Consider the following 69,906-nt stretch of genomic DNA (forward strand, 5'->3'; position numbering starts at 1 on the left):
GTCTCATGGGGTAGCCTAGTTCTTGCCACCATGGATGAAGGAACATTCTGGGTATAGAAATGTTGATGGGACCCTCACCAGACTTTGCCCACTGTTAGCACTAGAATCTTGAGTACAGTCATTTGGCATAAGCCCATCCGGTCCGGGGATCTCTACACGGCAGTTCCTGGATGGAGTTCTTTCGCCTGAGACCTTGGAAAGATAACGAGATCACTGGTTGAGGATGACGAAGCTAAAGCCTGCAGTGAAAACTACATACTTTGCAGTAAAGTTCCCTTGATTCTACCTTCCTATCTCTGAGCCTAAGGCTGTCAGTGGCTTCTGATAGAGGCTTCCAGCTCATGAGCTCTACAGGACTGGTGGGAACACTTCTTTGGAGACTTTGAGAGAACCATTTCTGTACAGCTCTGGATTCGATTCCTCTTCTACACCCCACTCATTCTTGTCTCACTCCATCTGGGCTGGGATGTTGTGTCTCTTGAATCAGCATCCCTTGTCTCTTATATTTCCATTCCCTTGAGGGATTCCCTTTCTGGGCCATCTTATTATGGTATTGATAGGGAGAGCGGCTGCCTCCAAGGAACACTACCGACCGCTGTCTCCTTAACCCCAGAATGGCTTCCCTGTCTCTGGAGCCGCTAGTGGGGCCCTCCGTCTGTCTCTGTCTCACTTGGGTGCCTGTAACCTGTCTTTGCATCCTGGCTCTTTGTCATATCCAGGGAGCAACCAGAACTGATTTTCCCAGAGCTGCCTGGTTTTAATTCTGAAAGTTCCATGCCCCAGGAAATCGCTCTGTCCTCAGCAAACCCAAATGTTGGTTACCCCAGAAGGGTAGAGGTACTGTATGTGACTTTGGGGGAAGGAGTCACTGCCTGAATGGAATCCAAGTTGAAAATGAATTCTCCCTATTGGGAAAAAAACAAAAATAAAAACAAACCAACCCAGCCTCCAGGGACCTTCCATATGTCTTCCCCCTTCCTAGCTGCTGCAGCTTGGCAGTTGTTACTCATTAGCCATTTTACGCCCAGCACCCTGGAGCTTTCCTTTCTTGGCCTCAGTTCAGAGGGCACTGCAGAAAACTGGGAAGACTCAGAACCAGTGTCAGGAGAGCTGGCGGATCGCTCCGCAGGGAGTCACTCTGCTCCCCAGAGGCAGTTGAAGAAGGTCACCACTCAACCGTGGCCACCCCCCACCCCACCCTGAGACCCGAAGGGAGTCTCTGCAACCCCCGGAACTGAGCTGCAAGAGGTGCTGGCTCGCCCTTTACCCTGACTCAGTGATCGGGGGCCAGGGTATGCTGACATTCAGATCACTGCCTCTCTGTCCCAATCACGGCGTGAGCAGTACCGCTTGGTTTTCCAAGACCACCTCCAGCTTCTCTCTCTCTTAACAAAACCCTTCTCATGTCACAGAATGTGTAAGAGCGGAAAGGGCCCTGCAGATGGGCCAGTCCCCGGTCCTTTCTTCACAAATGAAGAATCGGCAGGGTTGGGGCCGGGGCTGGGGCTGGGGAACAGGCCTAGGGCAACAGGAGCCCGCTGCCAGGCTTGGTCCTGGAAAGCAGGCCTCCGGGCTCTGGCCTTGGCCTCCGTCCACCAAGCCAGGACACCTGGAGAACTGGGAAGCTCTGCTTTCCACCTAGGGAAAAATAGGCCAAAGGTTTTATTTTCCTCTCTCCCTTTCTTAGGTTGATGTCAGAGACAGCTATAAATTTCTATTTTCTTCTGAGGGTGTTTTCCAACAGTTTCAGATGGGCTGGTTACCAAACGGAGGCTCTACATGGCTAGAAAAAATGCTCATTTCAAGAAATGCCTTAAGGAAGAGATGAACTGGGCCCAGCTGTGAGGAGAAGGTCACGGTAGCCAGGCCCCACGTCCTGAGCAGAAATGTTATGTGTCCTGCGCCTGGTAAAACCAGCTCCTCAGAAAGCCTCAACAAACATTTTTTAATAAATGAATTTATGACCGAAATGGTTCACCTGAGTGAAACCCAACTTTTTCCCCTAATGGACTGGTTGGCAGGGTATTCTCTTTTCTTTTAGCACTGAAAGGAATCCAGACCGTGTTCCCTGCGAGTGGCTGCGAGTCTGAGCGGCTGTGCCCTCCCCAGACTGGGTCCGTGGGAACGGCGCGTGCGGGATTTGCTGGGCAATCACAGAACATCAGAGCCAGAAGCCTCCTGAAACACCAGCTGGGTAGTCTGATCCCCATCTCTCCCCATCTTTCAAATTTAAAAAGCCCAAAGAAGGGGGTGACTTGCTCAAGGTCACACAGGGGTTGGTGGCAGAACTGCGCTAGCAGCCACATTCCTGGCTCCTTGCCCAGACCCCCTAAGGGGTCACCTTGGGAGAGGCACGGAAGCTTCCCCATCTGGAGGCCCAGATCATTCTGGGAGTTGTCATCCATGTTTCCCTCGTTGGCCTGTGGGTTCCTTGGGGCTGGAGATTGGCTTTGACTCCTCTCTTAGAAAACCAGTGTCTCAGTGGGACCCATCTTGCTTCTTGGTGATTCCACAGACACTGGAGCGTGGCTGTCCCCACAACCTCAGAGAATTCTCTCCAGCATTCCTGCAGAATCAGACAACACTTGACTTTACGGAGACCTCCTGGTCCTGCTCCCTTATTGTTGCTGATAGCAAGGGAGAGGCCCAGAGAGGGGCTATGACCTGGCTAAAATCACACAGCAAATCAGCAGCAGAACCAACCTGCCCAGGATGCTATAAATTGGGGCAGAAAGATTTTAGCCCATCTCCCTTCTCTTAGAGCCCTTCTCAAGCAGGGTGAGAGTCTCTACCTTCTTGCCCACCTAAAGCCTGACCTCCCAGAACCTTGTCCTTCCTTGGGCTCTGACAGCTCTGGGCATTGCCTTTGTACCCAAGACCTCTGCAGGTGGCCCAGCTCACCTGCAACCCAGACCACTTCAGCCGCTCCCTCTGCTCCCCAGGCCAGCTGCCTCAATGGGGAGAACCAGGTTGGGGCTGAGCCTGGTCCCATTAAACCTCCAGGCCCTGCCCGTCACTAGCCATCTGGGGCTCTCTCCCTCGAGATCCCATTCTGCTGAGGCCCTGAGTAATGTTTTTCTGGGGACTCCCAAGTGGCCGATTAACAACTACCACTGGGCTTTGCTGATATGGAACAACAAGAGTAACAGTCCTCACTGGGGCTCAGAACTCTGTGGTCTGTAGATGTTTTCCCAGCTATTGAGCAACAACTGGGAGCCCCTTGTGACAGATGAGGAAACTGGGGCTCAGAGGTGGAAGGAATTGCCCCATCACATGGCAAGCCAAGGGCCAGGGCGGATCTGAGGTCTCACATTTTCTCAGGTTAGCCTCTGAGCCAAGGACACAAAGAAGGAAAAGTCTGTGAAAATTCTCTATGTAAATATGAAGTCCGCCCTGTGCTATTGGCCAGGGGATGGGGGCGGGGCTTTGAGTGTTTTGAAGCTAGAGGAAAAAGTGTGACAGAGCAGAGAGCCACTCCGTTTCCCAGATCTTCACTCTCTCACACTCGCCTGCCCTCTTTTGCTCACTCTTGCTCTTTATGTTAGACACATTATAACTCAGGCCAACCTCCTCCAGGAAGCCCTCTGTGATTTCATCTTCCTCTAGCCCCCAGCGCTCTTGCTCTCCTCTGGATTAACCAGGCCTGGCTGCCTATGCTGCTTATTTTTAAAATTAGAACTGAGGCTCACTCTTCATTCCCTATTGAATGAAGCTGGCTGTGTGCCGGCTGCCCGATCACAGTGAATCGACATAGTCTAGTAGGGATAGCCAATGACAACACTGACCGGCAATTCTATCCAGTGTGATGTGTACTACTATAGAGTTGAACGGCTCAGAAGAGGGAACAAAGCAGGCTTGCATCATGGAAGACATCTTTTGGGTTGGTTATGAATTATAAGCAGATGAGGAGAGCCCTCCAGGCCAATAAGGCAGGGACAAAGTCAGGAAGGGCTGAAAAAGGAGGAGGTGTGTTCAAGGGGCAGATAGAGGAGTATTTGGGATGCAGAACTGAGGGAGAGACTGGGAGTCTCAAAAAGGGAAGCTACAGAGGTCAGCAGGGGCCAGAGAGAGAAGGAGCTCGAATTCCAGACCGCAGAATAAGAACTCAGCACAAGACATGGGAGAGCCAGGACCAGCCTTCAGGCAGGGGACTAACAGTCAGCTGCTTGTTCCAAAAAGATCACCCCCACTGCCACGTGGCGAGCAGATTCTCGTGGGAGAGGCTAGAGGCAGGGAGACCAGCGGGGAGCTGGGTAGCGAGAAGAGGAATAGGGAGAAGTAACAGTATTCCCGATGACGGAAGCCGCTGCCTTTCCTGAGTGCTTACTTGTGCTAATGATGTGCCCAGGTGGTCACCTGCTTCATCTCAGCTCATCTGAGTGGTGGTTTTCATTACCCTTGCTGTATAGACGATGAAGCTCCGAAAGGTTAAGTCACGAAGCCTGCTTTGGCCCCTCCTCTGGGCCCACAGGGAGTCACTGTTAGAATTCTAGCCATCTCCAAGGCCCATGCCTTTTACTACCCAGGATCAGAGAAATCTGCAAGGGGCAAACTGGCCAAGATGTGATAACTGCATATGAAAGAGTCCAAGCATCCTGGCTTGGGTGACAAGGCAGATGGCGGTGGGTGGTGGGCAGTGCAGGTGGGAAGACAAGTTTTCGGAGGAAGATGAGGAGTTCTGTTTAGGACGTATTGCATCTGGGGAGCCAGTGGGACATCCAAGTGGGGATGTCCAGCAGATATTTGAGGGTTTAAGTCTGGAGCCCAGGAAAGAGAGAGCTGAGTTGCAAAGACTTGGGGTTGAGGGGGGAGCCTTTGTTTTTACGGAGCTAGGGAGAGAGTGTGGAGCGAGAAGGACAGAACCTTGGAGGAAACCAGCACGAGATGGGGGCAGAACAAGAAGGGTCTGCAAAAGATGCTGAGAACAAAAAGAGAAACGCCCAGAGAGAATGCAGCCCTGACGACATCACAGAGGAGCTAGCTCCAAATGGCACGTGCGGCCAGCCGCAGCAAAGCTGCCGACGGGACCAGAGGTTGAGAAGCGGGGAGTGTCCGGCGGCCCAGCGAGGAAGAGGCCACTGGTGACGCTGGGCTGAACAGGTCCTGAGGCACAGTGGGTGTGGGAGACTGGGGGCTGAGTAAGTGGAGAGAGGGGTAGACAGCATTTTCAGATGCTTGGCTGTGAAGAGAAATGTGTGGTTGGAGGGCAATGAGGGGTCAGGGAGGATTTTGTTGTATTTTTAAACTGGAGATAATTTGAGCAGATTTCCCAGCATTTGTTGGTGGAAATAAGCCAGTAGAGAGGGACCAGAGGAAGGATCGTCGACAGAGGAGAAGAGGAGCTTCTGAGCCCAGAGTCTAGACGTCGTGGTGAGTCAGGTGGGGGAAGGGGTAAAAAAAGGAGCGGTGTAAAAGCAGGTTTGCAGATTTAGTGATGCGGGGCGGGGGGAGGGGTAAAGTCTCATTTCAGACCAGAATGGTGGGTGAATTCAGTGAAGATGTGGAGGTTGTAGGGAGTTTATTCTCTCCACCCAATGGGACCTGAAGCCTGGATCTTGGCAACAGACCGGTTGGGCTCAAGCCTGGCATTTAGCTTCCTGAGACTGAGTTCCCTCTTCTGTACAATGGGGGTTTGTCCATTGAGTGAGGAGCTCTTGAGTGCAAGCTCTTTGCTCGTGCAGCGCAGGTTGAGAAGAGGTGAAGGGTGCAAGCTGGTGTCGTAAGCATTTTCCACCCAGATTGCCCAGGCCCTGTCCCTCTCTCCTGGGGCCACCGGGATGCCTGTAACAGTCACAGGCCGGGCCTCTCCCTCCTTAGAAAGTGGGGGTACAGATGTGTCTCCAGGTGGAGCCCGTGCATCTCAGGAACTTTTTTGAGCTCAGAAGAGAAAACAACCCGGCCCCTCTGAAGTTCCCACCCGCGCAGAGGCCAGCGGCCGCGCCTCTCTGCCCTGGAAAGTCGGTGACACTCTGTCTCCCTGTCTCGCCCCTACCGCTCCTCACCCTCACGGCGTGAAGCTCCGGCACACTCGAGAGGCTGGAAAAGGAAAGTGCCAAGGAGGAAGGAGAAGGTATAAATACATTCAGGGAGAACCTAGGCTGCCTTGCCAGCTGTGGGCAGGAGGCCATGGAGCTGGAGCTCCTAGGAGGAGAGTCCAGAATCAGGACCCAGGGTTGGGGTATCCAGCCCTCTCATCACTGTCACCATCTTTCCCGCCCCCAGGAGGCAGTGATGTCAGCTTTGGGGGCCTAATGCCCGGTGGGGGGGGGGAAGGGGGTTAAAATCCTAGCTCCTCCACCTACCAGCTCCACTTGGGCCAAGGCCTTCCCTTCTCTCTGCTTCTGTCTCCCCCGAGTGAGTGGGGGTAAGAGCAGCAGCACAGTGAGGGTTTAGTGAGATACTCTAGGTGAGAGTATTTTGCAAAATGTGAAGGCTGTGAAGTTTTCTATCGCTGTCGCCTGGATGTCTTCTCCTCTGAGGTTTTTCACCCTGGAAGGCTGGAGGCAGAGGAACTGGCTGATGAAAAGTTCCCTGAGGGTATGTCCAGCCTGTTCAATGCTCACTGACCAGGGTCACGTAGAGAACCAGGATATGATCCAGACCTCGTCCATTTTCTTCCTGAGTCAGGAAACACTTGGGGGAGGGGGCAGTTGGCAGTGGTCCTTGCAGGGTGAGTGCTAATTCTGTGACAAAGGGAGGAAGGGCATTTGACCAGGGGGACACTGCGTGTGTATGGGTACCAAGACATGAGTGTGTGTGGTATGCTCTGGGCGGAGGACCAGGGTAGGTGGGGAGACCTGTAAGGTAGGTCAGAGGTATGTGATGACAAACATCAATTTTTAGCTAAAAAATAAGCTTTGCTCTGAGGAGCAGGGCTGGGTGCCATGAGATTGGGGTTTGGAAAGATGACTCTGGGAGAATGGGGGAGATGAATTAGAACAGGGAAACTGGAGTCACAGAAGAAAAAGGGGACTGCAAGAGTCTGGAAGAATGAGGAATGGACTCTGAGCTAAGGGGGACAGGGAGGAGAAGACAGGAATGTGAAGGACAGAGAGCTGCCATGGGCTGTGGGGAGGGATGGGGGTCAGGGATGGACCTGCCTCCAGTGAGACTGGGGTTCAGTAGAGGCCTCGGAGGGAACTAGGAGGGGCAGGTCTCCAGGCCAACAATTGCTCTTGCCGAGCCAGAGGTGCCTGGGGGACCCCCAGGAACAGGTGGACATCAGGAGGGTACCTGGGCTGGAGCAGAATCTAGGAATCACCTGCTGGGGCTCAAGCTCTTTCTGTTGTGGGAGGGAAACCTGAGATTTGAGGAGGAAAGTGACACACCCAAGGTCATTCAGACGGTGATCAGTAGAACAGGCCTGGACCCCTGTCAAAAGTGCTTAGCTCCGTACCCAACTCTATTCAAGCCCATGGTTTAGGGACTGGTAGACAGATGACTGAGTCCTCAAACTAGCCCTCTGAGATAGTTAAGTGCCATGATTTGAGCACAAGGTCTGGAGCCAGACTGTCTAGGTTAAATCCTGGTTCTGCCTCCTAACAGCTGTGTAACCTTGGGCAAGTCTCCTCACATCTCTGTGCCTCAGCTTCCTCATTTGTAAACTAGGGGCTCTAATGGGTAGTTGGGAACATTAACTGAGTCCGTGCAAGGAAAGTACTTAGAACAGTGATTGGCATGTGATTCATGAATGCCAGTCATATTTATTGTATCCGTTTTATAGTTGACAAAACTGAGGCTTAGAAGAATGAAGTGGGTGGGGTGCCTGGGTGGTGTAGTCAGTTAAGCTACTGACTCTTGGTTTCAGCTCAGGTCGTGATCTCGGGGTCATGAGATTGAGCCCTGTGTCGGGCTCTGTGCTTAGAGCGGAGTCTGCTTGGGACTCTCTGTCCCTCTCCCTCTGCCCCTCCTCCCCTGCTCACTCTCTCTCTTTCTAAAATAAATAAATACATCTTTAAAAAATAAAAGAAGAATGAAGTGACTGTCCAATGCCACATAGCGGGTTGTTGGCAGAGCTCAGGCCTAAGTGACTCCAAAGACTGGTTTGGTTTGCTTATGCTAAACTGCCTCTCCTTGTGGCTATTTCTGGAAGATGGTTGGATGTTTTCAACTCAAGAGACAGGAGTCTGCAACCTAAGGACCTTAGGAAATGGGATTCTGTGGCCCTGGGCTGGGATTTGCTAGAAAGATCCACCCCTGCCCTTGCCAGAGACCAGGTCTGCTCCTTTTGGGATATCTCAGGCCTGGTCTCTCCCTTCCCCCAGGAAGACGCATCTGTGTTTCACCCAGAGGACAAAAAAAGGGCAGGCCTTTAAAAAGGACAGCGCCACTTTGACAGTGAGAGTGGTTTAGGCATGAGTGCCAGAACAGTTGGAGCGGGCGAAGCTAGGAAGAGTGTGTGCGGAGTGGGGAGAGTAGGTGTGTCCGGCTGGAATGGGAGAAGGAGAGAACCAAACAAAATGCAAACTGACAATGCTCCACATAAACGGCCCTGAGTTAGAGCAGAGGCCAGTTGTGTGTCCTGCCCTGGCCCAGACTGGGCCCAAACGCCAGACAGAATGCTCTTTGCCCCAGCAATCCTCACTGGAGCACCTGCGGAGGGCCGGCCGGCTGAGATCAGCTGCCTGTGCGCTCGGCTTCCTGCCTTCCCCATCTGCAGACTCGCAAGCCCATCAGGGAGGAAGTGACTCATCTTCCTAGATGAAGCATGCGGCATGCTTCCCCGGCAGCTGTCATAAACTCTGTCCAAGTCCCAGAAATGAAGCCCAGGGAGTAACGGGCCCTCGGGTTTCTGTACATCACCGGTGCCGTGCTGCGCATGCGCCCTCCGGAGCAGGTGCCTCAAGAGAATACAATACTGGTAATGCTGATTGAGCACCGATTACCCACCCACCAGGCACTCTGCGAAGACTGCCGCTTATGAGCCCCATCCTGCAGATGAGAACACAGAGGCATCAAGAATTAAGTAACACACGGATATGGGATTTCCCTTTGGGAAGACGAAACAGTTGCGGAGACGGATGGTGGGGCTGGCTGCACAAATCTGTGAATGCACTTAATGTCCCTGGATGGTACACGTACGATGGTTAAAAGTGTAAATTTTATGCTATGTCTATTTTACCACAATGCAAAAAAACTTCCAAACAAGCAGAGGAGTTACCCAGCTACCAAGTGGAGAAGCCAGGAGTCATGCCCAGTGGTCCTGCCCCAAAGCCTTGTCCTTGACCATCCGCTATTTTGTCTCATTTGCAAAGAGGAGATACTGATCTGAGAGACAGGGGCACTTGCTCCCGAGGGCGCTGGGGAGAGCAGGACAGGGCTGAGTTTTAAGCAGGGAGGGGCATGGTCAAATTTAAGGGTTGGCAAGTTCCCTGAGGCTGGAAGGAAGATGGGCTGGAGGTGGGGGGGGGAGGCTGGAGCAGGGCCCAGGCAAGAGCCTCTGGTGGTCTGGACCAAGGTGGGGCCGGCAGGATGAGAAGAACGGGGCGGCTTGAAGGACTTGTGGAGCGAATAGGCAGATGTGGAAGGGAAGGGAGAGGCAGGGGCAGGCTGTGACTGCTTTCGCTGGGCTCCCCCCCGCCCCCGCCTGTCCACTTCAGCCTCCTGGGACGGTGGGCCTCTGCCCCCTTTCCCTGATTGGAGGAGCCTCGGAGGAAAAGCCTGGGGCACAGACCTGCTCTCTGGCCCCCAGGGGGCAGTGTTGCAAAGTCTTCTGGGCGTTGGAGCCCTTGCTTCAAACTCCCTGCAGTCAGGGGCTGGGGCTGGCTCCCCTCCGTCTCCTCTCCCAGCCTTTACTGCATCCCTCCCCCACGTCCTCTCTCCCAGGAGCCAAATTATTAATAACCATAATCCCTCATGTCCCACACCTGACACTTTACAAAAGCAGTGGTACATCCATTAGCTCACATGGTTCTTCCCCAAAGTCTGGGGTGGAGCAGAATGAGACCCTTCTTTTTATCCTCCCCCCCCCCCCCACCATTTTCTAAGGAAACTGAGGACCAGGCAGGAAATAGGATCTGATGGTGGCAGAGCCAGGGCTGGGAGCCACGGGCCAGCCAGCACCCAGTCTGGACCCCGTGAGAGGGTATAGCCCTGCAGTGCCCGTAGAATGACAGCTGCTAACAAGGGCCCCCCAGCCAGCCTGCAGAGCCCTAACTTTGCCCTTGAGCTCCCTCCTACCTCAGGGGGCCTTCTTGGTGATTTATTCCCGCGGGGTTGTCTGTCAGGTCAGACCTGCCATGATTTACTTCCTCCTCATCCTCTGCTTGCAGAATTACAAGAGTCACCCTATTACCATCGTCACCCTATTAATAATGGCTCATTATTAATGCTCAGCTCTTAGAACTTAGCAAGCGCTAATCCATCCATTAGCTCCTCTGAGCCTTATGCCAGCCCTGAGAAGGTATTTCACAGACAAGGGTACTGAAGATCAGAGAGGGCAAGTGACTAGCCTCAGGTCACCCAGCTAGGCCTTGGGAGAGATTACAATCAAGGAGAGGTTGTAATCTCGCCCAAGAGATTTCAACCTCCTATGCACATACCAAGTTGAAGATAGGGCGAGATGGTTGAGGCTTATTGCGACTTTGCCTCAAGGGGTCCTGTTATCTTGATTTTACAGAGGAGGAGATGGAGTCTCAAAAATCTTACTCCATCAGGATTGACCTGTCTGATGCCCAAGCTCATGCTCTTTCTGGGGCCTGGGCCTGCCACTTTCAGGGAGGGATGCAGAGTTTCTAGCATAGTACATATTCTCTCCAGCCTGGAGGGAGAACCTGGTGGGAGGTGGATGCCGTTGGACCCAGGGGAGGGCTGCTGTTGGGGCAAAAGGGCTTCCCAAGGAGGAAGCTCCGGGGGAGTGTAAGCTGTAGGGAGAGCATGCTGTGCGCGGCTGGGCGGGCTGGAGGGGCCATGGCTGTGCTGAGCCAAGGTGGCCCGGGCCGAGGGGCCAGCCACGCACCCACCTGCCTGCAGACCTGCACTTCTCCTCGCATGATTCGGAAATTTTCTGTGTCTTGATCCAAGAGCTGTGCCAACAAAGAGGGATAAAATCCTGAACCCTTGGCAGGCCGGGGTCTGTTTCTCATCCACCAGAGAGAGAAACTGAAGCCTAAGGAGACAGACCTGTGGTCTCTCCAGGCCTCAGTCTCCCAGTCGGAACAAGGGAAGGATTGAATGAAATGTGCTCCAGTTTCCTTCCTGCTCTGACCTTCTAGGTACCATGCGTCCATCTTTGCTGTCCTTGGCTCAGATCCCGGCCCCTGCTGTCTGTTTGACTTGTAGCTCTGGGCAAGACACAAGGACTCTCTGAGTGTCAGGGTCCTCATGGGTGAAATAAGTATGACACAGCCCTCCTTGAGCAGATTAAATGAGCCATGCATGGGAGCATGGCTGTGTAGCTTGGGTTCTGACCCCAGGCAGAGTCTGGGGGTGGGGAAAGCTGGAACTCTGACTGAGGTCCTCACTTGTCTGCCCAGCTGAGGGCTCATTTATAGACATCCGCTCCCTGGCTGCCAGGCTGAAGGGAAGTGGGAGCAGAGGTGCTGAGATGGCAGTTTGGGGCCTTTTTCAGGAAGGAGCCTCTGGCTACTCTTCCCCTTGCTACCCCTGCCTCCCCATCTTCTGGGCCTTCTCACAGTGACACTCATGACAGTCCCGAAGGTGGGAGGTGAGAGGTGACGGTCTCCATTTAACAGATGAGAAGACTGAGACCCAGAGAGGAGAGAGGACTTGCTGCAAATGCCATAGCTAGTTAGTGACAGAGCTGGGACCAGAACTGAGGTCTCCAGTCCGGAGTTCAGCACTATTCCATTACACCCAAATTCAGATAGTTCTATAAAATGAGGAGTGTCCTATTTTTCTGGGTTTGCAAACCCTCTACATGGATTGACTTAAAGAAGGGAAGGACCTGGGTTCTGCAAACAGCCCAAGGTTTTATGAACAGCATCAGGCTCGGCATGAGATGCAAGACTGCACGCATCATGGGGCCTCAGAAGTTCTGCGAGCCATGCTGGGCTTTGCCAACAGCGTGGGACTCTAAAAAAGGCATCAAGTTTTGCAAACTATGGGAATCCGCAGATGGTGTTGCAATCTACACACACCCTGGGGCTCTGTAAAATGCACGGGGTTCGGCAAACACCACATTGGCAAGTGGTAAAGCAGGGGTGCAAAGCAGGTTGGTTGAACAAGCTGAGGCTACCCATGATGGGACGTCACTGAGGGATTAGCCCAAGAGCCCCCGAAGGCCTGTTAGCCTAATTCCCAGAAGCTGCTGGGTAGCTGACCCTTGTTCCAATTACATAGCTGAGTTCAGGAATATTCTCGGACCGGGCTACGTCAGCCTGGGGAGGCCGAGGAGATAAATGAAGATCACTCATGTCTGAGGTTATTGTATGTTCCACGCCTTGGGGAGCGTTGTGCATTGTTTCACTCAAAGACTGATGAGCTGAACTTAGCCAGCCAAGCTGGGCCCGACAGGTACCCAGAGCAATCCACGTATAGAATTTTTCAGCCTCTGAAGCCAAGACGGAAGCAATTGAGTTTCCAGAAAGCCTAAAGGGACCTTCTCACTCTTAACCATGCACCTGCAATTTGGAGTCTGAAGTTGGCACCTCCCCCAGTCTCTGCGAAGACTCGCACTACTGACTTCAGTCTGAAGGATTTAGAGAAATAGAACCAATTTGGTTTTCTCAAGCAGGAGCAGGGCCTGGTCTTTATATCAATCTGAGCCAACTATTGACCTTTCCTAGTATGGTGGTCATGCATTCACATTTCTGGTTTCTCAAAGACAGTTAGGCAACGAGTATCTATGGAGGGCCACTATGTGCCAGGCTGCACATTGATTATTTCAAGGACTCCCCGCTTCCCACCAGCTCCCTCATATAGCCCCTGGGAGCCAAGTGGGGTCCATGGATATTTCCCTTATCAGTGCACCCTGAAAGTTGGATTCCAAATCCACATCCCCATTTCATGCAAAGACCCTATTCCTGGAACTGGGTCAAGTTCACTTCTGTATCTTGGATTTGGGGAAACCCAGAGGTCTTCCTCAGAAAATGCAGCCTGGGTGGAGGAAAAAGCCTGGTTCTAGCACCAAAGATTCAAGACATGGCCCCACCACCTACTAGCTGGGTGATCTCTGGGCAGTTACTGAGATTCAATGTCTCATCCATAAAATGGGGGAATAAGCACCTGGCCTACAGGGATGATAGACCCAGTAGGGCCTCACGTGTGAGTCCTGAGCAAGCTGGAAAAGGCAAACCGGTATGTGTCCTCTGCTGGCCTGTTCTGAGACCTGCCTCTGTGGCTTCCTTCTCTGAGCTCCAGGCCTTCAGGCTTGGCTTTTTTCTTACTCGCTGAACTTACACAGCAGCCCTTCAAGTGAGGGGCCAGCTGTCCCTTCTTTAAGGATGAGGGAAATGATACTCAGAGATGCAGAAACTTGTCTGAGACCATGTAGCTGGCTGAAATGAGACCCAGGTCTGTCTGGCTCCAAGGCCTCCATCCTCAGCCTTCAGTCCAGAAAATTCTTGAAATTGCAGATTTGCCCTTCTTCTCCCGACCCTCTCCACCAAGATGGAGCTCCACTTCATGAGCTGTTGCCATGAGTCCCTTAAGGCGGGCTGGCCATTGTGAATCCTGGTGAACGGACTTACTCCTTGCTCTGGATCCTCCGAGCTCAGAGAGGAGATGGGGGTTTAGTGAGAAGGGTTGAGATCTTGAGGGGCCAGGGATTCTGGGAAGGGGGACCCTGGGGAAAAAGGGGCTCTCTATGGGGCTCATGGAGGGTGACAAGATGTGATGGGGGACAAGAGCTTGGTGGGGGACAGATTGAGAATGGGAGTGCAAGAGGAAACTGGAGAATCCAGACTGAATGAGACCAGGGCTTGGGGACCATCAACATTCCCTCTGCCCGCCACCTCTCTGCTGCTAATGGAGGAAGAGAAAATATCCAGGGGAATGCTGAGGCAAGAGGATGTGAAGGAACAGGCTGAGGGGAGGTGACACAGCAGCCTCCTCCCAGCAGCGGGGCCGGATCGAAAGAAACCCAGCCTCTTGCACCACTCTGGCCCTGGGCTGTCCCAGCCAAAGATCAGAGGAATTCAGAGAGAGAGACAGCCAGAAGGAACAAGTGACTGGATGAGGCAAGCTCTTGGAGAGTGGAGTCAAGTTTTACAGGAATTCCTAACCCATCTCAGAAGAGGTGGCTGTGATCCAGTGTGGCCTGAGCAGCATCGGCCCCAGTGCCTGGAGTCCCCACATTAGTGCCTCCCTTCGGTGGCTCGTGGCTGCTGCCTCCAGGGGCCCCTGATAAGGTCTCACTCCCTCTCCTGCCTGCCTCTTGACATTGAAATAGGGGCTGGAATTCACTGCACCCCATGAATCATGGGACCCAGAATAGGTAAGTCTTGGATGAAATTAAGGAAGGGGCACTGGGATGGAGTGTGGGGGCCACATGCCCAGTGCGGAGGGTGAGGAGGCTGTGGACCCAAAATGGGTGTACTGGGTGGGCTGGGCGGGGGCACTCGCGGTTCCCCACGCAGAGCCAGCCATAAGGCCAGACCTAGAGAAAGTGTTTGAATGAATGAGTGAATGACGGAAGGGGCAGGAAGGGATGCTGTTTACTCAGCTGGAGGGGGGGACCCCAGCCTACCTTCCCTGACGAGACAGAGACGCTGAGAGGACAATGGAAAGTCGGGCCACTCGAGCCCCTCGCTGAGCCCTGTTCCCTGTTTGAAGCCGGCAGAGATAAAGACAGACAAAGCAGACAAATATACAGACGAAAGTGGAGTCAGAGACAGAGCAAGTCCAGAGATAGGCAGTCAGACAAAGGCCGGGACAGAGGAGAAGACAAAGGCCAACAGGTGTCTGCAGGACTGTGCAGGGACAGGGAAGGAGGTCCGCCCCGGAGAGAAGGCTGCAGAAGAGACAGGGAGAAATGAAGAGAAGCAGACAGAGGCAGACAGGAGAGAGACAGGCAGACCTGCCATGAAGAATCCAAAAGCTCAGCACAGAAGAGAAAGGGGTTCAGAGAGAGGCTTGCAGAGCCCAGCCTGCAGCGTGACACGCGCCACGTGGAGAGGGCGGAGGTTCTGGGAACGGAGCGCCCCGCTGAGCATTTCTTGGGCAGAGGAGGGAGGTGGAAGAAACAAAGGGTCTTCAGACAGGGTGCCCTGCGGTGATCACCTCTGGCCTCCTTCCAGCTGCCTGTCCCCTGCTGGCTGTGTTAGCCTCATGCCCGCTCAGGCAGGACTGAACCTTCTCCCTGGCTCGTGCCGGAGGCACCGAGGGCTTCGTGGGCAGCCTGACGCGGCTTGGGGACCCTGGCGTGGCAGGAAGGGTGGGGTGGATGCTTCCTCGGGGGGCCTTGCTGGAGAGATGACAATGAGGCCCTGGGTTGGTTTGGAGATGGGCCACTGACAGACCAAATTCCCCATCAAGCTTTGGCTTGCTGCAGGATGGGAGGGTTGTGACCCTATAGGTATGGGAAGAAACTAGAGACTTTGGCTGTATTGTGCTTGTCCCCCTCACCCCACTGTTATTCTGACCCCTGCAGGGCTCAGCTCTAGACTGTTCTCTAGCCGCCCCGACCTCCCACACATACAGCAGGAAGCTGATCCCCCGTCTGCCCACTGGGCCACCAGGAGTCGCCTCTGGCTCTGCTTCCTGGGCCCCACCCTGAGCTCCTTCTGGTCTGACGACATCTGAGGGCTATGGGAATGCAGGTGGGGCAGGGTATAGAGACTGGAGCCTGGGAAAAGAGCAGGGGCCAGCTTGCGTGAGGGAGAGGGGTCAGCTGTCCTAGCCAGGGGCAGACACCAGAGAGAGGAATCAGGGTCAGATCTGGCTCTCAGCCCAGCCCTACCACCAACTCACCACGTGCCCTTCGGCAACAGGCAGAGCTTTCCCTGTCTGTGGGGGAGGAGTCGGAGAAAATGATCTCCCAAGGCCATTCCTTTCGTGATTTCAGAGAAGCCTCTTTCCGACGTCTGCCCCTTTGCTCACAGCTTTTACCTCTACCAGGAAGGTATCTGCCCACGTTTCTTCACCGATTCTGGTGAAATTTGCCATTTGCCAACTCCTCCAAACATCACTCCTCCAGGAAGCCTTCCAGACGGATTCCCCAGCTAGAAGTAACCTATCTCACGTATGCTGCTTGACTTCTCTTCTTCAAGGTTCATCTTTTCTTGTTCCTCGTATTGTTTCTGTTGCTCTCCAGCCGTCCTGGGTTCAGAGTGCATCAATCCAGGGCAGAGAGGTAGGGCAAAGGAAAAAACTAGCAGTCCCGGGTTAAAATTTGAGCTCTGCGTCACTGGCTTTATGAGAGTGCAGTGATGTACTCTCACCCTTTTTAATAGTTGAGGAAACAGATGCTCCAAGAGGGCAAGTGATTCACCCAAGGTCACCCAGCAAGGGAGCAGCAGAGTGGGGGCCAGCAGAGTGGGGGCAGGTTGTCCTGATGCCAAAGCTCTTTCCTCTCTCTGCCATTACCCTCAGGGCTCCCTCCTCTCTTCCACAGACCCCACACTAGTGAGACTCCACCCACTTGGGCGCTTCTGCACTGGTTCCAGACAAAGCGAACTATTCTCTGGGTGTGAGTGACTGGGGAATGGGTGGGGTTGGGGGTGGTTCTTTCCTCCCAGGCTAGGCCTTGCCTACTGGGCCTGATCTCAGGCAGCTGTGAACCAGACGGCAGGCTTGCCTAAACCCTACAGTCGGGGGCTAGGCATTCAAAGCCCCCTCTGCTTTTGTCCCTTTCTGGGACTCACTTTCTCTGTGTGACAGATGGAGGGGGTTGGCTGGGGTGGTCGTTTGGTCTCTTCCTGTACTGAGAAGCTCAATCTTCTGTCTCTGGAAGGAGAAGTGCAGCAAAGGCCTCTCTGCAGGGGAAGGGTCAGATCCCCCCATCGGTGATAAGGGGGCTTGGCTGTCTCCAGGGTACCAGCCCCAACTTCAGCTGCACCCTGGATGCCGGGAAAAAGAAAGAAGTAAACTTGGTCCCTGCCATCCGTCATGGGCTGCAGCCCAGAGCCCTAAGCGCTAATGTTTGAAATGATGGAGAACAGTGCCTCCCTCCCCAGACTGGGAGCTTCCTGGAGGTGGGGTCAGATTTGAGCCATTCTTGGGGCCCCAGATTTCAGCACAGGCTTGGCAGACACGAGGATCTGGGAAAGTCTCAGTGTCTAAGCTGTCCTCCCTCCACTCCCTGTCTCCCCCCATGACATTCCTTCCTTCCCTCCAACCTGTTTTGAAAGCCTACTCTAGTTGAGGACTGGAGACTCAGGATATGGAGTGAGGTTGGGTATAATAGGGCCCTTGGGGGGTAAATATAAGCACACGGAGAGATGAGCTGGGACTCAGGGTCGGGGGAGGGGGGTTTGGCAGCGTGGCCAAAGCCAATGGCCACCTCTCTCTGAGCCTCAGGCTCCATGTTTTAGGCTGAAGGAGACTGACCTGAATTCCCTATGTGCTCAGGGCTCACCCTCCCTGCAGGCCCTCATTGTTTTTAAGGTCATCTTTCTAGATGGGATAGCCGGGGCTGGAACTGGGAACAGAAAGTCCCAGCACAGGGTGCCTGACCCAGCTTGGAAACCACCGGGAAGTGCTTGACCTCCTCCCCCACCCTGCACGATCTTCCTCAAGAAGCAACAGCTGGGAGGCCGGCAAGAGCTGGACCTCAAGCATGCTATTGTCATCCCAGCAGACCACCCGAAGCCCTGCAAGGAGGAATTTCCCAATGATGACAGCCAAGCCCTTCGTGCCTCTGACTCTTCCCCCTCCAGAAGCTCGATAACCCCCTCCAGAAGCTCACTAGGGCCACACTGGGAACTGGAGCACTCAGGGCCCCCAGCCCACCCCCACCCCAACCTGAGCCCCTCCTCCCACATTCCCATGCTCCAGCCCCTGTCTTCTCCCTCCCTAAGCTTAGCTTGGTTTAACAATCATGTTTTTAAGCTGGGCCAGGCCTTGAAAGATGAGAAGTGGTTTGCTGGGGAGAAAGGACACTCCAGGCTGAGGGTACAGCATGTGCAAAGGCAGAGGGGTGAAAAGAATAGGATGAATTTGGGGAATGGCAAGCATCTATGGGCCAGAGAATACTGTTCGCTAGGGTATGAGACAGGAGCGGTTCCCAAAAAAGCGGTTGACCTTTTGAGGCTGAGATGTCTGTTCTCACATGGTATAGACGGGGTGGGAAGGGAGGAGGGGCCAACTATTGTTGAGGACAACAGTGTACCCGGCAGGGCATTTTCCTGCAATCCTGCAAACACTCCATGAAACCGGTACTCTTCTCTCGCTTCCAGAGAAGGAAACTGAAACTGACATTGGCCAACTAAGCTGCCCAAGGTCACACAGCTCCGATGTGGCAAAGCAAATATTTGAATCCAAAGTCTTCTGACCTAGAGGGTTTCAGCAGGGACATGGTCCATCAGGACATAGGATGGGGCAGGTGCTGCCCTGGGGAGCTCACTGCTTCATCAGGGGGACTTAAATAGTGCAGGAGACTGACCAGCACTGCAGCCCAGAGGAAGGTCTGAGGGAACCTGCCCAGGAGGGGGTTTTACGGAAGACGAGACAGCAGGCGTGGGCCGCAGGAGCTAGGTAGGAGGGACCAGCAAACTGAGGGCACACAGAGCAATCTAGGAGGTAAGAAGGGCTCAAGGAAGGAGTTGGCCTCGCTGGCTTCCTTCTACTCCAATACCTCCGGAGAAGTATCTGTCATTGTTATGAGGGACGGATTGCCCAATATCTGCTGCTGGGAAAATTTCCCTTTCCAGGCTCGGGGCTATGGGTGTGTCAGTGCTGGAAGCTGGTAGGTTTTCCAAAAACATCTTGGCGCCTTTGTAACACTGTTCCCTCCCCCCACGTGGCATCTGAACACAGTTCCAGGGTAGGTTCTTTTTGCTCTGTTCTCTTCAGATGCGGCATATGGTGGAGGCGTCTCACTCTCGCCGGGCAGGTTGCCCACTTGTGGCTTCTGTTACCTTCTTTCCGCTCTTGTCTCCAGACAGCCAGAGATCTGACTCCAGCCCGTATCCTCTCATGGGCTCTCCTAGAGCCCACAGCCTCCTAAACATCTCTCCCTTGGTGCACCACCCCCCCGCCCCACCCCCCCAAACTCACCATGGCCAAGGCTGAACTCACCACCGCTTTTCAATCCCGGCCCTCAATGATGGCAGGCCCAGATGCAGAGCTGCGCCTCCCCGTTCCACCCCTGCCCCCAGGACTCCTCGGCCTCCTGCACTCCCCACAGCTGATCTTCCACCAAGTCCTGCCCATCCTACCTCCCCACTGTGGTACCTCAGCTCATTACTCTCCTAGCCACTACCTAGCCCAGGCCCCATGGTCACTCGCCGCTCTGGACCCCACTCCTGCCTTCTCCCTGGTCCCTGCCCATCGCCTGACTCTTCCACTCTCCCCTCACAGGCACGGAGGTCTTCCCAGGTAGCCAAATCAGACCTCATCCCTGGGCTCAGAACAAAGCCCAGCCCTTCAACCTGGCATTCGGGCTCATCATAGCCCAGCTCCTCCAACCGCTGCAGGCGCAGCCCCCCACCATACCCCCACCTTGGCCCCAGTGCTCCCCCCTTGCCAGACCATTTGTTCCCTGAGCATTCTTTGTACTTTGATATTTCTGCCCTTTTCTCTGATGTTTCTTCCTTTAAGAAGCCTTCCAGAACCTTGCAATCTAGGCTAGGGCCTCTGCTGTGTTTTTGTAGTCTTGAAATTCCTTGTTACCTCAGTGAGCTCATGTCACTGGGATTCTGTATTAGATGTCTGCTTCCCCACCTACCCCCCCCCCCAGACACTGGGAGCTCCCTGAGGGCAAGGACTGGGGCTGCTGGCCTCTGAGTCTCCAGCAGCCTGCCTCGGAGAGCTGTCAGGGTGTGTGGAATGAATCTTCATTGTTACTTCTAGAACCAGCAGAGACCAGTTCTTCCCGTGTGGAGACGCTGGGCAAGTCGTGGTCCTCTCTGGCCCTGTTTATTCGCCCCTCAAAGGCTCAACCCAGCCCTGGCTTCCTGTCCAGGGGACCCCCCAGCCCAGTGTTGCTGTGGAGTCACAGGCAGATGAAGAGGGTCCCTGAAAACACACCAGGCAGGCACCCCCCTAGCCCCACAAAGAGACTCCAACAGGGCAAATTGCATCTTGGGCCAGCTGAGTATTGCCAGCTGCCAGAATGTGGGCCCAGGATTGCCAGATCTGCTAATCTTCCAGGAAAAAGCAAAACATCTGGAGTTTTATGTGAAATTTCCTGTTTTTAAATGCTGGCCACTAACTTAAAAACACTCAGAAAGCAAGCATTGTGCAAGCCCCCCAAAACATCTAGAAGCCAGATGTGCCACCAGGCAGGACTGCCATGCGCTGCCCGACTCCAGAGGGCACCATTCCCTGTGTGGTGCACAGCCATACAACTGCACACGGGGCCTTGGGCAGGGGCCTCTCTGTTATAACCTCTATCTCTGCTAGTTCTTTTGATGGTCTTGGCAAAGGGTGTGGGGAGAGGCCTTCCGTTCTCTTGTACAGGGAAGATGTTAGAAAAAAAGGACCTTGGAATGCCGCTGGTGGGATGGGGTGGGGGTGGGGAGAGGACAAGAAATGGCAGAGGGAGGCGTCCAGAGGGGTCTGTGTTGCTTCAGGGATAAGGGGGGTGTGAGTGAGTGGTGCCGGGGCTGAGGCTCCCACAGGAAGGAATACCGTTTTTTCTGGGCCCTGGTGGCCAGACCTGGAAATAGATCGCCTGGTGAGTTTGGAGCAAAGGCTGACAAAACTGCTACTTGCAGGATAGCCTCATGTTGACAAAGGACATAATACTGTGTGACCCTCACACAGGCTTGAGAGGCAAGGTTTAGTATTCCTATCGCACAGAGGCTCAGAGACGTCTAGTTGCTGGCCCAAGGCCATACGGGGTCTAAGTGATCTTTGATTTTGCTCTCTGCTGGAGACAGGCTGGAATGTTCTGGAGAAAATGTGCCATCGCCTTGCCCTTCCTTGGTCCCCAGGATGTGAGAACCCTCACAGGGTTCTCACAGGCTCTCTCGGCATTTCCCAGCAGGTCCCTCCTGAAAGTTCAAATCTGGGCCTTGGTTATGAGTCCTGAACTCCCACCATACTCAGGTCCCCTGGAGTATGGGACTCAGGGCCCCACATGTCCTTCTTGTCCCCTCGTTTCTCTCTCTCCAGCCTTGCCCTGACAGCACTCTCTGAGGCCATTACCAGTGAATGACTGACACTCTATAAAGAATCAGCTGGTAGAATGGCAGACTCTCCCCATAAAACCACCTTAGACAAAGCACAGAAGGGAAGCCAGGTTGGAATAAGAAATGGCTGCATGGGGATTATGTTTCATTTGTTCTAAGGCCATCTTTGCAGCCAACCTTCTTGTGGTTGCTATTGGGGGCCCAGGAGTCAGGCAGATCTGGGTTCCGGTCCAGGCTTTGCCATTTACCAGCCCCAGGACCCTGGGTAAGTTGCTTCCCCTCTCTGTGCCTCAGTTTCCTCCTCTGCATCATGGAATCCCAGCAGCTATCTCTAAGGGGTGCTAGGAGGATTGGTGAGTGAGCTCAGCCCAGCCCAGCCCAGCACACAGTGTTGCTTGGTTTGTGGTAGCCCCTCAGACAAGCCCCTAGGACAAGCTCCTCCAAGACCCTTCCTGTAGAGATTAGGGTGAGCCAGAGAGCTGGGTCCCCCAGCCTCCCACCTTCTCAGCCCTCTGGGGTTGAACTTTCTCTGGATTCTCAAGTTCCAGATGTGGCAATGTGGCAAAGCAAGTATGGAAGCCAGCGTGGAGTTTGTGGCAGGACAGACAGCTGACAGAAAGCCTGGCTGCCTGACGGGTGATAAAACTACATTTACTGCACCCCTGCTACACGTGTTTGTTCTGATTCCCCACACGGTACCAATAGAACCTGTTGGTAAGACAAATGCTGTTGTTTACTGTGAGGAGGGATAAGACCACTTCTCAGAGCTTTGGCAGTGATTCAGAGTGGGAGGTAAGGTCAATATTTGCTCAGAATTGAAAGTTTGTTTTAAGGCTGGTCCTTCGGTGTGGGGAGGGGGGGGGGAGGCTTGACTGGGATTGGGTAAGAATCATGATACAACAGTTTGTTGGTGGAAATAACAAGGTGAGGATTTTGTGGGGGAGAGAGTCAAAGAGTCGGAGGTACACACTCTGTGGTTGGTTTCCCTTGAAGAGTCGAGGGGTCTTTCAGGAAGTTCCTGTAATGAACAATGAAACCATTTGTTTGAACTGGTCGGTCTGGGAAGCTTAAGAAGAAAAAATGCGAATGAAGACAGTGGAATTTTAAGGCCAAGTTCATATAGACCGTAAGGTGTGGTTTCAGGCTTCTAGTGTCAAGGCTGAATGTGGGGTGGAAGGATCTGGTTCTCAGTGGGCTCTTTCTGTCCTGGGATGTGGGGATTACAGTCCCTGCTTTGCAGCAAAGGGGCCACTGGTCTCAGGCCACACAGCAGGATGGCAGCCGCTGGGGACCCAAACCTGGGCAATGCCTCTGAAGCTAGTGAGTGTGCATGGAGGGCAGGGGTCCCAGGTCCTCCTTGTGCTAAGTTGGGGCTTGGATGAGAGGGAGAGATAATCTAGGGAGGGAAGGATGGTGCTGTCAGAAGGAGGCGCTAACTTGGAGGGGCCAGCTGCATGTGGAAGGGAGTGGGTTCCGTTGGGCCCTGTGGCCTGGGAGGCGCTTGAAGGTTATCAGGAGAGGGGAGGGACATCCTCAGTGGGGCCTACTGTGTCTCAGGCCTGGGCAGGGGCTGGATGCCCCACCTCCTTGAGGTAGATGCTGTCTCCTCATCTGGAGGGTGAGGAAACAGCTCAGCAAGGTGAAAGGGCATGTCCAGGCTCGCTCGGCTACCGGTGCCAGAGCTGGGGTTCAGACCCAGGTCTGAGGACTTTGAAACCCACGCTCAGCCCCGCTCCTGCCCCTGGGATTTTCTGTTTGCAGCTGGGAGGTGGCTGGAGGAGGTAGGACTTTGAGCCTTTCCAGCAAAGAGCAGGCAGAGAAATCTAGGCTTCCCTGGCGGGCTGCTCTCTGAAACCTTGGTCCTCATCACCGTGGATTCAGCTGGCGTGAAGCATGCTGATATCTGCCCATGGAGCGGGTCTCTACGGGCAGAGCCTCTGCCCTACAGATGTTGTGTTCTCTGAGCGAACTGAAGGTTTCTGGCTGAAAGACGTTCAGGATGACTGACTAGCTAGCTAGCTCAGCTTGCCTGAACAGACAAGTCTCCTGAGAGACAGCCAGACCAATGACTAACCAGCTGATGGACATGAGTGGGCCTGTGTGAAGAGCCAGCCATGTCACCAACTGATAGGCACCCAGACCCCTTGCCTGCCTGCTCTGGGGATGTGGGCTTCAGCCCTGGGAACCACCTGGCCTACCTGGAGCCCCAAAACCTGGTTGCCCACCTGGGAGAGAAACAAATTGGGATTTTTTTCCTGGGGCCAGGTTCCCTATCTCTCCCCTCATTCCTACAGGCCACCCAGGCCCAGCCCAGGTTCACCCCCACAGTGGCCCCCTCTCCTGTCAGGGGTGACCCCTGACAAAATCTTCACAGGATGGGAAGGCCCTTGGAGATATCACATGAAGAGGATGTACTTTCCTGGACTCAGGGCCCTCCTTCCTAAGGGAGCTTTGTCCTTACTTAGAGAGTCAGACTATTTGTTGCCAGCCTACTCAGAGGCCTTAGCCCACAGGAAGAGCTTGAAGAGGCCTGGTTATCTGCCTGACCAGCCCCATTCAGTGACCAACTGACCACCCAATGCACTGAGTACTCCCAGAGGTCATGGCTTCCCTCCTTCATCCAGAGGCTCAGGCTAAGGACTAGCCCGTGGGAAGTAGAAGATTCTTTAAGTTGGTCCACTGATCTTCTGTCCCCCTCCCTTCTCCATATCCTGGACTTCTTTCAGAGCCGGGCCTTCTGGTCAGTGACTTCTGCCCTCCCAGACTCAGCTCCAACCTCATCACCTGCTTGGCCTGTCCCCTTGGTGGGTGTTCACTGCCAGTTAGGGCCGTGACAGAGAAGAGCACTGTGCTTCTTCCCCTCATCAAACCTGCGCAAGGAGCTTGGAGTGATGTTGAGGTTAACACTTGGGCTTGAGTCCCTGCACCAACAACGTTAACCAGCAGAGCTAGTTACCTCAGAGCTTCAGTGTGCTCATCAGATGCATAGAGATAATGAAAGCCCCAAGGCCCAGAGCTATGGGGAGGCTTTGGGAGCATGGAGAGCATGCGTGTGAAGGCTTAGCTGCATTAGAGCATGTAACCCAGCTTCTGTCCTATAGGAAGTGACCAGTCTATGCTGGTGATCGAAACCAGCGCATGGAAACGGTCCCATCAGTCTCCTCTGCGGGAGTCCGCTCGGGAACCCCCTCACCTCCATGTCTCCTTCTAAGTGACCTCCGCAGAGCCTGTCCCTTCGCTAGGCCAACCCCTTATCTCCTCCCTGACAGGTGTCACTTTGGTTTTAATATCTCCTTGTTTCCCCTGAATCCTTATGCCCCCCAAAGGCACTCCTCCCTAGCCACACACACTTCCATTTCTTCAAGTTCCTTAAGCTATTTGAGTAGACATCTCTCCAAAGAAAATACTCAAATGGCCAATAAGTACATGAAAAGATGCTCGACATCGTTACTCATTAGGGAAATGTTAATCAAAACCGCATGCGATATCACTTCATACCCACCAGGGTGGCCATAATCAAAAAGACACAATAATAAGTATTACAAGGATGTGGAGAGATTAGAAGCATCGTACCCTGGTGGCAGGAGGATAAAATGGCGCAGCCACTTTGGAAAACAGTTTGGCAGTTTCTTAAAAATTTGAACAGAGTTGCCACGTGACCCAGGAATTCCACTCCTGGCTATATACCCAAGAGAACTGAGAACATACGTCGACACAAAACTGTGTACAACATATGAATGTTCATAGTACCTGAAACCTAAACAAAATGTGATGTATGTCCATACAATGGGATATTCTCCAGCCATGAAAAGGAATGACGTACTGATGCCCGCGATAACATTATTCTCTGTGAAAGCAGCGAGGCAAAAAATTACATATTGTACTATTTCGTTTATATGAATTTATATGAAATATCCAGAACAGGCAAACCCAGAGAGCCAGAAAATAGATTTGTGGTTGCCAGGAGCTCGGGAGGGGGAGCACTGCTAACCTGTATGGGGTTCCTTACTGGGATGGTGAAAATGTTCTGGAATGAGTGGCGATGATGTGTGTCCTTTTTCATATACCCAAACCTACTTAATTGTGTGCTTTAAAAGGGTGGGGTTTATGGCATATGAATTATACCTCAGTTGAAAAAAATTCCTCAGGCTCCCAGGTACCTTGTGTGAGGAGTGCAGACCCTTCGCCTCTGTGGGCCCTCCCTGAGTTTGCCTTCGGGGTCTGGAGGTGGAGAGTCCCCATGTCCCTGCCTGGGTCAAGGGTGTCCTTGCGTCCGTTTCCAGGCTCCAGAAGGAGCTTGTTGAATGAGGGGAAACTCCTACCAGGTTAAGAAACATATGAAACAATGGAGGAGGCTTCCACGGGAAGCGGGGCCCCAGGAGGGGAGGAAGGCCAAGGGGTTTGGTTTCCATTTGAGTGGAAGGGTGGAGTCTCCCGAAGCCGGACTTCCGAGCTCCGCACTGAGATGAAATGTCAGGAGACCCTAGGAGACGCCCCTGAATGGGGTTCAGCTTTGCTCTCACTGCAGTGAGTGGGATACAGGCATGGTTACCATGGTTACCGTGGAGCAACCCAGACATGCCTAATGGGGCCAAGGATCCAGGTTCTAACCACAGCTCTGCCTCCTGAGTCATCGCCACACTTGGGGAATTCAGTTTGTCCAGGGTGAAGGAGGTGGTTAAGTGGGATGACCTCTGAGGGCCCTCTCTGCACCGACCAGCAACATGGTTTGATGTATGAGGTGGAGATGGGGTTAGGTAACTCTAGGATTACACTCGGGGTGATGCCCTGGGGGGGGCATTGGTATCTGTTCTGAACTACCCCCAGGAAAAACCTTTATGCCCTGACTATGGACCAAGCTTTGACCCTGCACCTGACCCTAAATCTGTGATCCTACCCTGAGCCAGACAGACCCACAGCCAGACTCAGCCTCCAGGAGCACCGGATGTCTCGCAGCTACAGGCCCAAGCGGGTCTAAGGCTGCACGTCCTTCCTGTCGAAGTTCCTGCTTGAAGGGTATGGAGTGTGGCCGGCAGCTTCTCCCTAGAAGGAAGGTTTATGCTGGGAGTGGTATGAAGGTGTGAGACAGGAGGTCCCAGCTGGGATCTGGCTAGCGTGGGTGCATGGACCACTTACCCTCTTAGGAAGGGCCCTCCCATCACTGGGCCTCAGAAAGGCTGGGGGTGCTCAGATTGCCACCAACCCCTGGAACACCCTGGGTGACCTGGGGCAGGACCATTCTCTGGGATTCCATTGCCACTCTCACCTCCTGGATGTCTGTCCCACAGGGCCAGTGGGTGAGGAGCCCCAGGTACCAGGCAAGGACACCAAGGCCATGATGAACGCAGAAGATACACCTGGAGGCAAAGCCAGCCCAGACCCTCAGGACTTGAGGCGACGCGTGTTCTATAGCATCAAGGTATGACTCAGGGCCTCCCGGGAACGGGGCCGTGTGAGCCTGGCAGAGAAGGCGCTGTAACTCCAAGCAGGCTGCTGCCTTCCTCCGAGCTTCAGTTTCCTCATCTGTAGAATGGGTAGCCGTGAGACTCAAAGGGATAATCTACTAAACCATTTAGCTTGGTTTGGGGCACATGTTCCCTCCTTCCAGAAAAGAAAGGCTGCTCTGTGGGCAGTGGGGGATCAGGCTGCTTGCCTCCCATTTCCCTAGAGGGAAAGAAAAGGACTCCAGGGATCCCAAATCTGTAGGAATGTTGGGGAGCTCTGGCTCCTCCAGGGGCAACCCTAAACATCCAGGCATCCCCTGGGTGCCAGGGCCTGTTTGGTCCTCACGGTAGCCCTGAGGGGTAGGGACGCAGTCCTTGTTATATACAAGAGGAAACCAAGACTCAGAAGAACACAGTGAATATTTTTAAGCTCTGGCATAAACACCCTTCTTTGAAGTTAGTTTTTCTTCTCCTGGGAATTCTGCCAGTTCATCAGGAGGGAGGCCCGGATGTTTGGGGTGGGCAGCTTGAGGATTCGGTGTGTGCAGGTGGTCTCCCAAGGGAGCTCTAGGGGAGGAGTGGGTGGGCTGGGGTGGAGAAGGATCTGGGAGAGCTTCCTGGAGAAAGGGGCAGGGTGGTGGAACAGGGAGGAAGGTGCAGTCCAGCCCAGGAGAGCTCTGAGGGTCAGAGTGACGCCCATCGTTCTTGGCCCCAGAAAGACCTTACTCTCAGTCATGTGGGTCTCGGGTGGCACCAACACCCCCTGAATGTACCCAGGACAGTTTGTGTAGTTTTTAGACCTGTGTGAGAAACCATGGGCTATTTCAGTAACTCTCTCTCTCTCTCTCTCCCCCTCCCCTTATTCTTGGCTCTCTCTCTCTCTCTCTCTCTCCTGTGTGTCTGTCTCCTCTGACTGTTTCCCCATCTCTATTCCTTGCTCCCCCCTTTCCCCAACTCCGTCTCTGTCTCCCATCCACCACCGTCTCTAACTGAATCCCCACCTACCCCCCCCCCCCCCCCCGCCGGCCGCCCCCCCCCCCCGCCCCCCCCCCCCCCCCCCCCCCCCCCCCCCCCCCCCCCCCCCCCCCCGGCAGTTCTTCGTCCTGTGTCACAGCCTGTTGCAGCTGGCACAGCTCATGATCTCCGGCTACCTCAAGAGCTCCATCTCCACAGTGGAGAAGCGCTTTGGCCTCTCCAGTCAGACCTCAGGGCTGCTGGCTGCCTTCAACGAGGTACTGGCCCTGGCGGAGCCCCGGGGGTGGGAGTGGAGGCGCCTCTCACCCCCACCTCCTCACCCCCTCTCTCACTAACCTGACATAAACCCTTCCCGGCCCGGTGCCCAGAGGCCACCCCGCCACAGCTTCCTCCCCAAATCTCCTTAGCCAGCTCCTTCTTCGTGTCCTGGTAGAGAAACTGACCTCTGCCTCCTTGTGAGGACAGAGGACAGCACGGGCAGTCCTGCCCTTGGGGCCACTCTAAGGGTTGGGGTGTGGGGTATTGTAGAGCTGCTCAGATTTCCCATACCCACCCACTTTCCCTTTGGTTCCTTTACGTGCCTATTGCCCGTCCCAGGGAGGAGTCAGAGGAAGTCACTTCAATAGTAGTGAGATAGACTTAAATGAGATCAAAGGCAGAACTTTGGGCGCAGTGGGTGGGGGCGGGAGGGAGCGATAGCATGGCATGGGTGTTTTCTCAAGAGCTGCCCGGAGATCCCTAAGTCTGGAGCCCATAGCCAAGTGGGGAGAAGTGGACAAGCTGCTTTGGGGGGATTTAGAGATCAGGGTCCAGCTGTGCCCCAGCACCCCCCCCCCCCCCCCCAGATGTTTTCCACCTCAGAGAAGGCCACTGTCTGGAGAACTCTTTCTTCCCTCCCCACAGCAGATTTCTAGGCAATTCTCTCCCCCTGGCCTGCCAACAACACAGCACCCCCAGATAGTCCTCAGACCCCACCTCCAGCTCTCAGAGGTGGGAAGGAAACGTCATTACCTAGCTCTGGAACCTTGGGGAAGTCACTCCCCACCTCTGGGCCTCAGTGTCCCACCTATAAAATGGAGAGTGGCTATCCTTCTCAGGGTTGGTCCTCCTACCAGCCCTCTTGTGAATACTGCCCCCCTCCAGCAGCAAGGAGCCTGGGGCTCGGGCTGAGTACAGCAGCCCACAAGCAGTGGGGTGGGCAGCCTGCCCCTTCCCTGCGAACTCTCTAGTCCCCTCCAGTGCCCACATCCTCAGTGTTTTATTCTAAGGCTTAAAATTCCAAACCTTAGTCCTCTGGCTTTAGATTTTATTTGTTTGTCTCAATCATGATGTCCCAGAAACTTAAAAACACTTCCCTTGACTCCTCTGTGTTCTAACATGGGGTCCAACCTGTTTCCCAGAATGAAATTGAACTGCTAGCCTTGTCCACACTGCCCTCATTTCTCTCCCCTAATGGGGGCCGTGGGGCCCCTCCTAGGAGGACCCAGATTCTGCATTAAGAGGGGCCCAGTTGATTCTCATTCTGTCAGCTAGTCCTTTAGACTGAGGGGAGCACCGGACTGGTGATAGAAGCAGGGGTGGTTCTGGTCTCTGGTGGCTCTGCTGCACTTGAATGGGTCCCCTCATCCCTTGGCAGGTGGGGAACACAGCCCTGATTGTGTTTGTGAGCTACTTTGGCAGCCGGGTACACCGGCCCCGACTGATCGGCTACGGGGCTGTCCTTGTGGCCCTGGCAGGCCTGCTCATGAGTCTCCCACACTTCATCTCGGAGCCATACCGCTACGACCGTGCTAGCTCCGGTAAGAGCAGGAGGGCTGGGCTGGAGACGCACACCGGGAGCCGCCTTACCATGCACCGGGCTCCATTCCCGGGCCCATGGGTCAGGATGGGCCCAGCTCCCCAGGGCACTTGCTGGTCCTCCCCGCTCCCTCGGTCCCAGCCTGGGCGGGTCCTCCTGGCAGTCCTGGGGAGTGGGGGAGTGGGGTGGTTCTGGGGCAGAGGGGTGTAACCCTCTGGGCCTCCCTTGGTGAGGGCCTGCTTGTGTGTCACTGTGTTTTTAAGGTGGGGTGAATTCACAACACAGCCTACTTTAGGGCCTGGCATACAGTAGGTCCTCAGGAAATGTTTGTGGGATAATAATAGTATCACGTACCACTTCCGGTGTACCAGACACTCTTCTAAGTACTCTGTGTGTATTAGTGCATTTAATCCTCTCAAGAAGCCACGACATTAATGAAAGAATGAATGAGTGCATGAACAAATTAAAAAATGAAAGAATTTTATTTTATTTTTTGTTTTTTTAAAGATTTTATTTATTTATTTGACAGAGACACAGCGAGAGAGGGAACACAAGCAGGGGGGAGAGGGAGATGGAGAAGCAGGCTGAGCAGGGAGCCTGATGCAGGGTTCGATCCCAGGACCCTGAGACCCGACCCAAGCCGAAGGCAGATGCTTAACGACTGAGCCACCCAGGCGCCCCCCCAAAATGAAAGAATTTTAGACAGTAATAGTGAAGCCCAGTGAGATTTTGTTGAGGGCCTACTCAGGTAGGTGCCTGTCCCTTGGAGAATAACCCAAGAAGCCTGAGCTTCATTCCTTCAATATTCCATCCACCCATCCATCCACCCATCCAGCTACCTGCCCATCACCCATCTATCTACTCTTTCATCCATCCATCTCCCTACCCATCTATCCACTCTTCCATCTATCCATCATCCATCCATCATCCATCCATCCATCCATCCATCCATCCAGTGGTCCACCCAGTGAACCCTTAGTACAGCCTACTTTGTGTCAGACCGTCTCAGGGAACTCAAGACTCCAGGGAGCTTCCAGCATGGGAGAGGAGACAAGAGGCAAACAAAAACCCTGCAACGTGTCACTTGTGTGAGGAGGGGAGCACAGGGGCCAGCCTGGCATCATGGAAGCCTTCCCAAGGGAAGAGCGCTGTCAGAGAGCATCGCCTCCCTTGCTCACACCCCAGAGCTCACACCCCAGAGCTCCCAGTCTGTGCCAGGACTCGGGGCAGGAAGAGGGAGCAGTACAACCAGCCCCATAAGCTCCCAGGGAGGCCCAGGTTAGAGGCATGGGCAGCTCTGCTGTAGGGTAGAGACTCCAGCTCATTGGGAGTCAGCCAGAGACAGCTGGCAGAACCCTGAGTGGGGTGGGGGATAAGGAGAAGGTGGGCATTTCGAGTGCAGGGAGCCGCAAGGGCAATGGCCAGGAAGTGGGAAAGTAGAGAGTGTGCGTGAACAGCTTAGAGGGGTTATCGAGGCCCAAGGGAAAGCCATCAAAAGGCCTGATTGGAATGCTGGGGGAAAAAATACATTTCTGGGTCCAGAATTTTCACTTCAACAGAGCTTTTTCTGTGCAGGGTCTACACGTTCTTCCTCCGCCCTGCCACACAACATCCCTCTGCCATGGGCGCCCCGGGAAAGCCTGAGCGCAGCCCTTCTCCTGCCTGAGCCTGTCTCGGATGAGCACACTAGGCTTGGTGACCCCCAGGCACCCGGCCTGCTCTGGCATCCCCGACTATTTCATTCACTCCTTCTTCATCCAGCATGAATTAGTTTCTTTATCACTAATACTTCTCTACCAGGCCCCCTGCAAGGCCCTGGTGTCACAGGGGAGCAAAAAGAAGACAGAGCCCTATAACAGTCGTCGCCTGAAATGTCTAGTAGGCTCTGTGCACGGGCAGCACTCACTCTCCATGTTTATGGCCCGGTATCGGGTATCAGTGGCATCCTATTTTACAGGTGAGGAAACCGATGTTCAGAGAGAGGGGGATCTCCTCAAGGCCCACACCTCGTGGGGACATGACATGTCCAGGTGGCTTGGCTCCAGAGCCCCTGCTCTGAACCCCTGAATTATTCTGCTTCTGAATTCTGAATTTCTGTAGAACTTCCATTCTAGGAGACTTGAGAGGTGAGGAAACTGAGGCCCAGACAAGTTGAGGGCCTCCATCAAAGTCTCCCAGGCTTCAACTCATGCAACCTTGGTTGAAGGTCCAGGTCTTTGACCCTGGTTCACATGGCTTTTTCTCAAGAGCCCAGCTTCCAGAAAAGGCTGGGTGGGCCACACAGAGAAGGCCACATCTACACCCACATTTGGGATAATAATAGCACGGGTGTCTCTTTAAGTTTGCTTACCAAATATTGGTGAGTTACAGGGAGCAACTGTCTGGTGCTAAATAAAGAAATTCCCCTTTACTGAACTCTGCATCTGTGTCCTGAGCTGTCCTGCCCACCCAAAATGAAGGCCAAGGGCCCTAGAGCCTTCCACAGTCCAGCTCCAGCATCCCTCCCCTGCCTGGCCCTGCCTTCAACCCTGGCCTAGTCCCTCACACTCTATGAGTCCTCCCTGCTGAACTTCTGCCTGTGCTGTGACCTCTCCCTGGAGCACCCCTCCCACCTTCTCTTTCTGGAAAATCTTGTTCTTGGCCCTGTTCAAACTCATCTCCTTTGACAGCCCCACCCCACCCGAGGGCCACGGTTGCCATGGAACTTCCACATACCTCTGCTCAGAAAGGTGGCATAGGGTAGTTTAAGAGCGTGGACTCGAAGCCAAGCTGCCTGGGTTCCAGTCCTGGCTCTGCCTTTGCTAATTGCTGCCTGAGCATCAGTTTCCTCGTCTGTGCAATGGGTGTAATGAGAGCACCCATCCCCTAGGTTTGCTGTGGGGAGGGAGTCAGATGGTTTATATACACAGCACCTGGAATGGTGCCTTGCATCCAGTGCACGATGTGTTAAGAGTCTTAGCTCTCATCATAATATTTTTTATCATCTCGTAGTGGACATGCCACAGGATTTTGAGGCTTCTCTGTGCCAGCCCACAACCTCGGTCCCAGCCCCAACCCCAGCCCCCTCCAACAGCAGCTGCTCAAGCTACACGGAGGCCCAGCACCTGGCTGTGGTGGGGATAATGTTCACGGCCCAGACCCTGCTTGGCGTGGGCGCGGTGCCCATTCAGCCCTTCGGCATCTCCTACATTGATGACTTTGCCCACAACAGCAACTCGCCTCTCTACCTTGGTGAGAACCGGGCTCGGAGGGAGGGCCAGGCTCAGAGGTCGGAGGATGAGAGGACTAGGTAGGGGCTGGGCAGAGTTCCTGACCTCTGCCCCACGTGGCCAGGAAAGGTCTGGAGAAGCCCTGGAGTTTCCTGGGCCTGACCAGGGGAGATGGGCCGCTCTTACCTGTTGGAGACTGGCCAGGCGCTGATCTGCAGAGGGAAGCCAGGGCCGGGGGGCCTAACCCAGGCTTTGTGTTGCAGGGATCCTGTTTGCAGTAACCATGATGGGGCCAGGCTTGGCTTATGGGCTGGGCGGCCTCATGCTGCGCCTTTATGTAGACATCGACCGGATGCCAGAAGGTGAGCCTCAAAGAGCACACAGCCGTCCCTGGGGGCACACAGCTGCTAGCTCACTGACCGCTGGCCTCATAGGAGACTCTGAGCCAGGGGGCTCACATCCAAATCCTAGCGATCCCGCTGACCTCGGACGTGCCTCTTAACCTCTGAGCCTCAGCTTCCTCATCTTTGAGATACTCTCTTTCCTGTCCACCTCCCCAAGCTGCGATCAGAATGCAGTGAGAAATGAAGATAAGCTGCAGAACACCACCAGATGGGCAGTTGTCTTGTCTCTGCTATTCTGATGCCTCTTCACCCAGTCCCGTCCCTGAGCTCCCCCCACCCCAGCCCGCGCTCAGATACACTGTGGGGCAGACAGGGGCACATACGCTCTTGGCCTGTAGGGGGCTCCCATCTTTAGGGGGAACAAGACCCGGGTGAAACAGAGAAGCATGCAGGAGAGAACTTCTGGAGCAGGACTCGGTGAGCTTGGGCCTACTTCAGATGGGAAATTTACTGGGTGACCTCTAAAGACCCTTCTAGTTCTGACCACCTCAGAGTCTGGGAACCTGGGCCGAGTGCCCCGCTCAGGGAACAGCAGTCTCTGATGCAGTTGTGTGCAATAGTAGGGGTGGGCCAAGGAGTGGGACGGAAGCTTGGTCTGAAGGCAGCCAGGAGCGGGGAGCGGTGAGGGTCCCCGAGCTCTGACACCCTGCAGGGAGTAGGAGAGGATTCCTCTCCCCTGGAGACTTCCAGCAAGCCCTAGAAACCTCAGGGGACACACGTGTGACTGGATGGACACGCCGATTCTGCTTCCTGTTCTCTGGCTTTTGCACGAGGGTGCCTCCTGGGCAGCTCTGAACAGGACTCACTAGGGATAGTCCTGCCCCACCTTCCTTCCTTCTAGAAAGGGGGGCCCAGCAGCCCAGCGTGAGCTCTGGTTGGTCCTCAGGGTGCCCAGACATGCCCCCGCTCCAGGAAGGTGGTGTGTTTTCGGGCTCTTACCATCATCGTGGCAGATGCGGCTCCTCCACGGGCAGATGTGCTGCTCCTGTAGACGGATCTTCCTGCCCTTTCTCTATGGGGGATTTCATGCGGTGGGCAGATCATGTCTGCTGCAGGCACAGACGGGTGTGTGAGAAGCGGGGGAGTTGGGGAGACGCCTGTGCTCGGGCTCACCAGGCTGGCACAGAAGCAGGGGGAGGAAGAGCTGGAGGAGGGAATTAGTAACAAAAGCCACCTTCATCCCCAGCTGATATGTGTGCTGAGTGCAGATTGTATACTCTGGCCCTGGCCAGGAGCGCTCAGGCCCAAGCACCTGGGAACCAACCCTACTCCTAGGCTTGGTGTCATCGTGCATCTGTGTGGTTAGAAATCGTTTGTGGATACTGTGGCAATTGAAGGAGGAAGTGTCCGACTTGGCCTCGAGGTCAAGGGCTTGGTTGGGAGAAGCGGTCAGGCCAGCCAGGAGGCACATCTGGAATAATCTAGTCCTGATTATACCTGGGGAACTTGCTAAAGGGAAGATTCCTTGGTCACCTTCCCACTCCACCCCGTGGTAGTTTTAAGTTGATCTTGGGTATTTTTGACAAGCACCCTGGTGATTTTAATGACACAGGTCTGAGAAGCACAAAAGGGGTCCTAACCATCGATTTAATAATAATAATAATCAAAACAGTAACAGTAAGATGAGGAAGAAGAACAAAGAGCTGTACAGCACATACTACGTGCTTTACCTGTGTTGGTTTCTGTGGTTCTCACAATGACCCTGTGGTGTAGGTGCTACGATTGTCTGTATTTTATAGAGGAAGACCCCGAGGCACAAAGAGGTTAAGTAATTTGCCCAAGGTTATATTAGTAATGGAATTCAGACTCAACAGTCCATTTCCAAAGTCCATAACCTTGACCGCTACACACAATGCCTCAGTAGTCGGAAAGCTGAGGTCCAGGAGGGATCAAGGCCTTGCCCAAGGTCACACGGGACGTAACTGGCAAAGCCACACTGGAGCCTAGGTCTCCTGACTCCTGGCCCCTGGGGCCAGCTAGTGTCTCAAAGGCCAGTCCCAGGGTGGTGGCCAAGAAGGGACAGCCCGTCCTGACTCTAACATCACCATGGTCTTCCTTTCCAGGTGGTATCAGCCTGACCTCGAAGGACCCCCGATGGGTGGGGGCCTGGTGGCTGGGCTTCCTCGTCTCCGCTGGTGCAGTGGCCCTGGCTGCCGTGCCCTACTTCTTCTTCCCCAGGGAGATGCCCAAGGAGAAGCACGAGCTCCGCTTTCGGCGAAGGGCCTTGGCAGCCGCAGCCTCACCTGTCAGCAAAGTAAGCCCCCTCCATGGGCCCACCCTAGTCCAGGCTCCAGCCCCCACCTACCCATCCTCCCTTGTAACCGTAGACTTCATCCCTCCTGGGCACTGCACTTCACAGCTTACAAAGCCTTTCTGTCCAGGCTCCATCCGCTGCCCCCCCAACAGCCCCGCACAGTGAGTATGTCCTGCCCCTTGCACGCTGAGGAGATTAGGGGCCCGAGGAGGAAGTGACCTAGCCAAGATCACACGGCCAGTGAGGGCAGCACTGGGGTGAGAACCCCAGCCTGTCTGAGCCCATGCCCTCTGTCTAACCATCACACTGTCTGCCTCTCTGCTCGTCACTTCATGGTTTCTGTGAGTTCTAAACGTGGTGTGCTGGAGCAATACTGAGAAGTAGGAGGAGGTGGAGAATGGGTGGGGGGTCTGAGAAGAACTTCTCTGAAGGGGCAGGATTTGAGCTGGACTCTGAAGGATGGTGGAAGCCTAGGGAGGGGAGAGGGAGCATTCTAGATGTGGACATAGCGTGGACAAAGGGTTCAGCTGTAGAAATGAATCCAGCCTTTCCAGAAGCAGTGAGGGGACAAATGCATACTGAGGGCGTCCTTGGGGCCAGGTGTCAGGCCGACCCTGGAGCTCAGCACATGGCCTCTACCCTTAAAACGGGCACAGCCTAGTGGGGACCAAGATTCATTGATAAGTAACAAGCCATGAGGTGCTCGAGGATATCTCGCTGAAACCCCCTGCTCGGCTGAGGGGCAGGTGGTCTTTCCTCAGAGGAGATCCACCGGGCAGGAGAGATGATGCTCGGTGGGGGGCCTCCAGGCTTTCCAGAGGCTCACCAAAACACTAGGCCTTAAAAACAATCCATTGGCTCCAAAGTACAAAAGAAAATGACAAAATAGAAACTTTTATAAAAGTTCAATGTGTCATTAATGTTGACCTTATCGAATTTTCTTTAGCACTCACAGACATTTCATTACATTCTGAAAATTTGCACATTCGATTTTCTCTTTTCCCGAGTACCCACACGCAACATTTCTGTGACCTAGTGTGTGGGGTGATTCTCATGCTGACCAATTCTCTGTGCCACCCACTGGCGCCCTGCAATTTCACTCAATTCTGACACTGTCTACCTGGAGATAGCATCTGATCCCACAGCTTAGGGCTCAGTCCCACTTCAGTTGCAGGTAGTAGGCCCATCCCCAGGTGACCAACAATTTCTTTCTTACTTGGCTACAGATCAGGGGTTCCCACAACCCCTTTCTTGGATTCCATCATTTGCTAGAACAGTTCACAGAACTCAAGAAAGCACTTACTTCATGTTTACCAGCTAATTATGTAATAGGGGATATGATAAAGGGTATTGATAAACAGCCAGATGAGGAGATACATAGGGAGGGGATTGGGAGGGTCCCAAATACAGGAGCTTCTGTCCCTGTGGAGTTGGGGTATGTCACCCTCCTGGCAAATGGATGTGCTTACCAACCTTGAAGCTCCCTGAACCCGATACTGTTAAGATTTTGTGGGGGCCTTCTCCATATAGACATGATCAATCCTTAACTCCATTTCCAGCCCTTCTCCCCTCTCTGGAGAATTGGGGGTGGGGGTGGGGGAGCTGTAAGTTCTAAGCTTGTAATCGTGGCATGGTCTTTCTGGTGACCATTTCCCATCCAAGGGCCCACTGAGAGTCATCTCATTAGAACAAAAGATGTTCTTCTCGCCCAGGAAATTGCAAGGGATTTAGGAGCTTGGTGTCATTTCCTAGCACGCAGGAAATTACACAGATCTTAGGAGCTCTGTGTCAGGAATTGGGGTCAAAGACTATAAACATTAGAAGATTCTCCTAAGCACTCTTATTTACAAGAGTTTTAGGAGCTCTGTGTCAGGAATATATACATTTGCATACATATATTTCTTCTTATTTCACAGGGAAGCAATTGTTGAGAAATCACAATCATAAATTATTTGTTGCTAAGTAATTCTAGTTTCAAAGGGACGGTTTGTAAAAAGCCTGTCGAATATTTTGCAGCAAGAATAATTCTATTTAATGAAGCAGGTTGGTGCATTTGAATACGCTGGCTGTGATGGGAGAGAGGCCCTCCTCCTTAGAGCAAGAAAGTCGGGGCCTAAGAGAGAGGGCTGAAAATGTCTTCATCTAGAAAAGCTAGAATTTGAACCCAAGTCTGTCCAACCCCAAAGGTGTCTGCTCTATGAACCTCACTACCCATCGCCCACCCCCTGCGGGAGCAGAAGTTTTTTTCGTGGGAGACCAATGAAAATTGATGTTAGAACAGCCATTAGGGGCCAGATCAGAGAAGGCTTTGCCTGCCAGCTGCAAGAGCAGCTGGTCGCCCTGGAAGGAGGGTAAACGGGTGTCCCGTGGCTCTATCACAGGGTCTAAGCCGAGAAAGGGATAGAGGAAGTGGGGGGAGCAGTGGGGGCAGGGAGACTGCTGCAGCCCCTCTGGCTGTGGTCCAGGTGGGAAGCCATGCACCCACAGTGGGGGGTGGGGGCGTGGGCAAAGGGAAAAGTTGCAAGAGCCACCCAGGAGAGACACTGCCCAGCCCGGGCGCTGCTCCACTGTGGGACATCCCGGGACAGTGCGGGCCTGGGCTGGTGCTGGGCTCAGAGGCAGAGGGGGCAGGCCTTGCTAGCGACCAATTTCAGGGGAAGAAGGCACTTGAAACCACAGATGGCCCTTCCTGGTTCTGCCTAGCTCGGGCCAGAATTTGAATGAGATAGGAATTCCTAGAACTTGGGGGAAGAGTTCTTAGAAGTAGGGGTGGTCACAGGGGAAGTGAGGAGTTTCTGGTTACGGGCAGTGTCCAGGTTGGGCCTCACATCTGAACAGAGGACAACCGCTTGAGCCACGGGGCAGACTAGATGGAAGAAGCCAGTGGGAGGCACGGCTGGGCTCGGTCACGTGGCCGCCGTGTGACCTTGAGCAAGACACTTCCCCGTTCTGTTCGGCTGCCGGAGCTGCCGAGGGGGGATTCCCGGAGCCATAGGCTGTGTGCCTGGAAGTCTAAGAACGCACGGTTTCTCGAGGCGAAGCTGCTCTGGTACAGACATCTGGATTTGAAGAGCGGCATCTCTGTGAAGCTTGGAAACCCTGCTCCCCGGCTGTGAACCTGTCTGGCTGTCTGGATTCATTCTGTCAGCACACTGGGGATGGGGAGTGAGGAAGGAAGGGGGTGAGAGGTTCTTAAAAAAGAACCGAAGCCTGAGAACATGAGGATCTGCTTCCAGCAGCTCGCAGGCAATAAATATTGATGTGGGAGGAACTGTTGCCCCCCCCTCCCCCCCCCCCCCCTTGAGGCTGCCTCGGCCAGCTCTGCTGACTCGGGCTGGCCCAGCCCACTAAGGCCACTGAAGGGGAGGTAGATGGACTGGGAGGAAGGGCCTGGTTAGGTAGAATTGGCAGCCAGAAGGTCCAGGCCCACAGACATGGGAGGTGTATCTTCTGTAGAGAGTGGGAACAGGCATGGGTGGGGGTGGGGAGAGGGAAGTGAAGGGGAGACTCTTTCTGAAATCCCTTCGAATATCTTCTCCCAGGCTCAGGGGTCCCCCAAATAGGCTCCTACAAGTAAATGCAGTTTTTAAGGGTGGTATGGTGGCATGTATTATCAGGGTTTTGTGACCCAGTGAAGGTCACTGACCTCAGTCTCCTCATCTGTACAATGGGCAGAAGATTAGACAGGGTCTACCAGCTCTGACAGGTTGAATGATGTCTTCTCTAAATGGAGCAGTACAGGAGCCCTTCCACTGTGGGAGAAAAGGGTGCAGTCCACAGCCTCTGCCCCCAAGAAGCTCTCAGGTAACGAAGGAAGGCCAGATGCAGATGGACAGGGGGATGACTGACTGACCGCTCAGGCTTCTCCCATGGCCAGTGCTTAAGAGTCCTCTGCCTGCAGGGAGGGGAGCGTGAACAGTCTCCACAGAGAAGATTATGAGATGGTAGATGGGGGAAGCCATCCAGGACACAGAGGGAGAGGATCTCTGCTTTCCTGCCTTTGGTTCTGCCCATGTATCTGTGACCTCATGGTGGCCACCAGATATCCTTCTAGGAGTGAACCAGGGCATGTGTTAGCTCTCTGTGAGCCTCAGTCTCCCTGTAGTCTCCCTCTCTATAATCAGCCCGTCTCCAGGGTCCTGTCAAGCCCCAGGACTCCTAGAACATGGTTCTGTAGGACCTGTGGAGTGCAGATGGCCTCTTAGGGGCTCCCTAGCAGGTCATCTGGCCCTATCTGTCCTTCTGGTCATAGGACCCCATTCAGTCAGCAACCCTCCTTTGCCCTCCATACCCTCAGGTCCCTCTGAGTGCCTGCCCTTGAGGCTGGGCCAGGGGCTGAGAAAGGCCTCGTCCACCAAGAGCCCCTGTCCCTGCCCGGCCTCTGAGCACCACTGGCCTCTGTCATCTTCTCTGGGTTCCTATTTCCCAGGAGTCTCCATGTCTGTTATTCTAGGCCATCTTCCAGAGTCTGGGATTCTAATATTATACAGTTTTAAAGTTCTGTGTTTCTAAAGTACTTGTGTTCTATTATTCTATGATTCTATGCCTCGAATGATCTTTGACTCCCCAAATTCACGTTTCTACATGGCTATAATTTTGACCTACAAGTCTAGGAGTCTAGGAAATCTGTTTTCTCCCAATCATTAACCTGATGTGCTTCTTTGGGAGAATGGTCAAGGATGGGGACAGGAGTGGGCAGTGGCAGTGGCCCTTAAAGCCCAGAACTTAGGGCCAGCTGGGGGGCTTCTGTTCTTCTTGGACTTCGTGCTCCTTCTGCAGCCCCTGGGAGGTCCAAGGTGACTCGGGTCTGCCTCCGGACCCCTCCCAGCCAGCCCAGGAGCCCTCATATGTCCTTCTCCATCCCTTGAAACCCAGGCCTTTTGATGCCACCCTCACCCCTCCTCGACGCTCCAAGGTAGAAGGTCTTGTGTGATCATCCAGTTCAGCCCCCACTCTACCTACAGATGGAGGGATTCAGGCCCAGAGAGGGTCAAGGCTGTGCCCAGAGGTGGGCCAGCACCACCTCCCCCTGTACCAGTCTGTACCAAGCCAGGTCTTGGCCCCACAGGGCTAAGGTGAGCCTCACCCCTACTCACGGGTGGTGTAGATCAGAGCTTCCTCAGACACTGGGACTGGAAGGCTCTTCAGTGATTTCAAATTGTACCGACAGAACCCCAAGGTGCCACCGTAGGGAGATTGAAGAGAGGTGTCCCCCAATAGGACTAAGGGCCTTCCACCTCCCTGCACACACACACACACACACACACCAATCAGATTCTAGTTTTATGTGTTTTTATGTCAGTCTTTTGAGTGAAGTTTCGGTTGGAGAAAGGGTTTTGCTGCTGAAAACCCAGTTTTAAAAACACTGATCTAGTCCAATACCCCCGTTCGGCAGAGACTGAGGCTCACTAAGAGAGCTGATCGGTAGCTGATCTGGCCCGGGAGCCTCCTCGATGCCTGAGACATCCACACTGGCCTCGGGGGGCTAACAGCAGGAGCCAGACGCACCTCCACACTTGGAACTCTGAAATCTATAAAATGGGTATAATCCTAACATCCACACCTTGGGATTTTTGTAAGAATGAAACGAGGCAAAGTGGGAAGTGGGTTGCTCAGTGCCTGACGACCCGGAGTGTTTATTCTTAATATCTTTCTCTGATCAAGCCAGCTCTTAAGAGGAAAAATAATGGAAAAATTACCTTTTTTTCTAATATTCTTACAGTTCACGCCAAACTCATGTACCGTACTAGTAGGAGTGGGAAATTAGGCTGACATCTATCGCTTACTCTGGACCATGCATTGTTTTAAGCCCTTTGTATGTATTATCTCATTTAATCTTTGTAATCTGTCTATAAAATAGGTGCAGCTATAACTCCCATTTACACCTGAGGGGTCAAGTTACAGAGAGATTAAATAACTTGCCCACAGGGCTAGTGAAGGGTGGAGCTGGGATTCAGCCCCGGGAAGGGCATCGCGGGACCTGAGCCGAATCACTCACTCAGGACCAAGAAGCAAGAAAATAGAAACAGCTGCGAAAAGGGGTATCAGCAAGACAAGGGGAAACTTAGGAGCATGGACCACAAAGATGAATTCAGTTGATGTAACCGAACCCCTTATTTGGTTCTGGGCTTGCCGATGGCCACGGGGACACGAGAAGCATGGCCAGTTGCACGGATCTCAGTATGAGAAAGAGGAAGCGTGTGGTAGTCCTCGGTGGAGCTCCGATCTCCGGGCGCTCTGCTAGAAACACGATCTCCCTCCCACGGCAGTGGGAAGGCTAGCAGATCACCCCATCCCTGTGGCCGCTTGTTGTGGCCACGGGCCATGGCAGCTGAGGGCTGGCAGAGACAGTGCCCTACCAGCCACCAGGGTCAGCGAGGCTCCGTGGGGCTGGGGTCACGGCCCCACACAGAGCTTTCTAGGCACCCAGCTTCCGCTGAGGACAGTTCCTGGAGCTCTGGAGGCCCAGCAGGCAGAGGGCCGTTGCACGTGCCAGACCACACACGGCACCCTGGGTCCCACAGGCTTGCAGCCATCAGCACATGGCCCCAAGGGAGGGGAAGTTCTAACCGGCTCCCTCAGCGCAGGCCTGCTGACCCGGGCAAACCACAGCCAGATGCGTCTGACTCCAAGCCCTGCTCTGAGCGGAGCCACGATGCTTCTGGTTTCCGGAGCCGGCTCTTGGTCGGGAGTCCTCAAAACAGATGTGGGGAGAGAGGCAGAAACTTGTGAAGAGCCCAGGACAGAGGCTCCCAGTACCCACCTGATAAAGCCCAAGTCCCTTAGCATGGCCCTCCAAACTGCCCAGCTTCTGCCCCAGCCCCTATGGCTTCCCTGTCAACCCCCCTGCAACCCCCCACACAGAAAGGCCCTCCCCACCCCCACACTCCTGCTGTCCTATGCCCTTGCTTTGAATAACCTCTCCCTTTCTGTCCACCCCAATCCCAAACCTCACTTCTCCTGGAGGCCTTCCCTGACCGCCCCCCCACAAGCCCCTGAAGTTCTGCCCCTTCCCTCCTATCTCCAAACCCCGTGCTCTTTTTCACAGCATGAGACAGGGGTGAGACGGTGGTCCTGGAGGACGTGCCTTCGAGAACCTGCTCTGCCCATTGCTCCCTGGGTGACACGTCTTCTTCTGGGGCCTCAGTTTCCTCTTATGCAAAATAGGTGCAGTAATGATCCCTTCCCCAGACTGCTGCAGGAATCAGATGACATGGTGGATGTGAAAGTTTGGGGTGGACCACAGGGGGCTGGACGTGCAGACACTGTGGTCATCCTCACTGCTTACATGAGGACAAGGAACCCCAGGCAAGGAACTCACAGATTCTGCTCATCCAAAGACCGCTGAGCTGAGCCGCCAGTCCTGTGGTCCTTGATAGAACATTGGGAGGTTCTTAGTTTATCTCAATTTATCTCCTCCCTCCTGTCCTGGGGCGGTATCCTGGTCCTAGCACCCTTCCCTCGGTCCTGGGCCTTTCCCGCACCACTCTCCGCGGCTTGGTTAGGACGGAGAAAGATGCGAGGAGATTCTCCGATTGTCTTGAAGGCAGCATGTCCAAAAGAAATATTATGTGAGCCACATATGTATATTCTAAATATTAACTGGTAGCACATTCAAAAGTAAAAGGCACTAATTTTAATATCTTTTTTTTTTTACTTTTATTTATTTATTTGAGAGAGAGAATGAGAGAGAGAGAGAGCATGAGAGGGGGGAGGGTCAGAGGGAGAAGCAGACTCCCCGCCGAGCAGGGAGCCCGATGCGAGACTCGATCCCAGGACTCCAGGATCATGACCCGAGCCGAAGGCAGTCGCTTAACCAACTGAGCCACCCAGGCACCCTAATTTTAATATCTTGAAGTTAACGCACTATATCTAAAATATTCTCATTTTAGCATATCATAAATTAAAAAAATAATGAGATATTTTCCAATTTTTTTTCATACTAAGTCTTTGAAATGCAGCCTGTGTTTGTTACTCACGGCACATCTCAGTGTGGACTGGCCGTATTTCCAGTGCTCAGCGGCCACACGTGGCCGGTAGCTCGTGTGTCCGGCAGCACGGCTCTAAGGTGTAAATGAGTAACAGACCCACAGTGCCTCACCCAGGGACTTAGACTGGGCTTTCAGGCCCCTTCACGGTGCTCCGGAAAGATGCCTCCCAATTCTTCCCATCTTGCACCAGGGCCTCCGACTCACAGGACTTAGTGGATAAAGCATGAGCTTTAGGCACAGGCAGGCGTAAGCTCAGATCATAGTTCTGTGTGATGTTGGGCAAGTTACCTAACCTCGAAGCTGCTCTGCGCCTGTGTGGAGCGTTTTCCTTCACAGGTGCCCGTGAGGCTAGAACAGCAGCATGCCTATGGTGGCCTGGCGCACCCGGAATCTCCATTCTGCTAGGCCCCTGGGGTACTCGGTGTGGACCCCCTGCCCCATTCCTAACCAGAAGCGGTGTAGGAAATCGCTTGCATCGCCGCAATAGCCTCTCCTGTTGTTTCCATTTTTTCTTCCTAGAGCCTGACTGGCCGCACCCATTGCCATTTCTTCATTCTTTCTGTTCATACATAGTTACCAGACACCCACTATTCCACCCCAGGCCCTGTGCTAGGCACCAGGGTTTCAACAGAGAACAAGATAAGCATGATGCCTGCGCTTGCAGAGCTGGGAGCCCAGCAGGGGAGAGACCCCGCACAAAGTTTGACTCAGTCCTACGTGCGTATGTAAGAGTGATTTTCTCTGACAATCAACTTCCCTTCTGCTCTGAATGCCCATCCTGCTGGATTAGCAAGACACTCGACCTGAGCCTTTCTCAGGGATCCCCCACCAACGTGAAGCAAAGGTCCTTCTAGGGTGTTCAGGCACCAGAGAGGTCTCACCCCCACCCAGCACGCGTCAGCATCAATCCATCCAGGCCCATTTGGGGCCAAAACAAATGGAACACTGTTGACCCCTATTGCTTCGATGAGGTGACTGCCCATACCCTCTTCTCTCCCAGAGGGTTTCCCCAGCCCACAGGCATCTTGGGGCAGAATGTCTGGCGTCCAGCTGACTGCCCTCGGTTGTTGAGATAAACTATGGTGGTTGTGTGTCTTCCCAGGGTGAAGATTCTCCCTCTGAGCAGAGCCCGGGGGAGTCCCGGGAGAAGCAGGATAGCCTCACCCAGATTGCACCAGACCTGACAGTGATCCAGTTCATCAAAGGTAAGGGAGCTCAGGCCAGGATATAGAGAAGTGGGACCAGAGGGGCATGTGGGGCCGTACAGGATCCAGCCCCTTCCTGCCCTTCTTGATTTATCTCTCACACCTACAGACCCCTCATGAGCACCGTACACTCCTGTAAGTCTTGACTTATATGATCCCCTCTGCCTGGAATGTCAGTTTTTATTGCTATCAAAATCTTCCTGGTCCCTCTAGGTCAAGTTCAAGTGCTCTTCCTCTCCTTCCCCCGGCCAGCCTGGCCCTCCCTCCTCTCAGCTCTCCAAACCCTCAGGGCCGATAACCCTTGGCTCTGCTTCCCTCAAGGACTATTGGGGGAATCAAATGGGGTGATGAATGGAAAGCCTTTTGTATATTATTAAAAAAAAAAAACTTATATAAGGTATAATTATTTTTTCAATTATCACCCCTGGCCTACTGCTATTATTCTGACCATATCCTGGGACAGTGAGTTGAGCTGCCTGTGGTTTAGGAGGGTGATGACGGAGGGGTTTGCTTTGGCACCCACCCTGCCCCCACTGAGGACTCTTGAAACAGGAAGTTAATTAGGCCCAGTTCTTGGAAGTGTGTCCTAAGACCTGATGTTGGGATACCAGTAACCCAGCGGCCAGTTCTCCAGCTTCTCTGGGGTAAGGGGAGGGCTGGACTGCATGGGGCTGGGCCTAGAGGCAGGAGGGGCTTAGACTCCCTAACCTCAGATCACCCCCCAGCTGCTGGAAGGCCCCAGCAGGTTGCTCCTTGGGAGAGTTTATTAATCACTGCTTTGGCTTCCACCCAGAGGGAAGCTGGGGCCAATCACTGAAATTAGATCCTGGAGTAGGTGTCCTGGGCAGATTGTCTCTGGTGGTTTCAGCTTCTCCGTGAGCCTAGAGGAGACCAAGGCAGGGCTAGCCACAGGCCCTCTAGTTGGTCCTCAAGCCTGGCTTCTGGGCTTTCTGCTGAGTTCCAGAGGGATCAGTGGTGACCTGAGGCTCGGCCTTGACCACATGGGACCATGGGGGAGCCAAAGGAAGAGGAACCATGGCCCTTCAGCTGGAGGAGGCCGAAATTCTTGAGAGAAGACAGTCCCAGAGTTAGAGAAGGCTCCTGTCTGATGGGGGAGACATTATCCTTGAGTTAAGGGAGGCCCCTGACAAAGGGAAGAAAGACTATCCCTATGGTGGAGGGAGGACATGCCTCTGAGCTGTGGGCGGCTCCTGAATCTCTTGAGTGGAGAGGAGCCTACCTGATGGAGGAGGCACTAAGCTGAGGGAAGCAGCTATCTAACAGAGGTGACCCTGGAGTTCCCAGCAGATATCCCTATCTAAGTGAAAGGCATAGCCCTGCCCTCCAGGAATTTTCCATCTGTTCTAAGGACAGGCTGCAAATGCTGAAGAGATAGAGGGTGGGTACAAAGTGCAGTTGGGATGATGAGCACAGGAGAAGGCGATAGAAGCAAGTAACGAGCTAGAGCCTTCTGGCAGCCAGAGAGGCCCGGGAATGTGGGTGGGGTGGGGTCCCGTAGGCGGAATGGCCTTTACACTAGGAGTCAGGAAACCCCTGGCAAATTCCGGCCTTGCCCCGGCCGCTCTAGATGAACTTGGGCCCCACCTGTCCAGTGAGGGCACCGGTATGGCCTGGGCCGATCCTGGCCAGGGCAGCTGCAGGAGGGAGGGACGCTGGAGCAGCCACCTGGGGCGCAGGCCACGTGTCAACCTTCTCGCTCCAGACGCTGGCTCAGTGCGCCGTGTGTAGGGCAGGGGACTCAGGACGGGAGGCAGGCCTGAGACATGAAGGAAGGGGAGTTCCACAGCCCAGCTCCTACCCACCCTGCGCGGACTATTGGTCTTTATTTTCTGGCTTCTAAGGAAATGGTTCCTGGCCCGGCCCAGGGGGTTAGAGAACTAGCTGACTGGGCTCTGGCCAAGCTCTGAGGGCACACAGAGATCTCCAGCGACAGACACCCTGGTCTTGCTACTGCAGGAACAGAAGGGACCTCCCACTTGGCCCAGAGGGGCCCCAGGGCCATCTTTCCCCACCAGTCCCGACTGCCAGGTGATTTGCTCCTCTGACGTGTCTTCTCAGAAGGGCCTTTCCTCCTCTCCCCCCCACACCTCGCGTTAACTTCCAGCTCACCTCCTGTGGGCAGAAACACATGCCTTTCTCTTTTGATGTTAGTGGAGAGAGAACTGCACGTGTCCGAAGAGAAGGCATTCTTGGCCTTGGCCGTCACCCTGGCTGCCCCTGAGGCTTTTCCTCGAGACTTCCCCCCATCACGTGCCCTTCAGGTTGGCGGACCTGCATGAGGAAAGCTGTACACAAGGCACCAGTGTAGGGGATAATGGGGGGTGGGGGAGGTCATCAAAGCCGGACGCGTCGCTTCTACGTCTCTCTATGTGCTTTTGTTCTTGCTGCGTCCCTCCTAGGAATTCCTTTTCCTTCAGATCCATTCTTCAGGCCCTACCTCTGTCCTACCTCAAGAAGCCACCCAGCACCAAGCCTGCTCAGTTTTTACCTTCTCCGGAGGTCTTACTTCTGCCCCAACACTGCGGCATTTGATCCCATATTGGCCATTCATTTGTTCCCTCATTTATTCCATAAATATTTCCTGAGTGTCTGCTGTGCCCCACGCTCTGGAGATCCAGCAGTGAACATGGCAGACAAAAATCCCTGCTGTAAATGAAGCTTATATTCTGGTGGGGTGACAGTAAAGTGGCTGAGTGAAACATGTGGTATGTGAGGCGAAGTGCTGCGGAGCATAGAAACTCGGGATGGAAGATCAGGGGAGGCGCTGCTCTCCCGTGCCAGGGACACAGGAGGGAAGGCACAGGCCAGGGTTGGCTTGGAAAGAGCTAAAGCAGGACAGGATGAAAAAGACTGAGTGGGGAAAAATGAGATGAGTAAGTAGAACAGAAGAAATGGAACGAGGTGGGATGAGATGAGATGAATGGAATAGGAAGTATGGAATAGAACTTCATGAAATCGAAGTTTAGATAGAATCGAATGGAAAGAGGCACAATTGAATAGCGTGCAATCTAATTCAATGGAATGGAACGAAACTGAGTTTCAAAAGCGGAGTAGAATTAAATGGAAAGGAGTCAAACGTAACGGGATGGAATTGGGTGCAGTAGAATTAAATGAGACGGCATGGAAGGAATGGGCCAGTTTCAACTGAACAGGGCAAGACAGGACAGAAACGAAAGCACGGCTGGCCTGCCCACTCTGACCTTCTCCCCGCTCACCCCAACAGTGTTCCCCAGGGTCCTGCTGCGGACCCTGCGCCACCCCATCTTCCTGCTGGTGGTCCTGTCCCAGGTGTGCATGTCGTCCACGGTGGCAGGCATGGCCACCTTCCTGCCCAAGTTCCTGGAGCGCCAGTTTTCCGTCACAGCGTCCTACGCCAACCTGCTCATTGGCTGCCTCAGCATCCCGTCGGCCATCGTGGGCATCGTGGTCGGGGGCATCCTGGTCAAGCGCTTCCACCTGGGCCCCGTGCGTTGTGGCGCCCTTTGCCTGCTGGGGGCGCTGTTCGGCCTACTTCTCAGCCTGCCCCTCTTCTTCATGGGCTGCTCTACCCACCAGATTGCAGGCATCACCCGCCAGCCTGGGTGAGTGTGTAAGAAGCAAGGGGGGGTGGTGTCAGGGAGGGGGCCCGGACAAGGCCAGGGGAATGGGGTGCCCGTCTACCTCAAAGCTCACTCTCCATCAGCACCTTCTCCTCCCCTCCCCACCTGGCTTCAGAGCAGTGGGACTTCTCTCTGAGTCTCCAGTCAAGGTGTCAGGCGTCACTAAGAGGGGCAAGGATAGAACTTCACGGACGGGACAGCTCAGGCCTGGGGAGAGGTGGAAGCCAAGGCAGGGCAAAGTCACTCGTGTGGACGGCATCTCCAGAGTGGCCGAGGTAAGGCAGAGGCCACGTCAGAGAGCAGGGCCCAGCTCAGCGTGAGGAAGGCTTCGCTCCCGGGCAGGGGAAAGGCCTGCCTAGGAAGCCCGCACACTCTCCATCCCCCGGGGGCGGGGGTGTAGAGAGAGGGGGCAAGCAGGGCTGGAAGGCATCTGCCATGGACGCTGCAGAAGGGACTTAAGCTGTAGGGAGGAGTTGGCCCCCAGAGGCCTTGAAGACTTGCGGCTCTTAGAGCCTGGCGGCTAAAATGCTGTTGTTCCATGACCCTAAAACTCAAGGTTCTTTTCCCACATCTGAGGCAGCACCAAGAGGAAAGCCTCCGATGCCTATCTCCCTTCTCGTTTCTCTGTCCTCCCACCCTCAGGCATATGCTCTCTCCCGCTGGGGGCAGATTTCGAGAGGGTGCTGGAAGTTACTTCGCTACCTCTTCTCCAGAATGACTTCACTTTTCCTGGGAACTGCTCCAGGCTTAGGCTGGCCCAAGACCCAGCTAGAATTCCCCGATTGTGTCCGTTCCCACCTCTCCCTGGGCATCTCCTCCCTCCACCCACATGCCAGCTATCCCACCGTGACGGAGGCTCAGCGCTTCTCTCTGGCCCAGGCCCCACATCACAACCTCTCCCTCATCATCCTTTCCCTTCCCCTCCTTCCTTGTCCCTCCTTCTCCCAGACACTAAGGCGACTCTCCTGCCTCCCCTCTGCAGAGCCCTTGTTCTAGGCACAGCGGGTGGAGCTTTAGCCAGACCCTCTGCAGTCCCCGGTCTGAGGAGTGAGCCAGGGCCTCTATTTTTTTATTTTTTAAAAAGATTTATTTATTTATTTTAGAGAGGGAGGGGGGGAGAGAGAGGGAGAACGCATGAGGTGGGGAGGGGCAGAGGAAGGAGAGAGAGCATCTCTGGCAGATTCCTCGCTGTGCACAGAGCCTGACATGGGGCTCGATCCCAGGACCCCGAGATCATGTCCTGAGCCGAAATCAAGAGTTGGCTGCTTAACCGACTGAGCCTCCCAGGCACCCCCCCTTTTTTTTTCTTCCAAAAAGTAAATGGAGAAAAGTCAGCCTAGCACACATGCCTATTTCCCTTTTCTTCTGCCTCTCGCCTTGACTCTGACATCTCATCTCACTGTGTTCTCATCTTTGTTCTTGCAATTTACTCACTGAGCTTTGGGCTCTAATTCATTGAAGAAGCTTTTTGGGACCAACTGAGCAAATTCAGGAGGCTTTCTCATATTTCAGCCCAACTAGCGATACCGACAGCTGCCGAGAACTGAGGTCTCCCACGCACCCAGCGTCCAGCTCAGCTCTTCCCATATTCTGTCTCACTGAACCTTCACAGCATCTCTGAGATGGGTTGTACCATTATGCCCATTTCACAGATGAGGATAGTGAGGCTCAGAGAGGTGAAGTCGCCCAGCTGGGCTGTCCAGCTGGGAGGGGCAGAGCCAGGGCTCTCCCCACAGGAGCAAGGGGCTGCGGAAGAGTCCCACTCTCATCCACTCAGCCTTCCTGCTGCTGGCAGGGGCAACCTGACGGGCGCCTGACCCTGGGCAGAATCCCCTGGTGCCACCTCAGCTCAGGCAGTACCAGCCCGTTCCCTTTCCTGCTTGGCAGGGAAGGAAGAAGAGATGATCTCCCCCCACCCACCGTCAGAGGGAAACCCCCTCCTGAGGGAAGGAGTATATTTACTTCTGCCCCGAGGCCCCCTTCCCAACTCTGGCTACCCAGTTGTCCTACCCACCTCCCCAGCCCCCTGTTGAGTTAAACCTCTTCTCCAGGGAACTGAGATCTCACTAAGCTGGCCAGACCTGCCCCACTGCCTGGGCCTCTGCCCATACCCAGCCTAAGCCCACAGGACCCTCAGCTGCCCACTGGGGCCCCCTCCTCGTTTGTAGCCTGGCCGTAGGCTCCCTGGCAGGTTTTCTCCCTCTGAACCATGAAGTCAGGTCCTCCTCTGAGTCCCAGGGGCCACCTCCCCACCCCACCGAGGGTGACCTAACCCCTCGGACTCAGCCTTTCTTCTGATCTCCCACCTGACTAGAGTAGGGGTGCTCCTGGGACTTGGGGGCAGGCCCTCCAGAGGGAGTTGGCGGGACTAAGTCATGCAGTGGCCACAGTGAACAGAGTAGTGACAGGGAGCTGAGAGGCGGTGAGACTGCAGGGTGGCCATGGGAGGGGGTTCCCAGCAGAGCTGACAGAGACACTGAGGTCCTGAGAGAGGCAGGGACAGGTGGGTGATCCCACAGCTAGTCAGGTGTCCTGCCTGGTCCAACAGACATCACTCAAATTTTCTAAGAAAAGGAAGCAATCCAGCCCATCAAGAAAAAGGCCCCTTGGGCTTCAGGGCTGAGGTGGCCCCAGTTCATGGTGTGAGAGCCGGAAAGCCAGGCTAACCCTGCCGCCTTCTCTCCCACCAGCAACCTGCCTGGACCGGACCTGTTTCCAGCCTGCACAGAGCCTTGCTCCTGCCCATTGGACGACTTTAACCCTGTCTGTGACCCCAGAACCCATGTTGAATACCTCACACCCTGCCAGGCAGGCTGCACCGGCTGGCTGGTCCAGGAAGCTCTGGACAAAAGTCAGGTGGGTCAGGCCTCTGATTGTTCCCTCTGCCTCCCCTGGGCTCTGCCCCTCCCTGTCTTTGTGCATCCATCACGCTCTCCATCTTTGCGCATTCTCATTCTGTGGCTCTTCTCTCTATCTGTTGGTTGGTCTGTCTCCTTCCGTTGGCCGATGTAGAACATGATTCTTGCAGTAAACTTTCATTGCCAGTCGGGGCCCAGCCATGTGCCAGGCCCCAGAGCACAGGGGTGAGCCCGATCTGGCTCCAGCTGTCTGTGCGGGGGAGAGGCAAAAGGAAACAAGGAACTCCAGGGGTGGTGATAGGCAGGAGAAATGGTCCCCACAAGTACAGACAAAGATGGAAGAAGGTGCATCCAGCCTGGGAGGGTACTAGAAGGCTTCCTGGGATGTGGCATTTGTGCTGGATCATCAAGGATGAGTGAGCAAACCAGGAAAGGGCTTTCCAAGCAGGGGGAACCGCAGAAGCAGAGTCTGCACACACATGCACAGTGTTTCAAGAAACTGCAAAGAACTTGTGGGAGCAGAAGCAGAACGTTTCCAAGAGGGAAAGTGAGGCTCAGGCAAAGAAGGGCATTCAAGGCCTTTACCAAGAGAGCAATGGGGAGCATTGGATGGGCTGGTGACAGGGTCAGATCTGTGTCTGATAATACTTGAGGCCATGTATGGAGGAGGGCGAGCAGAGTGCAGGCTAGGAGACAGGGAAACGGTGGGGAGGCTGGCCCAGAGAGCCCAGTCAATCATTCAGCCAGTCAGCAAACCTTCACAGAGCTCCTCCTCAGGCCCTGTGCCAGGGGCTGAGGACCCAGAGCCAAGGGGCCCTACCTTCAAGGAACTCCAAGCAGGGAAGGAGGCAGAATAGGCAGCCGCAGTGCATTCTGTGGGAACCTCCAACAGGTCTCCAAGACTAGCCACTCTTCCTCCCCTTTCTCCTCAGTCCCCCAAATGACAAATGAGGAGAATATCTGCCTTCCTCAGGCCCCCAGGCTGTAGAAGAGCCTGCTGGGGGGGGGGGGAGGGGGTGCGCATCGGGCTGGCCACAACGCGTCCCTTCTCCAGAGCGCCCCCTCTTGGTCATGTGGAACTCCTGCCTTTGCATCCTGCGGGGCAGCTGCATCCAAGCCCAAGGCTCCTCCAGGTAGAGACCTGGGCCCCACGGGCTGGTGCAGAGGACAGCACCTGGCTGACGGGGCTGCAAGCCAGCAGGCACCAGCTGGGCTCTGCAAACGGTTTGCACTTGCAGTCATCGAAATCCCAGCCTCTGTGCCTCCTTAGCGCTCACTGTCTTTGCCTGGTTTCATCTCTCTGAGACCTTCCAGGGGACCCCAGGCCCTGCCAGCTGGGGCAAGATCCCCCAGGGAACAGTAAGCTTTAGTGGATATGGGCCCCTGAGCACCGAGGCCAAGCCACCCGGTTCGAATCCCTGTTCTACCTCTACCTGGCTCTGTTACCTCAGGCAAATTATTTCATCTGTGCCTCCATTTCCTGGTCTATAAGACAGAGGTGATCGTATTGAGCACTTACTCTATACCAGCCACTGTGCTAGATGCTTTCCTCAGGTGACGTCATTAAATAGCGAGTAAAGAGCCACATGACAATGCCCATGAAAACTACTTGGCACAGTGGCTGGGAAATTTTAAGCACTCAGTAGTACACACTCCTATTAGTGTCCATTACACAGATGGGAAAGGGAGGTTCAGGAAAGGACCAGGCGTTGCCCAAAGTCTTAATGCCAGAGCTGGGGTTATAACCCAGGGCTCTGGCCTCCCAGCCCAGCGCGCTCCCCAGAGCGTCCTCAGAGGTTGTGTCTGGGGATGGTATTTGGAGGAGGGCGCACCTGGGTCCCGGTCAGCACGCAGGAACTGTAGCTCCGGCCTGGAATAGTCTCGCAGCCAGCCTGCCTCCTGAGGTTGACTGTGAGTGAGCTCGCGGGCCCAGGGCTGGGTCGCCAGCGGCCAGCACCGCTGCACTCAGTGACCGTGGATGAAGGAGTAGATGGCCAGGGGAAAGATGGGGAGAGGTGGGCGGTTGGGGGGATCTGAGGCTCGGGGTGAGGCTGAACCCCCCGGGGGAGTGAGAATCAGAGGCAGCTGGAGAGATCGGAGTCATCCTTAAGAAGAACTTGCTGCCAGAGTTAGATGGATGTGAATGAGAGCTGGGAAAACCCCAAGAGGAAGGCCTCCGGCTTTGTGTCCATCCCAGCCATCTTCGGCCATTCAGAAAAGGCATGAGGGCGGGTCTTTCTCTTCTAGCCACCTTGCCTGGCATATTTCTCCCCTTACCTGTCCCTCCATTGTACCTCCACCTCAGTGGGTTGCTCAGCCTGGGGGCAAAGGTCCAGATGGCGTGTGCTCAGCAGGTCGCACGCCTGTGGCAGCCTGACCACGCACGGGCACCCTGCGGGCGATGGAAAGAGCGCCCAGTTACCCCAGCCGGAATCCCCGATCTCGCGCTCTCTCACTTTGCCCTAATTCTACATCCTAAGTATCTCTCAAATCAAACCCTGTTCTCCATCCTCCTCCCCCTCCCACCGCTCTCTCCACAGTGGGCCTCTTGGCCGGCCTCCCCTGCCTGGCCTGTCCTCTTGCAGGAGCCCCAGCGGCTTTGGTGCCGTCAGCTGTCATCCCTCCGGAGCTTAAATTCCTCCCAAGGCTCCCACAGTCCTCCTCAGGGACTCCCAACCCTTTCCACAGTGGGAAGTGTGTGAGGCTGCCCCACGCCGAGCAGACCACCCTGAGGGCTGATGGCACCCAGCCCTGCACGCCTGTCTCCCAGCAGAGGCCGAGGCTCCTGGGACACACTGGTCGGAAACTCTGTTCTGTGGGGAAGAAAAGCCTAGGCTTCCTGGCTTTCTTAGCTTCTGTGAGGCATGGGCGGTGGAGACCACTGCTGAAAGAATCCTAGGCTGGAAGTTTTCCAGGCCACGTGGGGGTGGGAATGCAGGCTGCAATCAAACACGCCCCTGAGCCAGCCTGGGGGCCATCCCTTGCAGTTTGAAAAGGGGTCAGCTTTTCACATACTTCAGCCTCTGGAGGGGTCCCAGTTTTTTGGGGGTCTCCTATTGGACTTCACTCTGGCAGGAGGGAGGGCTAGGCTTTGTCCTCCGGCCCTGGAGCTCCCAGACCTCAGAAAGCTATACTCCTGGTGAAGGTTCTGCAAACATGCTGCAGCCAAAGCTCGCTTCAGGACCCTGCTCACCTCGCTGGGTTCCAGCCTCTCTGAGCAGTTTTCCGTTTCTGCCGGCACATGGGTGCCCTCAGGACAATGTTTTCAATACTTTATCCAGCATTGTGTTGTCAGCAGGATGATTGGCAGGGCCCCGGTCCACTGTGTTTCTGGAAACAGCAGTCCAGGTTCCTCTTCAGTGTCCCAAACTCTTCACAACGCCATCCCGGGGCAGCCCTCGAGCGCTTCCCCGCCTCCCCTCTGCCCTCCGCTCCAGGCAAAGATTTGCTGCACTCTTTCATGCCACTTTCGTGGGATTTTACATCTGACCTTCCCTCTCCTCATTTCAGTTTTCCTCTTGGCAAGCTCCTATTCATTCCTCAAGACCCAGATCCAGCACCCCTCTCTGGTGAAGCCTTCCTTGCCCCTCACCTGCTGAAGCCGGGTTCCCATGGTGCTGCCTGCGTCCCTCTCTCCTGTGCTTGACTCTCCTGGAGAGTCTCCTCTGCAACCCAGTGCCCTGCAAGACCTCAGTGAAGTAGAAAGGGAGGGAAACCGAGCTGGAAAACTTGAGTTCCTTCCCCAAAACACTCTTAAATAGTTTTTTTTTAAAGATTTTATTTATTTATTTGAGAGAGAGAGAGAGCTTGAGAGAGAGAGCGCGCGCTTGTGTGTGTGTGTGTGTGTGTGTGTGAGAGAGAGAGAGAGAGAGAGAGAGCAGGCACAAGCAGGGGAGAGGGGCAGAGGGAGAAGCAGACTCCTGCTGAGCAGGGAGCCCGATGCGGGACTGAATCCCAGGACCCCGGGGATCATGACCTGAGTTGAAGGCAGATGCTTAACTGACTGAGCCACTCAGGCGCCCTTTTTTTTTTTCTTATCATTGTTTTTTTTTTTTTTTTTTAAGATTTTATTTATTTGAGAGAGAGAGAGAGCATGAGAGAGATGCCCAAAACACTCTTGGTTACTTTGATTCCTGGCTCAGTCAGGAATTGGGAACATTCTGACCTCACCAGGTGAAAGAATGAGAGTGTGTGTGCACATGTCTGTGTATGATTGTGTGTGTGTAGGTGTGTGGGTGTGTGTTGAGGGACGGTGGTGTGTGTGAGAGTGATCCTGCTGTGTGTATGTGAGTGTGTGTGAGTGTGTGTGGTGTGGTGGGGGGTGATGCTCTCCCAGCCCCTCTCCCTGTCCTCTGCTTCCCGGTCCCCACAGCCTCAGCCCACGTGTGCGGAAAGCATGTGTGTCCGAGGCCAGAAATCCCAGCCTCCAGCCGGCTCTGTCCCCCGCTGGTTGGTGCCCTCGGGTCCCTCACAAGCCTTCAGGGGCCTCAGGCGCTTGGCCAGCTGCTCGCCCTTGGAGGCTCCTGAAGGCTTTTCTCCACCCCCTTCCCACTCTAGGTTTTCTACACCAACTGCAGCTGCATAGTGGGGGGCGGCCCTGTGCCGGCGGGCTCCTGCGACTCAGCCTGCAGCCGCCTGGTGCTGCCCTTCATGCTCCTGGTCAGCCTGGGTGCGGCCCTGGCCAGTCTCACCCACACACCTTCCTTCATACTCATCTTAAGGTGAAAGCACGCGTGGGCCGGAGCCGGTGGATACCAAGAAGTCCTTAAACCCAGGCAGGATAAGGGATCCTGAAGGCGGGGTTTGAAGAAGGAGGCCACTCGGGTGTCCTGGGCCCCCCGTAACAGACCAGGCTCTCACTGACCTGTCTTCATCCCCACGGCAACCCACTAAAGTGAAGTCCCCCCCATCTATAGATAAGAAAACTGGGGCTCAGAGAAATTCAGAAGCTAGCCCCAGGTCTTGTGGCAAGTGTTGGGTAGAGTAGTACCGGTGCCAGGGCCCCGAGCGGGGCCCCTACTTGCCCCAGGGAGAGGCCACCCAGTCACAGTGAGGAGCAAGTGGAGTGTCACCTGACTGCCCACCCCCACCCTGCCCATAGTGGGTGGGCCGGCAGGAGGTAACATCCAGAAAACCAAGCCCTATCAGTGTGGTTCATGACTCTTCAAGTCAGTGAGCACTTATGTGTCCACTGTGGACCCAGCCCATTGTCCTGAGGGTGCCTGCTGGGACTGACAAATTGTTACCTGAGGCCGAAGTCAGCATGCCTAGGTTGGGGGCTGGAATTGGGACCTCAGAGCAGGATAATTCCAAGTTTTCATTGTGCTGGGATTATTTTTTTAAACCACTTTTTTTTTTTTTTAGATTTTTATTTATTTACTTACTTATTTGAGAGAGAGAGAGAAGGAGCAGGTAAAGGGAGAAGCAGACTCCCCACTGAGCAGGCAGCCTGACTCAGAGCTGGATCCCGGGACCCTGGGATCATGACCTGAGCCGAAGGCAGACGCTTAGCCGACTGAGCCACCTAGGCGTCCCTGGGATTATTTTTATTCTCTGTTTTTTGGAAAATTAAAAGGGGGATGGCACCCCTCACAAATACAAGAAGACACATAGATCTATAAAACAGGCTGGCCACCAGAGAGAAGGTAGAGGACTCCGATGTCCCGGCAGGCAGGCCATGTAAGAGGAGTTAATGCAGGCAGTGGGCTGCAGATTCTGACTCTTGACACCCACCCGCTACACCCACGCGCTCTGGGATCTTAGCCGAGTCACTTAACCTGTCTGAACATTCATCAGTCTCCTTATCTGTTAAATGGGCTAATGGTATAACCTACCTCATGAGGGGTGAGGTAGGGGCTGCAGTATAGAATGACAGAGCCCGTAGTAAGCACTCTGTAAACACTAGCTGCTGGTATTCCTAGGCTGGGGCCTCACAGCATTTGGGGAAGTTAGAAGGCAGGTCTGGCTACCGAGTTTCAGGTTTTGCCGAGTGTAGGAGGAAGGAGGAGGAACTTGGTGGGCCCAGGGCTGGGGAGAGAGGGTGGGGGGTGTCTGTGAGCAGGAACACAGGGAGGCCAGCACAGGGTCCTGATAGCTAGTGGGAGTGCCTGGAATGTGGGGGCTGGGCTCCACAGGTTGAAGGGAAATGGAGTGGGGAGCCTGAGCCCACCCCCACCGCAACGCACAGGACCCTCAGACCGGGGGAGGCTGGCCCTGGGTGGTGAGAGAGAAGGGGATGGTGAGAGCCACTGGGGGGCTGGGACCCTCTCAATTCTCATGTCGCCGTGTTTCTACTTATTAGGGGAGTGAAGAAAGAAGACAAGACTCTAGCCGTGGGAATCCAGTTTATGCTCCTGAGAGTTTTGGGTAAAGAACCTTCCTGGGACCCTTAGTTCAGACACCCACTGTGTGCCAGGCCTGGGGGCACAGGGATGAGCGGGACCCAGTTCCTGACCTTAGGGTTCCTGAGCCCCAGGCAACAGATGGGACCTGGGACCCTGGAGGTGCGTATGCAAACAGCGGAAGAGCCCTCCACGAGGCAGCATCCCACACCAGGGTGAGGGCTGGGCTTGAGGGCCAGAGACTTATGGGACAAGAGGCCCCAGTGGCCCTGGGGGGTTGTGTCTGCCAGGGAGCAGGGGGGCGGGTAATGCAGAAACGCCGGGCCCCGTTGTCCCCTGACCACCTCCTCCTGCAGCCTGGATGCCCAGCCCGGTGTTCCACGGCAGCGCCATCGACACGACCTGCGTGCACTGGGCCCAGAGCTGTGGGCGTCGGGCCGTCTGCCGCTACTATGACCACGACCTGCTCCGAAACCGGTGAGACCTGGGGTGGGGACTGCCAGGGCCCTGTGGGAAGGCTGATGGAAATAACTCCGGGGTCCCAGGTAGGACAGCAGCAGGGACGAGAGGCCCATTTATACCCTGCTGCTAAGCAGCAGGTGCTATTCCTGCACTGAGCTCACCAGTCCTATGAGCTAGCTACTGTCCCCCACTCTTACGGATGAAGAAAGAGTTAAAGCAGCCCCGCGTCACACAGCTGATAACTGGCAAAGCTGGGCCTTGAACCCAAGTGGTCTAACCATGGTCTGTGCAGGAAACGTGTCATTGTGGTTGAGTGTGGGGAGAATCAGGGGAGCAGCCCAGCTGTGAGAGAGACAAGGAGTTGAAGTGGGGTTGGGAGAAGGCCTATCTAGGGCACAGGAGGCCTGGGATCCAGCCCAGCTCTGTCTCTCATTGGGAGACCTGCCTTTTCTGGAACTGAGTCTTCCCATCTGTGCAATGGGGAGCCCAAAGGAACCTGAAGGCCGAGAGGCTGCTGGGATGGGATAGGGGGTTGGAGGGGACTTGCTAACAGGGCTGGGAGCAGGGAGCTGGTCCCTGCCAGCTCTGAGGAGGGCCAGGAATGACCAGGGCCCTTCCTAGAGGAAAAAAAATCAAGTAAGAGCCTTGGTGAGTTAGGCAAACGGGGGAGAGGGAATCCTTGTGGCAGGTGGGGTGATCTAAAGTTGCACCTGTCAGGCCCCCTGAGCCCTTGGGACAGCCAGAGAGAGGCAGGGCTGGCCCAGGCTACAAGCTGGCCGGGGACAGGGCAGGGAGGATGCCCAGGCTTCTGCAGAGCCTCTCCCCCTCTGTCAGGGAAGGACCCCCACAGGAGTCAACTCCAGGGGCCTCCCTGTCTCCCCAACCAAGGCCATGGTGATAGGGTCCACTGCCCTGGGGCTGGAGGCCTCTTCCCCCCACTGCCAGGCTTCAGTGTCTCTGACCACACAATGGGTGATGATGGCCGACCCCCAGGCCCTGGACAGGGAGGTCCCAAGTTCACGGGTCCCTTGGTCTTTTCCAGGTTCATTGGCCTCCAGTTCTTCTTCAAGACGGGCTCCCTGGCCTGCTTTGCCTTGATTTTGGTCATCCTAAGGCAGCAAGACAAAGAGGAGGGGACCCAGGTGACCGTCTCCCCATCTGGCCTACAGCAGCAGCTGTTGGCGTCGGGGCCAGGAAAGAAGCCTGAGGAATCCAGAGTGTGAGCTGGCCCCAGAGGGGCAGGAGTACCTCCTCTGGACCCTTCGTCCAATCTTGGGTGTCAGGAACCCTGTTTTCCAATTCTGGCTTCTCTGCTAACTTGCTCTGTGACTTTGGGCAAGTCACTGACCCTCTCTGGGCCTCTGTTACTCATCTGAACCAAAGAGTTGTCTAGGGGTTTGGTGTGTTGGCCACGTCTAAAGCACGGTGGTCTTCCCCCTTGCTCCCCCAGCCACACGGGCTGACCTGAAACCAGGCTTTCCTGGTGGAAGGACTGTGTATCTCTCCCCCAGGCCCTAGAATAGAGAAGTAGACAATAGTAGGCCAGGCTGCCTTACACACCTGGTCCTAGCCCAGCTCTGGCACTCACCTGGAGCACCCTACCCTCTCTGGGCCTCAGGCACCATCTCTGACAGGTGGAAGTGGACCTGGGGGCTTGTAGGCCCCTTCTGGCTATGACCATCTGTGTGGTCAGGATGGACTCAGGTCTCCTCCCCAGCCCCACTCAGCCTGGAGGTGGGGCCAGGACAGCCTGTCAAGAAATATCCATTTGGCGCCCCCTGGAGGCAGAGCCCTGAGCTCTGGGGTGGGCCCACTGGGGAGGAAGTTGGCCTCACAGAACATTCAGGTGGGCCAGGGCCTTCAGCAAACTTGGCGTGAGGGCCCCTGGGGCACTTAGCTGAGGTGGGAGGATCACTCTGTAGACTCAGGAAAGTCCAGTCCTTGCCCTCAGGGAGCCACAGTCTAGGCGAGGCCTGGTCTCTGCCTTAGGGGCTCCAGTGAGGAGGGAGATTCAGGCCCCACACTTGGGCGTTTTCTGACTTCAGAGACCAAACACACTCAGCACACATTCACTGGTACTTACGCCACCATAACTTCACACATTTGGCCAGGGCCCACCAAAATCACTGTGACCCTTGTTGACGAAAATCCAAATCTCACCATTTCCTTCCCGGTGCCTGAATCCGTGCCGCCTAGCGCTCCGTAGATAACGTCTGGTTCTGCGATAACCACGTTTTGGGGGCAACGTCTGGTTCTGTGTGATGCCTGAGTTGGTGTAAGGACCTGTTCTTTTTAAGGCCAAGGCCTATAATGTCCGCTGTGTGTAAGGAGTGGGTCTGTGGAATGCTTGGATCTGAACCACCTGGTCCTTCAGTGGGCCTTGTCTTGTTCTATGGCTGGTCTTCTCCAGCCTGGTTATCCCCCGTGCCCCTCCCCCCCCCCCCCCCCCCCCGCCAACCCCGGGAAGGGGAGAGAGTTTCCTCATCTACTCCAGCCCATTCTGTTGCCACCTGACGTGACCTGACTGAGATCTGCTTGGGCGGCAGGAGACAGCTGTCAGCAGCAGCTTCCCAAGCCCTGTGTCCAGCCCTGTGCTGGAGGCAGGGGAGAAGCTGGGGGGCAAGCGGGGGGCAGTGGGGACACGTGTGGCTCTGGCCCTCCGAACAGCTCCTGTGGCAGGACTTTGAGGCTCTCCCACGCGAAAGAAGAGGAAGAAGGTACAGAAATTCGAACTCCCATTTTGATTCTACTGGTTGATACCTTAAATGTTTAATAAATATCTGAGCCTGTATTTATCAATGCCAAGAATTTCAAGGTTTCTTCCAACAAGATGAGGCCATTCACGTGTGTATATTCCTTCTCCTTCCCTCCTGTTCCCCAGGTTTTGCAGAAATAATCTGGAATTATAGACACAGCTTATTATTAAATTTGTTCTTGCATCATGTCTCTTATATTACAAAATTCCTTTCTTACAAAGTGCATTAGAGTTCGCAGCAACCACATTATTTCCAGTTATTTAGATTTAAGTTTTACTGGATTCATTGCTCACTGTTACTTCTTGCATATAACATCTTTCCCTATCTGTATATTCTGGTCTAATTTTCATTTGACTGGGTTACTTCCTCTAGTAATGGTTTCAGAAATGGAATAAGGTCATGAAGCTTTCCGAGTCCTCACCTGTTCAAATTGTCATTCACATTTTACAGAAGAGGAAACAGTTCAGAACGAATAAGCAACTTGCCCAAAATCATACAAGAACATAAATGGTGGAGCCAGGGTTTTGTGGGAACTGAAGCTTATACACTTTGGGGAGCCCTCTTTAAGAAAAAGAGCACAAAATTAGGTAAGAAAGTGAGTACCTAGAATGAGAAAAGTCAAAGCAAATACATCACACAATTCAGAAAAAGAGCATATTTTTTTTACTAACCGTTGTGCACATGTCTAAAATACATTCTTCTCCCTGAAGACTGGCAGGATTTCCTGCAGCCTAGCTTCTGGTTCCGTCATTGCAAACCTGTTTTCCTTCTATTGCCCATGTACTTCCAGGGCCAGGCCACATAAAACACATAGATGTCACAAGATGACCTCTGGATATGACACCTTGATGTCACAATGCCAAGTGAGTTGGACAGTGGGTAAGAAGATTCCTAGAGGCCATTCTCTACATGCAGGTGGCTAGCAATAAGTTATCAAATACAGAGGTGACTGAGAACCATATAAATATATCCCAATGAACCCAAATTAAGTTGATCCCCAATTCAACTGCCCCTTAGCCAGATCCCAGAAATGCCCATGGCCCCTCCAACCACCTCACATAAAGAAAAACTGGGACACAAGTAGCTGGAGTAGGAAGAACTAGCAATCTTAACTACTTGTGGTTAAAGTACCTTACCTTTGCAAATTTCCCAAGAACACACAACCTGAACACATTGCAGAGGCCCTTCCCTGGGCCTGAGGAGAGAACGATGATACTCAAACTGCATTAGCTTCATGCTGAGTCCGCCTCTGGGTTGAGCTGAGATTTGAAGGAGAAAGTGAGGTCCTTCTGCTTAAAACCTCCCAGGCTGGTCAGGGTGAGGAGACTCCAGGAGTCATCACAAGAGAGCCACAGGGCTGAGAGCCAGGGGTGGAGCAGGTCAGGGCTGGAGGGATTCCCAGGGACCAAGGGAGTCCAGGGAACAGCCCTCTTATGGCCTCTGGCCAAGGAGGAGCCATAAGCAATTGCCTTTATGAGCTCTTTCTTCTCACCCTGCATCCGGAAGCTGGGAGAAAGGCATTGTCTCCATGCTAGAGTTGACTGGTAGTAAAATCCAGCAGTTTCTCCTGGAACCAGAATGAACATCCTGATGCCTCGCTCAGAAGCCCTTTGGCCCATAGACCCATGCTAGAAAGTTGCAGCAGGGAGATGCTTCTCCAGAGCCGGGAGCCAGGTGCCATGACTAGAGTGCAAATAAATGAAGAGCAAGAGCCCACAGCACCTTCGCCATTCTTTGGCCCTGTTGAATCCTTTCCCCTTAACAGGCCCCAATGTGTGCTCTTCCCTCCACCTAACAGGACTTCTTCATCCCCACCCCACTGCTTGCCTCTCCATCCCACTTCATGAAGTCCTACTCAATCTTCCAGACTCAACTCAAAAGGCCACCACCTCTAGGGAGACAGCCTGGCACAGGTAATGGAGAGTGGATGACAACCACCTTAGAGAATGATAAAAGATGTATCTCCATTAAAATCACACACCATCGTATAAACACCTGTGCCTCTGATTTCAGAGGTTGGGGACCATCCAAAGTCTGGCTGTAGACCTCCAGTGGAGTGGAGTGAAAAGACCAGAAGTTTAGAGTCAGTGAAATTTGGGTTCAAATCCTGACTGCCACTTACTCACAATGTGACCCTGAATAAGTGATTTACTTCTCTGAATCTGTTTCTTCACTTGTATGGTAAGGCTGATCATTCCTATCTCCTGTCTCCCAAAAGTTGTGAAGACCAAATAACATACTCGCTCACAGGCAGTGCATCAGATGACCAGTATTTGTAAGTTTACTTCCCCTGTCCCTGAAAGAATTTAAGGAGCCCATAGAGCATGGAGGTGGGATCGGGGGTGAAGACAGGGGGAGGAGGCACCACTGAGGGGAGACACTCCCTTTGCTGCCCTGGCTGTAGTTCTGCTTGTCCCCTAATCTCCCTTCCACTGTCAGCCAGGGCTCAGCCTGCCCAGTCTTATCTCTCTCCACAGCCAGGCTGGGACAGCTTTTCTCAACTAGATTTACATTTTTATTGATTTTCTTTCTCCCTTCCAGAGCAGTCCCTTCCTCTGCTTCCCCTTTTGCTATAAAATGGGTTTACCCTAGGAAACAGCAGTTCTGGGGCCAGCCAAGAAGTGATGGTTCAAGGCTGGATTCATCCACCATTCACTCATTCAACCAACCAACCAACCAACCAACCAACCAACAAATCCCACATGGCTGCTCTGTGCCCCGGCAGCGGCACTGCTGGGGACACAGCCAGGGTCAGATACAGCAAACTCCCACTGTAAGCTGACAAACTGACAAACGGTAACAAAAGCATGACTCGTCAAATAGGAGACGGAAGAAGAGGAAGCCATGAACTCTTCCTGGGGCCACCAGGAAAGGCTTCCAGAAGAGGTTAAATCAGAGCTGGCTTAGATTAGGCAGGAAGTCCCCAGGTAGAGAAGACGGGAATGGGCATGAGAAACATCAGGATGAGCAAAGACAGGGAGGCATGAGAGAGTAAGGTGCGTCTGAGATATGACACAAGAACAATGTGGCAGGGGTGTACCGTGTATGCAGGGCAATCAGACTGGAGAGCTGAGGCTGGAGACACCAGCGGGGACCAAGCCTTGGGTTCCAGCTGAAGGCTTTGGATATCTTCCTGAGGGCAAGAAGCCCTTGAAGCATTGATTGATGGATTATTCCATTGACTGGTTATTTTAAGCAGGGAGTGACAGGACAAGATTTGTGTTTTAGAAAGGTTGCTGGCTGCACCATGGGGGCTTTGAGTGGAAAAAGGAAGCTGGAGGCCAAGAGCTCAGGCAGGAGGCTGGTGCACTAATCAAGGGGAGAAGTAGGAGGCTTTGAACCAGGTCAAGAGAGGCATCCTAGAAGTGGGGGCATCTAAGCTGAGTCTTGAAAGATGAGTAGGAACACACCAGGTGGAGAAGTTAGGAAGGGTGTCCAGGGAGAAGAAATGGCACAGATAAAGTGTCAGCATACAGAAAGCTCCCGGCAGGCTTGGGGAATTTCCACTAGTTCAGCCGGGCTGCGGTGTGGCCTAACAGAGAGGTCATGGTGAGGGATGAGGCTGAAGAAATGGGCGGGGCCTTCAATTTCTCTCCGTATTCTCTGTCTCTTGAAGCTAGACTCAGGTGGGAGAGAAGAGGGAGCACTTGCCACTTGTGCAGAGGTCACTGTGTGGGGCTGCCTCCCCTACAGACTGAGAGCCCTGGGTCACGGGTGCTCCATACTCAAAGCAGACCTTTCCGTAATCACGACACTTCGCATTTTACAAAATCCCCTCACACCTGATCTTCCAGGTTTCCTGGTGATGCATATGGAAGGAGGATTTTATTCCCCATAGTGGACAAAGAAACCACGGCCCAGAAAAGTGCAGGAATTTATCCAAGGTCACTCAAAAGCTTCTCAAAACTCTGCTGTTTTTTCTGATACAACTTCTTGTCCCAGAATCACATATACACACTAGATGATGTAGTGGCTGCTAACTAATGCGGCTGGAATGAAAAAAAGGAGAGAAAACACATCAGAGAAAGAGACTGCCTCCTCCCGTTCCCAGTTCCTCAACCTTCATCCTGCAGACATTCTAGCTGAGAAAACAGAACCAGGTTCCCTCTGCTCTGGAATCCAATAGACATGAGGGCAAATCCCAGCTCCACCACTTTCCAGGTGTGAAAAGTCACTGCCCTCATCTCAGCATCAGTTTTCTCATCCTCAAAACGGGAGAAACAAACTCCACCTTTCAGGGATGTTGTGAGGATTTAATGTGACAATATAGCGCTATGGTAGTTAACTACTGCTGAGTAACAAACTACCCCAAAACTTAGCAGCTGAAAACAACACGTTTATTATGTCACACAATTTTCTGAGGATCGAGAACCCAGAAGTGGATTAACTGGGAGATTGTGGCTCACGATCTCTCATGAGGTTGCATTCAGGTGTCAGCCAGGGCCACAGTCATCAGAAGGCTCAACTGGGATCCACTTCCAGGCTCACTCTGTGGTTGTTGTCAGGCCTCTGTTCTTTGCTAGCAGGTAGTCAAAGGGTTTAATTTTTATGCAAGCTCCTCCATAAGGGCACTCTTGCCATGGTGTCTAACTTCCCCTACGATGAATGATCCACGGAAGAGGATGTGTGCTGCCAAGATGGAAGCCATGGTGTCTTTTATAATGTAATCTTGGAAGTGATATACCATAACTTTTGCCACATTCTATTGGTCACACAGACTAACCCCAGTATAATGTGGGAGGGGAACACAAAAGGGTGTGAATACCAGGAGATATGGATCATTGGAAGCCATTTGGAAGCTGGTTACAAGTGGCCAGAGTAGTGGCTGGAACACAATAGGTACTTATTCATTAGTAGCTGCTATTATTCTCCCAGTGCTCATAGACTGTCTGGGACAAGATCTGAACATGGAAAGATGAGAGAGCTTGGCAAAGTAGACTTGAATTGGGTGATGCTCAATTACATGGTAGAAGAGGGTGTGCTGGACACGGGTGGAAACCGGGGCAGGCTCCCTGGCAGACGTGAAGACGCCAGGGGAGGCCAATCCAGAGAGGAGACAGAGTAAGTATGGCAAGCACTACTGGTTGCCTTCCCACAGCCAAGTCCCTCTTCCTTGTTCCAGTAGCAATGTGCCTAGCCACAGGGATAATCCAAACCATTCATGGAAACACCTTCATCTTCACCAGCAAGTGGTCTGAGAGTGGACATGTGACCTCATTTTGGTCAATGAGATATAAGGGGATGGTCTGCTTGGAAAGATCCCCTCCTGGATAAGACAGTGGCATGAGAGAAGACCCTTTATGCTCCCATGGCCTTTCTTCCTGCTTGGGAAGACATGGTGCTTGGTGCCACATCAGCCATCTTGTGAGGCAGAGGAGTCTCTCTCAAAGCTTAAAATGGGAAAAGCCTAGGTCGTTAGACATGATTGAGTCACCAGACAAACCTGGATCCACCTTCCTCTGGTCTCCTTGTTAAAGAAGCAAAAGGTTTAATTAAGCCTCTTAATCAGGTATACTCTCACATGCAATCTAACTGATTCAATGAGCAAAGTATTCCAGTTCCCTCTGGAGTTAATTTCCTTTTCCCAAGGAAGACAGAGTGGAAATGTAAACAGGAAAGTGACTTGCCCTGGGAAGCAGGAGTCCTTGGTCTAACCCCAGCTCTGCCTGTGAGTTGCTCTGTGATCTTGAGCAAGTACCTGCCCTTCTGGACCTCCAATAATTATAGCTAATATTTATTGACTGCTTACTGTGTGCCAAGCACTCCTCTAAGAGCTTCCTCTGCATTATCTTATCCAATCTTCACATCAACTATTATTCTCTTTATTTTATGGATAAAGAGATGGAGGCCCAATATATTAGGTAATTTGCCCAAGGTTACACACGAAGTTAGTGCTTAGTGCTGGATCTCTGGATTCTGCATTCATGCTCGTCTCTCTCTAAAGCCCAGGCTCCCGACCATAAGGCTTTACTGCCCGGCAGTAAAAGGAAGTCTCTGGACAAAATGACCTCTAAGGGCCTATCCGGCTCAAATATTCTTTGATTTGCTGTCCCATTTCTAGCTACATGATGAACAAACCAGCTTATCCTAGAGAAGAAAGAAATAAAGACTGTCTTTATCCATCTGAAAAGCTGTCATGTGAGTGGGAGATTAGACTTACTCAGTGTAGCTCAGAGGACATGAGCCAGACCGGTGTGGAGGCACTACAGGAAGAGAGTGCGGCTTACATAAGAGAGAACTTTCTATTTGCCATTCAGCAGGGGGTAGAGGTATGCACAGAGGTAATGACTCCCCTGTCATGAAGCTCATGCAAGCTTTTGTTTGATAAGCCTTTGACAGAAGTACTCCACTGAGTAGAGATGGGACTAAATGGCCTAAACATTGTGGAAGAAATTAAATGGAATAATATGCTTGAATACTCCTGGCACCATAATTGATACAAATAGTGGGAGTCAATAAACTAGGATTTCTTTTCCCTTTTGACATTCAGATTCTTGGATTTTAAGATTCTCTAATATGGACTTTTGGCTCTTTGGCTCTAGTATTCTACAGTTCTATAATTTTAACACACTGTGTTCTGCCCTGCTAAGATGCTATGCTTTTAATAGTCTAACTATCCATGGTTGTGTGGCTCTAGAAGCTGAGCAGTCTATGATTTTGTAACTTAATAGTCTCTAGCTTTAACAATCCAAGATTCAATAAAGTATCTCTCACCAGTTCCAGAAACACGAGGGAGTTGTTCCAAATGCTGTACTTCAGTGGCCTGGACATACATTAGGCTACTCCCTCTGCCCATCTTATCACTCCACTGCTATCCCCCCACCCCAGCCTCAGGCTCTCCATTCCAACTAACCCTCCTCCTTGATCTCTACACCATCCCCACTCTGCTATGTCCCCAAACATCAAGCAGGTACATTCACTCTCTATCTACTGGTGATTATTCATTGAACAAGGACCTTCTCTGTGCCTGGGCTTGTACTTACTCCAAAGGGGATATAGGGAATGAGAAGGCACGGTCATGATTCTCAGGAGGCCTAAGATCTAGGGACCAAAGTCTCTTGTTTTCCTTTAAGCTCAGTTCAAGTTCACCTCTACCAGAAAATTTTCCTTGATTAACAATATCTAGGGCGAGGGGCGCCTGGGTGGCTCAGTCGTTAAGCATCTGCCTTCGGCTCAGGTCATGATCCCAGGGTCCTGGGATCGAGCCTCACATCGGGCTCTCTGCTCAGCGGGAAGCCTGCTTCTTCCTCTCCCACTCCCCTGCTTGTGTTCCCTCTCTTGCTGTCTCTCTGTCAGATAAATAAATAAAATCTTTAAAAAAAATATCTAGGGCGAATAACCTCAATCATGAGCATGGAGATCTGAGCCCTTTGGTTGGTTATTGTGCACATTTTAACTTATCTGTCCATCTTGTCTCCCTGATTATAATTGAGGTTTCCCCGTAAATCAAGAACATGTCTCCTTAGCCAGACAGATTTTTTTCAGAGGAAGACCATGTCTTCCCCATCAGACTGGAGGCTCCATTTAGACATGGGCCATGCCTCCCTTAAAGCATACTTGAGTTAAAGACAGAGTGACATTCCTCTGCCGGATTAACAAATCCTCAAATGCAGTTCATGACTCTATCACTGGACTGAGGATTTAATAAAAGCAGAAGTCACATCTCCCTTTACGATGGGGAAGTCCCCAAGGCCAAGAACTGGGCTTCCACCCTCATACTGGGGTCCATCTCCCTGAAAGCAAAGGGTCTAGGGCTTTTCCTTCTGTTCTGTTTCTTCAATCTCAGCCGAGGGCTCTGGCCATAAGAAGGGATATTTTCCCTAAAGAAGATAAACAAATGAATGGAAAAGGGAAGATTCAGAAGGGAGAATAGGAACTCAAGCCTCTCCCCAACATGTCCAGACCTTTCCTTGCTGTATCCTGGGCCATCTCCTAAAAGCTGCCCTGCCTCTGCCCAGAGTGGTCCCCTCCCAGCTCCTCCCAGCAACTCAGAGCAGTAAGTGAAGATGTCAGCACCTTGGACAGCGCCCAACCCATTAGAGTTCTCAGAGCCCTCGGAAGCCAAGCTCTCGAACTCCCTTAGCCTCTGCGTGATGAATTTCCTCGTTTCTCAATTTGATTAAAGCCCAGTAGATAACCAGAGCGCCTTGTTCCTTTCTCTTCTCTCTTCCTGATGAACATAATTAACTCCATCAGGCTGGGAATACTTGCTCTTAAATACTGCCTGCCCAGCCCCCACCCAGTAACACATAGTCAAAACATTTGGAAAACACAGATTCCTTCCTGGGGAATGGAGATGGGAGAGGAAGCTCTTCCTGAGATATATAGGGGCTGTGACTGGAGACTGAAAAATTGTGGTTGGGTAAAAAAAAAACCTTGAGCTGAAAGTCAGGAAATCTGTTCTGGCTTTGCCACTAATCTAGATATGATCTAGAACAAGTCACATGCCCTTTATGAGGCTATTTTTCCATTTATAAGATGAGGATATTGGGCTGGAGGATCTCAAATGCTGTTCAGTACTAAGATTCTATGTGGGGGTAGGGGGAGTTTTAAAACATAGAGGAAAAGAGACTTGCCTGAGGGCACATAGCAAGTTCATGGCAAAGCTGGTTTTGAATTCATGGCTCCTAACTTCTACTTCAGTGCTATTCCACTTGCACAGAACTTCCCCCTTCTTCCATATTACAGAATTTCTTGCCTGGGGATGAGGCTGGGGAAGTTGAAGACAGCTGGGATTGAGTTTACTGGTGCCAACAAAAGAAAATAAAATTTAAGATATGTGGAAATGCTGATGTCTCTGAAGAGAGCAGAGAACATAGTAGAAATAATTAAAATTAGGGGAAAAGGACCACCTGACAGAGACAGAAATTCAACCCCAAACTCAGAGAACCCCAGAAAGGTTTTGTTACTTCTCCAAGGCCATCCAGCAATGCAACCATAGAATCCTCTTAAAGAGAAAGGGTAAACTCTTACCCTGATTAAGTGTTGGGGTATCCCTCTTAGAGAAGAGAAGGGAAAATATTAATCACCAAGTATGTATTAAGTTACTAAAGTGTGCCCAGTTCTGTACTAAGTACTTTAATGGGGGTATAAAGAATAAGACATGACATCTCTCCTCTAGTAGGTTTTATGCTACTTCTTCTATTTGGAATTACATCCAATGCATTTATATATGCCCAAATACTGTTGTTCTATTAAGGCCCAAACCAAAAGTTTACCCTGGTGGAAACGCATCCATAACCTTATCCAGATACCATTTCTCCCTCCTCTGAATCCCCAAAGCATTTTCTTTGTTCCTGTTTTACAGTACTTGCCATCATCTGGTTTGTGGGCTCCCAAAGAGTGAGCACCTATATTTTACTCAGTTTTGAATCACTCAGAATACTCAACACAGA

At 53.5% G+C, this 69,906-nt stretch overlaps 1 protein-coding gene across 5 annotated transcripts; it reads left to right on the forward strand.

Moving 5' to 3' along the window:
- The first annotated feature begins 14,037 nt into the window (after positions 1–14,037).
- SLCO2B1 (solute carrier organic anion transporter family member 2B1) lies at positions 14,038–60,197 on the forward strand. Of its 5 annotated transcripts, none has more exons than XM_032426976.1 (14): positions 14,038–14,395; positions 26,483–26,613; positions 27,733–27,870; positions 29,250–29,412; positions 32,403–32,642; positions 32,884–32,982; positions 35,088–35,278; positions 44,372–44,474; positions 47,719–48,076; positions 50,785–50,950; positions 55,510–55,673; positions 57,254–57,318; positions 57,650–57,770; positions 58,798–60,197. In XM_032426976.1, the coding sequence occupies exons 1-14, from the start codon at positions 14,380–14,382 to the stop codon at positions 58,976–58,978; spliced, it is 2,136 nt and encodes a 711-aa protein (XP_032282867.1). In that variant the 5' UTR covers positions 14,038–14,379; the 3' UTR covers positions 58,979–60,197. The 5 variants fall into 5 exon arrangements, with proteins under 5 accessions (XP_032282867.1, XP_032282870.1, XP_032282869.1 ...); XM_032426978.1 differs by lacking the exon at positions 14,038–14,395 and adding an exon at positions 16,089–16,169; XM_032426977.1 differs by lacking the exon at positions 14,038–14,395 and adding an exon at positions 25,594–26,210.
- The last annotated feature ends 9,709 nt before the right edge of the window (positions 60,198–69,906 follow it).

Source organism: Phoca vitulina, unplaced genomic scaffold (genome assembly GCF_004348235.1).
Source record: "Phoca vitulina isolate PV1807 unplaced genomic scaffold, GSC_HSeal_1.0 scaffold36, whole genome shotgun sequence".
NCBI classification, from domain to species: Eukaryota; Metazoa; Chordata; class Mammalia; order Carnivora; family Phocidae; genus Phoca; species Phoca vitulina.

Excerpts from the sequence above, each read along its gene's own strand:
- SLCO2B1 (XM_032426976.1), top strand. Across the intron at positions 29,413-32,402 it reads CTACGACCGTGCTAGCTCCG|TGGACATGCCACAGGATTTT; the intron begins GTAAGAGCAGGA and ends ATCATCTCGTAG. Across the intron at positions 35,279-44,371 it reads CAGCCTCACCTGTCAGCAAA|GGTGAAGATTCTCCCTCTGA; the intron begins GTAAGCCCCCTC and ends GTGTCTTCCCAG.